General features: G+C 42.9%; 2 protein-coding genes across 2 annotated transcripts; both read left to right on the forward strand.

The window, feature by feature from the left end:
- Window positions 1-19,574: 19,574 nt before the first annotated feature.
- On the forward strand, window positions 19,575-24,334 carry LOC307034908 (extracellular calcium-sensing receptor-like; the record flags this gene model as incomplete). The annotated part of the gene is made up of 8 exons (XM_079673832.1): window positions 19,575-19,696; window positions 20,119-20,413; window positions 20,501-20,790; window positions 21,036-21,331; window positions 22,385-22,590; window positions 22,708-22,929; window positions 23,233-23,356; window positions 23,433-24,334. Exons 1-8 carry the CDS (start codon window positions 19,590-19,592, stop codon window positions 24,332-24,334), a joined length of 2,442 nt encoding a protein of 813 aa, XP_079529958.1. The 5' UTR covers window positions 19,575-19,589.
- A 3,077-nt stretch (window positions 24,335-27,411) lies between these two features.
- On the forward strand, window positions 27,412-51,118 carry LOC307037480 (extracellular calcium-sensing receptor-like). The gene is made up of 8 exons (XM_079678369.1): window positions 27,412-27,508; window positions 44,694-44,988; window positions 45,074-45,363; window positions 45,608-45,903; window positions 46,777-46,982; window positions 47,101-47,322; window positions 48,735-48,858; window positions 48,938-51,118. The coding sequence occupies exons 2-8, from the start codon at window positions 44,728-44,730 to the stop codon at window positions 49,837-49,839; spliced, it is 2,301 nt and encodes a 766-aa protein (XP_079534495.1). The 5' UTR covers window positions 27,412-27,508; window positions 44,694-44,727; the 3' UTR covers window positions 49,840-51,118.
- Window positions 51,119-72,089: the final 20,971 nt, after the last annotated feature.

The raw sequence follows: 72,089 nt of genomic DNA on the forward strand, positions 1-72,089 counted from the left end.
TAAAATAATCAATTTTTTCCGCCTGCTTTCCGTCAGCACCTGCAGCTGTCGGATTAAAACAGTTTAATGCACTTTTAACACTCACGTACCCAGGATTCCTGCTCCTGGACCTCTGCATGTGTGTGTGCCTGTGAGCCTGGGGCCCTGAGAGCAGCGACTCTGCCGTTTTTACCTGCTTGTCCATTTGGCTATTCAAATGTTAACGAAACGGACGGATTTCCGTCCTTTTGGCTATCAGAATGTTAAGGAAATGGACAGACTTCCGTGCACATCAGCGGCTGTCGGATTAAAACAGTTCAATGCGCTTTTAACACTCACACAGCCAGGATTCCTCCTCCTTTCCTGGGTTACAAAGTGAGGTGACGCAGCCTGTCCTCTGGGGCAGCGTCCTGCTCCTCTCTGGCTACTATCCACATGCAAGCATTCTTCCAGGTAATGTCTGAGAGTCATTACAAATGGTTTCAAACTGCTCTGGGTGTGCGCCATCCCTGGAGTCTCCCCGTCTTTCAGAGACCAATTGCTGGGTAAAAAAAGCCATGTTCTCCGCCCCCTGGATCTCTGCATGTGTGTGTGCCTGTGAGTCTCTGGCAACTGTCCACATGCCCGCATTATGAGGCACTATTTTTGGATACATTTTCTCATTTTCACCACTTTTCCCTGGGTAAAATTAGGTCTGTCACTTTGGGTAACCGCACCACTCTCGGGAGACTTCCGAGAGTGGACGTCCATTGCATATAAATAGGGTAAAATTAGGTCTGTCACTTTGGGTAACCGCACCACTCTCGGAAGTCTCCTGAGAGTGGACGTCCATTGGCTCTAAATAGGGACAGGGTTTGGTCCGAACATTTATTCTGCCACTGGCCATTTTAAGAATGATGCCTCTTTCCTCCAGGTTCCACACTGCATGTTTATGCTTAAGGTGCTTATTCAAAGCCAGATAGCAGAGTCTGCACACCGTGCATTCGGACAACATCCTTCCTAAAAAACACACAATGAATTGTATTTAAATGGTTTTCTGTTTCTCCGTTTATATGCGTTAGCTAACCGTTGATTCCAACCATGGGTCCGATGCTTCAATGCAGGGAACACGGACCAAGGGGGAGGACTTGGGTTACCACCTGGTTAAAATGGTCCCACCTCCGCACCAACGCGGGGCAGGTGATGGGTCCGATACATTGAATGTTTTTTGTTTCATGGTTCTGCCACGAGCTCACAAGACAGTTTTGGGTACGAAAACGTGGGGATAACAGTACCTCCGGGCGCTCCATCCCGCTCCGGCCTTCGCCGCAGCGGGGGGAGGAGGCATTGAACCCCTCGCATCTGCCCCCGGAGGAGGCAGGGGAGTCAGGTACCCAGAGGCGCACGGTGGACGGCCAGGGCGAGGCTGCCACACCGCACTGGAGTCAGGGTTCAGAGTTTTTTGAGCCAGGTCCTGGTGAAACGCAGTACGGAGCACCTGGCAGGAGCCTCCAGCAGACCCCCCCGCGCGGTTCCCTCGTCCCTCGGAAGAGGCGGAGAGGTGGGTGTTTTTCATCTGCTGGCGGACTGCCTGGAGAATGTGCTGCTCGGGAGCCAGGCTCAGAGTTAGTGGCAGTGAGAGCCCGTGCACCTGCCTTTTACAGCAGGCACGCGCTGGTATCGGGGTGGGGAGAGAAGGTAGAAGCAGAGGCTGCAGAAACAGCCAGAGCCTTCCCCTCTAACAAACCCCTCATTCGGTCCACAAGCACTGGGCAGAGTCCCCTGTCAACTCTCCTTATATTCCTCCGGAGACCAGTTGGGACATGGCAGCAACCCACTTCTCCTGGTACACCATATCGTTAAATGAGCTCAGTAATGTACTGCACAACATCACATGGGTAAATGAGCTACGTAATGCCCTGCAAAATCACATTTGGTTTATTTCCAAAAAGCCTGGAAAAAACACATATATCCGTCATGTCCTGTAAAATATCATTCTTTGTTTATTTCCATCCTTCTTGGAAATACACATATCTTTGTCCGCTCCAGGAGCAGAGTCGAACCCGTAGTTTGGAGGAACTGACCGCCAAGCACCGGAACCTGGACCCGGGGAGGAGGCCCTCCGATGGCGGGTCAAATTTGCTGATACCGCAGCTGGCTGGACACTAGCCGTAGAGGAACACCCGGGCGGGACCAGGCATGTCCCTCTTTGCAGACAAGAATATATGCGCTCCGGCATTCGCTGCACTTGAGTCATGGTGGACGGCCAGGGCGAGGCCGTCACACCGCACTTGAGTCATGGTGCTCAGAGTTAGTGAGCTACCCGGAGGCGCACGGTTGACATGCGCGGGGCTGGTGACCCTGGCGTAGAGCACCCGGTAGGAGCCTCCAGCAGGTCTAAGCTGCTGGCGGACTGTCGGGAGAACGTGAAGTGCACCCGGCAGGAGCCTCCAAGTCTGCTGGCGGACTGTCGGGGAGCACGGTACGGTACACCCGGCAGGAGACTCCAGCTTTGCTGGCGGACTGTCGGGGAGCACGGTACGGAGCACCCGGCAGGAGCCTCCAGGTCTGCTGGCGGACTGTCGGGGAGAACACTTGGTGCACCCGGCAGGAGCCTCCAGGTCTGCTGGCGGACTGTCGGAGAGAATGCGCTGCAATACATGGTACACGGACCAGGGGGAGGTATAGGGTTAACACTTGCTTGATGGCAACATTGGGTCCGATGCTTCAATACACTGTCACAAAAGAGGAACACCCGGGCGGCACCAGGCATTTCCCTCTTTGCAGACAAACATATATGGTTGTTAGGCAGGATCAAACAGGTAGCCTATGATGAAGTAGGGTCGACCCTATATCATGTGAAGCCACCGAGCCGTGGTCCCAGAGGGAACCGGTGCCCGGAGCAAGGCCAATTGCTGAATGCCGCAGCCGACTAAGGCCGCTATGCAACAGTGGAGGATAAGAGAAACAGGTGTTTGCCTGGCACTCCGCGGCGAAGTGGGGAGATGGAACTTCCACCCCGCTGCGGAACCCGTGGTGTGACCCCTGAGTCAGACGGTTCGTCTTGGAAACGCTTCATATCGGTCGGCCCGGGAGGTAAGAGACACGCAGGGTAATGGACATGCAGGGTTAGCCCCACGAAGCACACGCAGCACACGGAGGAGGCAGGGGAGTCAGGTAGCCGGAGGCACACAGCCAACACACCGCACTGGAGTCAGGGTTTCGAGTTTTTCGAGCCAGGTCCCGGTGAAAGGACTCCAGCAGGAGCCTCCAGCAGACCCCCCCGACGGTGCCCTCGTCCCTCCCGGCCATCAGAGTCGAACCCGCAGTTCAGAGGAACCGACCGCCAGAGCACCGGCACGAGGCCGTGCCGGCGGAGGCCCTCCGATGGCGGGTCACGTTTGCCATTCGATCAGTAGTGAGAAATCAGTTGGGACAAAAAACATTGGGTCCGATGCTTCAATGCATGGTACACGGACCACAAAAGTAAGAGTTTGCTTTTTGGAGAACCGTAAAAAAAAAAAGTGTTAAAATGTACCCGAAAATAGTGTCTCATAATGCGGGTAGAGTCCCCTGACAACCCCCCTTGCATTCCTCCACTGTCACAAAAGTAAGAGTTTACTTGCGGACTTAAATGATCCCACCCTGCCACTCCGCACTTGAGTCATGATGCTCAGAGTTAGTGGCAGTGTATCTCCTCCTAGTTCCGTGAAAACTCCCCCTTGCATCCGTAGAAAACGGGTAAAAGTGTTCAAATCTATCCAAAAATAGTGTCTCATAATGCGGGTGGAGTCTAGGCTTGGGCGGTATGACGGTATTACGGTATACCAGGGTATTTCGAAATACCGTCGGTATGATTTTCAATACCGTGACGTCACAGACTGTGCGCCAAATCACAGATGCGTTTCATTCTATTACACTGACACGGAGTTTTGATAGGGACGACATTGGTTGTAATGCACAGCACGCGCCAGCAGAGGGCAGGGGAGGGCATTCCGTCTTTCCCGCTCTCAGAGCTCAGCACAGAGCTGAGCTGAGCAAGATGGCGGCAGCATTTGCCGGCCCCGAACTCGGACAACTAGTAAAAAAGAAAAATGCCTATGCGCCTGTTTAGGACTATTTTGGGTTTACTCGTCGCCAGTGACTTCATCCAGCACAACGAGAGACAGAGGCACTTCTTTGGGAATGTTTAAGACGGGGTGAGTGAGTGTTGACATTTTTTAATCCTATGCAACTGGTTGATGGTTTTGTAGTGGAGGTCGGACGGTTTTAAAAACGAAAGCATTAACGTGCTAAACATTCACGCGAGTAATCCAATGAATCAAATGGAAATAAGGTTTTTAACACATGCACGGAATAATATTGCCAAACTAGTTAGTGAATATAGCAAACTTTATTCAATAAGTCAAGTATTTACTCCCGGAAAATGTTTATGTATGATGATATATTGTTAACTTAGCTCACAATGGAAACAACGTCGGACATCTACAAACGCGTCCTGTATCCGATCTCAAAATGTGTCATGTATGCAGCCCATGTTTTGCACTTGCGCGCATGTCGCGGCACTTTGCGAGCGTCTACCGGCTCGGGCTGCATCTTACACCGAACATATAATATACCGTTCGAAACATCTATTTGCCGCCGAACGCCACCTCGCTCAAGTCGACCCAAGTTACCGTCATATACCGTATACCACGGTATGATGTCAGCAAGGAATGACGGTATGAAAAAAATGATACCGCCCAAGCCTAGTAGAGTCCCCTGACAACCCCCCTTGCATTCCTCCACTGTCACAAATGTAAGAGCTTACTTGCGGAACTAAATGGTCCCACCCCGCCACACCGCACTTGAGTCATGGTGCTCAGAGTTAGTGGCACTGTATCTCCTCCTAGTTCCGTGAAAACTCCCCCTTACATCCGTAGAAAACGGGTACAAGTGTTAAAATGTATCCGAAAATAGTGTCTGGGTAGAGTCCCCTGACAACCCCCCTTGCATTCCTCCACTGTCACAAAAGTAAGAGTTTACTTTTTGGAGAACCGTATGAAACGGTTAAAAGTGTTAAAATTAGGGCTGTCAAGTTAACGCGTTAATAAAGCGTTGACGCAAAAAAAGATTAACGCCACTAATTATTTTAACGCGATTAACGAATGTGTATTTTTTGTCCTCGGCCGCCCCGTAGTTTCAGAGTGCATCGAGTTTAAAATACCATCTACAAGCTGATGCTTACTGCCCCGCTCCTGCCGTCTTCTTGCGGCAGACCACACTTCCACGCTCACCGGCAGGCACCGACTGGCCATCGGGAGGACCGGGAGGGTGTGTGTATGTGTGGCGCGAGAGAGAGACCTTACGTGTATTGTTGTTGTTGTTAGCATCTGGTGCTAGCTAGCTGCGTTAACGGATATAAGGAGCTGTTTAAATGAAAACAGAGGAGTGACATTTCGCCGACAACTGCGCCAAGCACTTCACTTTATGCAGGTAGCGAGACAATGGGACATTGTGGGAAAAGTCAGCACATTCAGCACGGATAGTGCGCGCAACATGATTGCAGCGTCCATTTTGGATTGGAGCTCCGCCTCCTGTCCTTACAACTCTTATTATTCCCGGGACCGGACAATTGTTATTTGTTCTTACTCAGAACCGAGTTTTGCTTCCCAACCCTGCCACTGTGGTACACGTCCCGCCCACCCCATCTAACAGTACAGAAAGCAGCGAGATGCATTTCCTTAGTGTGGCAGTTGCCGCAGAGGGGAGGATAGGTAAATGTCTTTTTTAAAGGTGGTTTGATTACACCATTCACAATTCCTTCAACGCCACCTAGGGAGTTTCACCCAAGGAAATATTAACACTTTTTTCAGTTATAGAGAGGACACATAGGTTTGAATACTAATGGAGCAGGAGACGTGGTTTCAATTTATCAAAAATATACAATTTTATTTAGCACAAGTCAATAGTTAAAATGCAGTTCAAAACAGTCGCACAGGGCTGTAGCACAAAGGGGAAAAATTAATTAGGGGCTGAGGCTTACCGGTGGGAGGATAGGGTCGACGAGTGAGTGGAAGGATCCCCAAACAAACATACGTGCAGGAAATAAAATCCCGGGGGAGCACATCACACACAAAAGAAGAGAGGAAAAGCTCCACCTTGGACACCAGCACCAACACCTTCAGCTCTCAGTAACTAAGTATGGAAACAAAGAGGGAAATAGTTAATGGGGGCTAAATACGTAAATCAAAGTAATAAACAAACACAATATCAAGTGTCAGCCCAAGCAAGGCAGCAGGAAGGCGTGCAGTTAAAGCAGCACTTTATGGTGAGCGAGCCTCCGCAGTAGGCGACGCAAAGCTGGCCAGAAGCAGCAATCAGAAGCAACAATGTGGTAGCGGTAGCCCAAACATTTAGGTAGGATCAACAGCAGTTGTGACGTTACCGCCAATAACACACTTTCTCCGGTGAAGAAAAACCGCAGATGTCCCTTAACCACTGGATTGGCCCTAGGTTTATGAATACATACAAATACAGCGTTAATATCAATAAAAGTAATGAGGTGGATTGACTAAATAGATCGCCATACAGCGCACATACCGATCTGGCTTTCCTATCGATGACGCAGAGAGGGGAAAGCTTCATGCTTTTTATGGCTGCGTTGACAGGCTGCACTCGGAGGATCCTCCACTAGGTGAGGCAAAGCAGGGCTAAGTATCAATACGCTGGCAAATTGCAGAACCTTTCCTGAAGCGAGCAATGCTACTTTAACATACCTGTACCGGTGGCGGAAGCAAACACGGCAAACACGCAAGTGGGGCGGGTCTGTGTATCAACAAACAAGAGACAGCCGGCTAGAAACCTCTGTCCTTTTATAGGGTGCCCCCTGGTGGTGATATGCTCACAAGAGCCAAACGAGGAGAATATGCTTTACAAGGGATTAGGACTCTCATCCTGCGACTATCTTCCCCCCCTATTTGTATCGTCGCCCCGACGATGAACGAATCCAAGCCAATGTTAGCCAACCTAATTCCAAGGTCTAAAGATAACCAACACAGAGTTAGACACGGGACCAGGACAATTTTCAGCCATAGGCGCCAATTCTCCCAACGCTCTCGGGAGATGATGGACATTAGGATGCTGCCCAGCGGTTGACCGTGCTTTCCGTCGCAATGTCGCTGCGCTAGAATCAGGGCAAGTGGCTGGAGGGATTCTGGCATGGCAATTCTGGCATGGAAGCAAGAGCTACCGAATGGCCAGCCTCAATGGAGGCTTCGTCAGATGGTGGAAACAGCAACCAAGGGATTTCTTGGGTCACCACAGCTGATCTGGTTGAAGGAGTATTCAGAAATTCATTTCTTGAAACCCATCAAGGTAACGCACCTCTCGCTGGAAGAAAGCATACTTTGAGAGCTTAGCCTTTAAGCCTTCATGCTTTAGGCTTCTCAGCACAACCTCCAACCTCTCAAGATGTTGATCCACGGTGGAACAGAATACCACAATGTCATCAAGGTATAAAAGCAAAGATTGGCATTGTTGGTCCACGAAGATCCGCTGCATCAATCTTTGGAAAGTGCCAAGAGCATTGCAGAGTCCAAAGGGCATCCGATTCCACTCAAAGAGGCCAAACGGGGTGCAAAACGCAGTTTTTGGCCGGTCTGCTTCTGCAAATGGTACCTGGTTATACCCACTGGCTAAATCCATGGTGGAAAACCAGCGGGCACCCGTCAGCGCATCAAGGGACTCTTCGATTTGAGGGAGAGGAAAAGCATCTTTCCTGGTTTTGCTGTTCAGCTGCCTGTAGTCTACGCACATGCGCAGGCTACCATCCTTCTTTTTCACTTGCACGATGGGGGATGCATAGGGGCTGCAACTTTCTCTTATGATCTGTGACTCAAGAAGTTGGTTGATGTGCTCCTTCACTACCTCGTACTCAGACAGGGGAATGCGCTTATAGCGTTGCTTCACGGGGACGTCATCAAGAAGAGGGATGTTATGAGAGATCAAGGTGGTGCAACCCAAGTCCCCCTCGTGAGCAGAAAAGACAGATGTGTGCTTCGTCAAAGAGACCGTACCTTAACCTGTTCTTCAGCAAGCAAGGAAGGCAGGTCTAGAGCAACCAGCTGGTCAGGCACAGAGGGAAAGGCAGCTGGAAAAAGCTCTCTGTGATTGTAGACACCATTGACCAAGCATCTACCAAACAAGGAACCTTAACTCCACCCATGCTTACATCTAAATGTGGACAAGAAGACATGAGCTTAGAAGCTTCTCCTGAGCCTGTGACTCCGCCCCCCAAACTGCGGCTCCGTAATTCGGCAGGCGCTAGTTTTCCGATGGCTGAGTGAAACGGCGCTGCCCGCTAGACTGTTGAGCAGGTGAGGACGGCCGAGCATGAGGAGCAGCACGTACCCCATCGCACTCTCTGGCCAAATGACCGGATAGTTGGCAACGTCTACAAATTATGGGGCCACTGTGCAGCTGAGAGCCCTGGAAACAAGAAATGCTTTGAGTAAGCGTGTTAAGCTGCTCTTGCTGGAGTTTTAGGATCTCTCTCATCTCACTCATTTCAGACACCTGTGAGCCAGTCACCACCTGAGGAACACCCTGAACTCCATACTGTAGACCAAGAACTGAAGGGACAGAGCAACTTCGGCCCCTATTGCAGACAAACCCTCACGTTCCCACCTGATTGCTTCCACCCCAGCATCAAGTAATGCCGCAGTAGGTTGCCGACGCACAAACTGTTTTAACTCTCATCGCAATGCACAATCAATGACATGCTCTACAAATTGGTCGCGTAGTAAAACCTCTGCATTTTGCATGACATCAGGTGCCCGCTGCTTTACAGATGACATAAGACTAAGCAACGAAAGGCAGAATTCCTGCAAAGTCTCCCCTTCTTGCTGCCGTCGGGAGAAGAAAGCCTCTTGTAAAGCTACGTAAGAATCGGAACAACCATACGGCTCTTTCAACACAGCAATTATTTTTGACAGGGTCTTCCCGCTCTGCACTTGCTCTGTATTTTATCTCATCACGGGCCTCTCCTTCAAGATGGTCAAACAAGAAAAATGCTTGATCGGATGCAGCCAAACGGCGCGCTCTCATACAAGCCTGTACTTCCTCGATCCACCCACTCAACCCTATTCCTGATCTCCCCCTAAACATAGGACATTTCCTATCTCGGGGCACGAAATCCAGTCTATCCACTGAAGGGGCACTAGCATTGGAAGGATTAGAAGGGGGAACAATAGCAGTTAAGGTGCAGCACTAGGACCAGGCACCTCCACAGCCCGTTCCTGCAACAGCCTCTCATTGTCTGCTTTTAACTGGGCAACTAAATCTCTCAACTCTTGTAACCAGTGGCGAGCCGTCAAGGCCCTCTAGGTCCTATGTGAGGGCCTAAGATATTCTAAAAAATAATATTTTTAAATATTTTTAAAAAAAACATTTTTTTTTTAAAAATCTTTTTTGTTACATTTTTTTTTGTTACATTTTTGATTAGTTTTACCAAAATAACTTGATTTAATTGCATTTAAAATAATATTTCCAAAGAAATAAATCCTTCGAATCTGCCTATTTCTGTTGGAATGTGAAGGGTTAAATGCCGTCTCTGCAAGTTACTGTGAAGACGGGAGAGCTTGTTGGTCCCTCTGTAGATTCACAGAGGGCCAGCTATAGTAACTCAATGAGAGAGTAATATCAAATGACAGTACAATTGACAAATCACATCTTCCCTCTAAATGGGTGGGCTTTATTTTCGTGGACTTTATGACAAGTTCCGCCAGCTGTGAAGTTTATGCAAGTGGTGCAGTGATGCGTCCTAAAACCCGGAATTAAGCTGCGCTCGGGTCCCTTCGACACAAAAGCAATGGGATTTCTCCATAGGATTTTGGAAAATAGCTGGAAATAAGGTCTGTGGAAAACGAACCTGTTAGATAAATGCACGTTTTGTTAAGCCAGAGTTATCCACATGTCTACCCTACTTTTATTATTTTCGAATCATAAATCTAATCGATAGATTTATGATCGATATATTTATGATTACATAGCCGTGGGAACATGTTTCAAATGGGGGGTGCTGTGGGGATGACACCAGGGCCGGTTTTCACCAATTTGCTGCCCTAGGCAAGATTTTAGCTGGCAATGAAAAACCTCAACAAAAGACCAATACACTACAAACAGAGAAACGTATTGACATGGTGGACAGCTTATATAAAAAGGCTTCAAATGTATTTAGTATTGCCTGAATATGTTTTAATTGGGGGGTGGACTTCACATCCTCTAAGGGGGTCTGGGGGTGCCCCCCCGGGAAGATTTTTTTTAACCTTTTAAAGTAAAATGCTTCAATCTGGTGCACTTTGAGCGCCCAATTACTAGAGACTGATCTAGGGAATACAACTCTAAAACACCCATATGAAAAAGATCGGTTTGCATTTTAATAATCAAATAAGTATGTGAACATATCCGATAACCCATAGCCAATAACAAATAAATGTAGGCTAACTTGTTTTATTTTTGTGGTTCATTTATATCTTATTTTATCAGTTAACATTAATTTATTTATGCATATTGTTAAATATCTCCAGTTTTAAACAGTATTTTTGGTTTACTGTCCTACAGTACATTGGAATGATTTCAAACCTGTTTTTATTTATCCTAATAATTATAAAGGAGTGCCTTGGAAATATTTGTTTACATAAATTGTGATCAAAACGTTTGAGACCCACTGAGATAACTTAGACTAAAGTGAACTATCTAAACCCTCAGAGTCCTTTACCTCACTGAGCCTCTCAGTCGGACAGGAGAGCTCTCCTCCACATTATTGTAGAAACAGCTTCTTATATCTGTTAGCGCAGAAGAACAACATTCCCCGCCGGTACCGGTGCACCCCCTCTCTCTATCTCTCTCTCTCACGCTGGCTGTGAGCTGCGGGCGCCTGATAAGCCAACATCCCCCACTTTCATCACTTACAGCGGCCATCGTACAGGGCAAATGGAAAATGTAACCGGGGTGAAAACGGTGTTATCTTTACTTAATTATGAATGTTGTTACATCAAGGCTGAACATTTTTCTTTTGTTGATTATATTTGTATTTAATCTTGTGGAAGTGCAGTTCCCCTGTCCTCCACCAGGGGGTGCTGCAGCACCCTCAGCACCCCTACTTCCCACGGCCCTGTATGATTAGCATAAGTTCGTTCATGATGGCTCACTTCAGTGATTGTGATGACATAGTTGCGAAATTATTTACCGAGTCGTTTTCAAGATTGAGTTAAAATGATAAACTGGAGTGGCAAAGGATCAGCTGAATGACCCGCCATCAAGTGCTTCATCCAAAACGACAGGAGGATGGACTGTGCTGCGCATTTAAGAGGGCCTGCAAAGGGTTTTGGGTTTTGCACTGTGGGTCCATAAATGCTTGCCGTAGTTTCCTGTTTCTGTCTGGCTATGGCAAGCCCCCAGGACCCTTTCTCATTTCTCTGACTCCCCTCCTCGACTCCTCTCCTTGACTCCTATCCTCGAGACTTAGTCCCGCCCACAGGAGATGGGAGCGGAGGAGCCGAGGAGGGGAGCCGAGGAGAGAGGAGGGGAAGCAGCAGGCGGTTAGAGAAATGAGAACTCCTCTCCTCTGAGCGGTCATTTTAAAGAGACGTCCATTAATGATGACAGGAGGCACAGCAGCCCTCTGTCTGATGGACAGATGTGTTCATGATGACTTATATATTTACTTTTAATTCATTCACAGTGCGGTATAATGCGACAATAGCAGGCTACAGATGCGGACACACACACACACACACATATGTATATATTTATATAAATATATAAAATGTCAGAATCAAACAGAGCACTCTCATAATAACGTAACACTATCAGAGACTGGATAAATCCCCCCCCCCCTCTCTCTTGTTTCTACAATGAGGAAAATAATTTACGCGCCAAAAGTTTTATTTACAAGTATTAAAAGTAAGCAGAGGACACCAAACCAACTGAGACCTGTATGTCCGCTGCATCTACGCACACACTGTACCACACACACCTACACACTGTACCACACGCACCTACAGCTCCTAAAAAGGCTACAGCCATTGTGTATTTTATTATGTGAAGCACTAAATGGTTTTAGAAAAAAATATCGACTCTTTTTTTGTAGATATCTACTAAACTAAAGCAAATAAAGAGAGTAGGCCTGTTATACTGAGTGATATATATTTTACACACTGCTCTGCTTTCTGCACGGATCTCACAGCTGTTCTCACTGGAAACATTGCGTCGCGATGAGAGCAGTTAATAAAATAATATCCAGGGGATGCATGCAGAGCTGTCATTGGCTGAGATAAGTCCGGCCGTGCTTCACGACTCTTTGAAACATCTCTGTTCCCGGAAATGCATCCGCGAAGGAGCCGTGGAGGACCCATCAGTGTATCCTCGGATATAGCTCCTCCAGAGAGCCTCCTCGACGCTCGATCATTCATTTCCGGGTCACTACCGGAGGACCGAGGAGTCGAGGAGTCGAGGAGGGGGATTTGATGAAATGAGAAAGGGCCAGGGTCTTTATTTCTGTAAGTACCAAATAGTGGTGCATTCACACCTGCCTTGTATAGTCCGGTTGAATCGAACTCTGGTGCGTTTAGCGTTCATTTGGGTCGGTGTGAACACAGTCCGAGACCTCTTAAGTTAGGGGTGCCCACACTTTTTTGGCTGGTGAGCTACTTTTGAAATGACCAGCTAACCGAGGTCTACCAACCAAAAATAAAATCCCAAATTGCAAGGGTTGCTGAATAACACGTTTTATTTTTACATGGGATAACTACAATAGGGCTGCAACAAACGACTAATTTGATTATCGATTAATCTATAGAATAATGAAACGATTAATCGAATATTCGGACTACCACTGTGTGCCTTGCACAATTTCTCAAACGCTCTTATTTAGCCGTCAACTTTTAGATTTAGTTTGAGGTTGTTTTAGGCATGTGGAAACTAACAATGAAGACAATAAAGATGAATACTTGATTCAAAAATACATATATTATTAAATTAACTTAACAAATTGTGAACAAAATTAACATTGCTTTTTATTTGAATTAAATAAATAATATTTCACATCAAAAGAAACAACAATGTTTTAACAAATCTTATTAAATAATCTGATGACAGAACTGGAAACAGAATAGCTGAAACTTTATCAAAATAAATAACTCAGTTACCTCTAATCATTAACCCATGTTTGTATAATGTAGTTAACCCCGTGTGTTGCTGCTAGCATACATAACACCTGACGTGGAAACGTTACTCGTGGATGGGGCTACAGAGCTACTAGAAAGACAGTCGAACCCGGTGCATTCCTCCGTCTGAATGTGGTGCACTTTTGCTAAATGTTTAGACAAATTGCTCGTGTTACCGCCCTTACATGCTAAACACTTTTGGTGACGAGCATTGTCCACCTCAAGACGGGTAACATGTAACCACACCTTGGAGCGCTTCTCTCCACCATCTCCTCCGTGTGTTGCTGCATGTAGCAGATGCGTGTGTGTAAACTGCCCCGCCCCCTCGCAAACAGACGGGGGAGAGAGAGAGATCTCTTCTGGATTGGAAAGATAGAAAATACACCGACCATAGACGCATTTGTTTGTCTTTTTGCATGTTAGAAACGAGTTGGCGACACTAAGACTAAGAGATAATGTTTGTGTAGCAATAATACATGACCTTTCTCAACTCGCTACTCGGAGGGAAGTCGCTGTCATATGCCTTGTACACTCCGATAATGCCTCTCCACGTTACCTTTCTTTGGCAGAGCGACGCTTGCTTTACAAATAAGGCAAATAACGTTTGAATGTGACATCACAAAAAAAGATTCTCCCTCCCATTCTGTGTGGAAGTGGTATGTCTTTAGCTTTTTGCTCGTTCCCGCACTCATTTTGTTGTTTGTCTCTCCCGGCACTTGACTGATTTTGTATCGCTTTGCATTCTGGGTTAACAGACTGGAAAGCAATAGGTCGCTTTTTCTGTCAATCAAGTCAACTCCTGAATTAAGTGGCAGGGAGGCCAAGGGAGGAGGGATCAAAACCTGTTTTGTCTATTTTAACGGAGCTGGATTTTTTTAAATGTATGAATGACTCGCGATCTACCAGCATTGCCCCCGCGGTCGACCGGTCGACCGCGGTCGACGTACTGGGCACCTCTGATAAACATTTACGTGTCACAAGAACGCGGATATCTTCAACGAAGCGGAGGGATCTAGATCGGCATGAAGGTATTCTTTTCCCCATAATGACCGAGTCGCGGCACATTATCCCGCTTATTACATGGCCACATTCTCAACAAAGTAACGACATGACTCCCAATAATAATTGAAATGCTTTTGTGGATTTAGAAAATGATTTTATTGATTTAAAAAATAGTTGTATGTATTCATTTAAATTGACATGCATCCGCTAAGAAAAATAGTCCGTTGTTAGTGTTTGAACTAACGTAGCAACGGCAGGAACTGCTTCGATAGCATTTTTGAGGAGCTTTTTGATTACAGATTTGAAAACATTGTTGCTTGCAAACTGCATGCAGTTTGCTTTTCAGCCAAACTGTATACAGTTAAATCGAACTGACTTCTTTGTGAAGATGTGAGCGTCCTTAACAACGGTCAATAAACCCTTGACGGCGGTCTGTCTGTTCTGGATTAACAACGTGTCACGTGTTCTGAATTGACCAATCAGAATCGAGTATTCAACAAAGCCATGTAATAATGTTTTTTAACGGACGTTGTCTGATTATATAATCATATGCCAGGCCGCTAGTGTCTGTTGATCTCCAGATTAACAGCAGCATGAGAATAACCTGCCGAAAGTGCCGATGCTCCATGGCGGAGGCTCCGCTAGAAATTGCTGGGATTTGCGTTTTCACCCCCTTAAGGTCTGACCGCAAACCGAACCTTCTGAAAAATGAAACAATGTAACAAACTGTGGTCAGAGAGCGGACTATTAGGTGTGAATGCACCCGTTGCACATTAAAACTGAGCATATTCAAAAAAACATGTAGAACAATGACTGATGCTAAACTTGTTAGCCTGTGAACAGCAGTTGAAATGTTTTTAGCATTTATGCTAACAAGTACTCTGCTGTTTGGAATGTTTGTTTAGTCTTGTTTATTTGTATTTAGTGCTTAAAGCGACAATAGAGGTTTCTCAATACTCAAATTTCCCCTCCTCGACTCCTCGGTCCTCCGGTAGTGACCCGGAAATGAATTTCAGCGCGCTATTTTGAAGGACATCTAATTTCTCTAAATGCACTTCGAGGACCAAGCATCGAGCATCAGCATATATATCACTCAGTATAACAGGCCTACATTACTCTCTGTATTTGCTGTAGTTTGGTAGATATCTACAAACAAAGATTCAATATTTTTTCTAAGACCACTTAGGGCTTCACATAATAAAATACACAACGGCTGTAGCGTGATTATGCTTTAGCAGCTGTAGGTGTGTACAGTGTGTAGGTGTGTGTGTGGTACAGTGTGTAGGTGTGTGTGGTACAGTGCGTAGGTGTGTGTTTGGTACAGTGCGTAGATGCGGCGGACAGACAGGTCTCAGTTGGTTTGGTGTCCTATGCTTACTTTTAATACTTGGAAATACAACTTTTGGCCCGTAATTTTAATTCCCCATTTCAGCGACAAGAGAGAGGGGGGGGGGATATATCCAGTCTCTGATTGTGTTACGTTATTATGAGAGTGCTCTCATACTTGTTTGATTCTGAAATTGTATATATTTATATAAATATATGTGCGTGTGTCCGTATCTGTAGACTGTTATTGTCTCATTATACCGCACTGTGAATTAATTAAAAGTTAATATATAAGTCATCATGAACACATCTGTCCATCAGACAGCTGAGTGCTGCTGTGCCTCCTGTCATCATTAATGGACGTCTCTTTAAAATGACTGCTCAGAGGAGAGGAGTTCTCATTTCTCTAACCGCCTGCTGCTTCCCCTCCTCTCTCCTCGGTTCCCCTCCTCAGTCCTTCGCTCTCATCTCCTGTGGGCGCGACTAAGTCTCGAGGATAGGAGTCGAGGATAGGAGTCGAGGAGGGGAAATTTGAGTATTGTATCCATGTATTTTTTCTTTTAATGTTTATTTTATTATCTTTTCTTTTTAATGACTGATTTTAAATGCCATTTTCTTAATGTCTTTCATTTTTTGTAAAGCACTTTGAATTGCCTTGTGTTGAAAGGTGCTATATAAATAAACTTGCCTTGCCTTGCCTTGCCTTGCCTTGCCTTGCCTTGCCTTGCCTTGCCTTGCCTTGCCTTGCCTTGCCTTGCCTTGCCTTGCCTTGCCTTGCCTTGCCTTGCCTTGCCTTGCCTTGCCTTGCCTTGCCTTGCCTTGCCTATTAAGAAACCTCTTATGTCTCCTGACTGTGTATTTTGTTTTGGTTTCAGTTTTACAAAATGGAACTTATTAAGTAAACATCCAAAACTGAGCTGCTGTCTCCTGGGTGTTTATTTCCGTGTTAAGCTATCTGCCAAGCCTGCAATCCAAAAAGCATTCTTGCAAGGGCAGGATATGGACTTTGTGTTTAAGTGATTTGATCATCAAAAGTAGGCCTAAGTAATTTTCAATGTGGGCCGCCGTGCCGACTTAATTCATTTGTAATTGTTACTTGGCTGCGGGTGCCCTGTCATGATAGGTGTTTATATATATGGTGTTGTTCTGTGTGGTAGAGGGTCACTGTCATTGATGCATTTTGCACCCCGGGCCGTTGTTTTGATATTCCGCTGAAGTATACGCTGTGACGTAATAACTCTTCTTTTTTTTCGAGGGAAGGGGTGGGTCAGAGGGCCTAGGTATAAAAGTCACGGCTCGCCACTGCTTGTAACTCTCCCTCCATAGCTACACCGTTGCTAATTCAGCAACACACTCTCCATAAACGTCCAGGAGCGAACCCCAGGGTCCCCGAGGCGTGCAGTTGGGACGCTCCTAGACTCCTTCAGCTTCATAAGCTAAGTTTTTAAGTAAATAGTTAAAATGCAGTTCAAAACAGTCGCACAGGGCTGTAGCACAAAGGGAAACATTTATTAGGGGCTGAGGCTAACCGGTGGGGGGATAGGGTCAACGAGTGAGTGGAAGGATCCCCAAACAAACCAAACTTAAATCACCCCAGTCATACGTGCAGGAAATCAAATCCCGGGGGAGAATATCACACACAAAAGAAGAGAGGAAAACCACCACCTTGGACACCAGCACCACCAACTTCAGCTCTCAGTAACTAAGTAGGGAAACAAAAAGGGAAATGCAGTTAGGGCTAAATACGTAAATCAGTTGCAGTTGCAGTTAAAGCAGCACTTTAACTGGTGAGCGAGCCTCTGCAGTAGGCGACGCAAAGCTGACCAGAAGCAGCAATCAGAAGCAACAATGTGGTAGAGGTAGCCCAAACATTTCGGCAGGATCAACAGCAGTTGTGACGTAACTACAGATAAACACACTTTCTCCGGTGAAGCAAAACCGCAGATGTCCCTTAACCATTGGATTGGCCCTAGGTTTATGAATAAATACAAATACAGCATTAATATCAATAAAAGTAATGAGGTGGATTGACTAAATAGATCGCCGTACAGCGCACATACCGATCTGGCTTTCCTATCGATGACGCAGAGAGGGGAGAGCTTCATGGTTTTTATGGCTGCGTTGACAGGCTGCACCCAGAGGATCCTCCACTAGGTGAGGCAAAGCAGGGCTAAGGCCCCGTCTCAGGTCGGTTAAATGAAATCTTTGCTTCCCTCACTTGCGTGAGGGAACGATCGGACGATCGGACGATCGGACGTGTGCTTTTTCTCACACTGCATGATGCCACTCGCATAAAGTTAGCTGAAATTAACCAGCAAGATTTCACTGTTTCTAGTTTTTTTTTTGGCCCCCATCACTCCTCCACCCGCACTCTCAGCACCGGCTCTCCTCAGGGCTGTGTGCTGAGCCCTCTCCTGTACTCGCTCTACACCCACGACTGCAGTCCAGCCCATCCAGAGATAATCCTCGTCAAGTTTGCTGATAACACCACTGTGGTGGGGCATATCTCCGGAGGAGACGAGTCGGCCTATAGGAGTGAGGTACTGAAGCTCTCAGCGTGGTGTTCACTGAACAACCTGGCACTGAAGCCCACAAAAACCAAAGAGATCATCGTAGACTTCAGGAGGAATACTACCGACCTCGCTCCCCTCTACATTAACGGTGAGTGTGTGGAGAGGGTCCACACCTTCAAGTTCCTCTGCGGCCTCATCACCAACAACCTTTCCTGGAAGGACAACACCACAGCTGTCATCAAGAAGGCCCTGCAGCATCTGCACTTCCTGAGGGTGCTCAGGAAGAACAACTTGGCCACTAAGCTGCTGGTGACCTTCTACTGTTCTACCAATGAGAGCCTATTAATATAATTCATCACAGTGTGGTACGCCAGCTGCACTGAGGCCGACAGGATGAGGCTCCAGAGAGTTGTAAAAGCAGAACAGAGGATCATCAGCTGCCCTCTCCCCTCCCTGATGGACATTTACACCTCCCGCTGCCTCAGTAGAGCCAAAACACATTGTTAAGGGTAGTTCATATAGTATATATACCTACTATTATTATTTATTACATTATAGATTTTATTTTTATACCCCTGGAAATAATTACTGTACTTTATTCCTTATTCCTAAGTATGTATGCTGCATGTATTTGTTTTCTTATGTTGCGATGTTTTTTGTTTTGATGGCACCTTTTGAAAGGGAGAAGCATTTATTTATCTCATTGTACATGTATAATGACATTAAACGATTCTATTCTATTCTATGTTGATGCTTTTGGTTACAAATCAGACTCTAAAAACAATTATTTGTCCTTGTTCAGGCCTGTTTTAGGTAAAACAACCTCTGTTAAAGGGGCAATTTATGAAAACTATAAAGGTGCTGCTGAAAAGCCTTCACTGGTTCAGAGGATCTGCACAGCACAACAAACAGTGTTGTTCTGAAACCACTGAGCAATAGTCACAAGAATCTCAGCCAAGATTTTTGCTTAAAAAAAAAAAAGAACATAAAGCTTAAAAAGATAGGGAACAATGAGCAAATAACCCCCAAAACAAGATTATTTCTAATCATCCACAATTTTTTTATAAAAATATACTGATCCTAGAAAAACATAAAACATGGACAGTATATTGGCCATTTAAGGACATGTCTGGGCAAGTTCTGCTGTGATGGCTTTGTATTTGGGCATCCATCCAAACAGCATGACTTTCTCAATGATGATTATTTGAAGAAAAGTTACATATAAAATATAAAATAAAATAAATACATCTTGTCAGTGCTGGGCATGGACATGCTCTCTCTCTAATAGCAAAGTGACGTATGGTAGAAGGAGGGAAGCATCTGAAAAACATTATAAACCAGTGAGAACACACAGTACAGTTTGCCCACTTGGCGACAGTTGATGATGGAGATGTCTCTTATTGGTCTGGTACTGTCTATAGCTTTGTGTGAGCTGAACTCAGTTCTTGTTTTGAATAGTTTTGGGGATGGTGTGAAACAAGCGGCTGTGCTTACAGGGGATAGGACTGCTGCTGTGCTTAGCACTAATGCTTCATCTGTGACATGTAAGCTACAAGGTACCACTCGTCAACATGCATTCTCTATGGACGGTGACTATGTCATTGGGGGTGTTTTCGCCATTCACAATTACATGCACACAGTGAAGCATAACTACACCACCATGCCTGAGCCACTAAGCTGCACAGGGAGGTTAGTACAGGGAGATTTTGGCTAGACTGTGGAGATATATAGTATATTGATGTTTATATTGTGAATTTGTGTTTCCATGTAGTTGTATGTAACAAAATGTGGATTTGTTTTCTCTTTCATAAAAATATATAGTTTAACTGATTTGTAAACATTTCACCATTTTTAAATTGAGATATGTGTAATTTAGGATTAAATTGACCATTTAAACAATTCAGCAAAGTTATTGTGAATTTTGGATATCAAGTGTTTGGGATTTTGACACGTGTTTTTTTTATGTGCATTTAATTGGTTCACATAAAGTCTAAAGAGAAGCTGTTCCTTATTATCCAGACCATATATTTGAATTGTAGTCATCTTGTAGTCTATCACGTATTATTTTTAAATCTTAAAGTTTTAACATTAACACCGATGTCTGTGTGCAGCATCGACTCCCGTGAACTGCGCTTATCACGTGCAATGGTCTTCGCCATCGAGCAGATTAACAACAGCACAGAGCTGCTTCCGGGGATCAAGCTTGGCTATGAGATCTACGACTCATGTGCCTCGGTGTCAGTGGCGATGCATGTTGCATTTCAGCTTTCAGGGGGACTAGACCCGGTGTTTAACACCGGCGACAAATGCTCAAAGTCTGGTATGGTGATGGCCGTCGTTGGTGAGTCTGGGTCCACGCCTTCCATCAGTATGTCGCGCGTCATCGGGCCCTTCAACATACCTCAAGTAAATATTAAGAATTTATTGCAAACTGTGTTTGAGTCCATTACTTGTTTTGCCTCTGTCCCGTTAAATAACTGTTTTTTTCTTTAGGTGAGCCACTTTGCCACGTGTGCATGCCTGTCTGATAAACAGCAGTACCCGAGTTTCTTCAGAACAATCCCGAGTGATCAATTCCAGGCTGACGCGCTGGCCAAGCTGGTAAAACACTTTGGCTGGACTTGGATAGGGGCTGTCCGGGCGGATTCGGACTATGGCAACAACGGCATGGCATCTTTCCTGCATGCAGCACGTAAAGAGGGGATCTGTGTGGAATACTCCGAGTCTTTCTATCGGACCCATCCACGTAGCCGGATCCAGAGAGTAGCTGATGTTATCCGCAGGTTTCTATATCACTGATTCTCCTTTAGTTCCCTGTGCTGACACTGACCTTCGGCAGAGAAAAACCAAAACAAGTTCTAAAAGTGATGGAACATGTTTTGACTACAACAGGAAATGTGCCAATATATCTGTTGCTCATCTCTTATGTTTTGTTTTTCTTCATACTTATGACTTACATTGTTATAAAGGACAATATTAGTCTAATATTATAACTATTGTTTTTTTATGTAATTGAACATCCCTCCAGGTCAACGGCTAAGGTTGTTGTGGCATTTATTTCCCCTGGAGATATGAAGATTTTGCTGGAGGAGCTGTCACGCAAGCCTTCTCCACCTCGCCAGTGGATAGGTAGCGAGGCCTGGGTAACCGACCGAGACATGCTGAGGTTCAGCTTCCTTGCTGGAGCCATCGGATTTGGCATTGAAAAATCTGTCATCCCAGGTCTGAGGGACTTCTTGCTGGATCTCTCTCCCTCTAAAGTGGCTGACTCCCCGTTGCTTACCATGTTCTGGGAGGAAGCATTCAACTGCAGGCTGGTAAAAAGTGAGAAAGTTGTGCCAATATTAAACATACATGATACTCACGGTAGTGTCTTGATTGTGTTAGTTTTTTTATTTTCTGTTTAAGTGTAGCTCCCTGAATTTATCAGCCTGTTAAAGGCTAAACCCCAGATCTTGACTGAAAGGGAAATCTAATATTTGTAATGAAATACATGAGGCGGACATAAGGTGCATCTCAGTGATTGATCTCACAATGTGATGTTCAGGTCATGTTTATTAACAATGCTGTCTAATATATTGTAAATAACATACATGTAAATTATTCTAATTAAGCTATTATACAGTGATTCTAGAATGTTTATTTTTCTTAGATGAAAGCTATTTATTCCTCAATGCACAACAATGTAGGGAAAGTCTACCTTCAAAAATGGTGTGTAATGGTATATAGTGCAGAGTCAAAATGTATGTAAAAAAAGAATATATATATCAATTGTGGAATATATTTGTTGACAGGTCATTTTAAAATAAAGAAGATGAACTGTAAACAGGAATGTAGTAAATGTATGCTTTATGAGAAGTAATATATGGATGGTATATGTACATACATAATGTAGGTGCGTTAAAGAGTAAGTACAACTATTTAAATGTAGCGGGACAGTATCAAAATCATGACTTCAAGAGTTCAGCAGTCTTATTGCGTGTTGAATCAAGCTGTGTAGGCCTGTTAGTGTGTTACCGTCTACCAGACATCAAAGGGCAGAATATTTATTTCTAGTGTGATAAGGGTCTCTGATGATCCTTTACTGCTGGTTCTAGTGTCCATCATGCATCATTATAACAGGGCAAGTCAGTATTAAATGAAAAGAGGAAATGTTTTGCCTTATATAATTATAAGTATTTGTCTGATGACTGATTTGTGTGAGTGTGAGCTGCTAAAATAAACTAATAACGTAAAAAACTGATAGACATGTCCGCAAAACGTGATGTAAATCCTGCAATGCTTGTTTGGCAGGTTAAATAACACAATACAAACATAAGAATGAATGAATGTAATCATCATGGCTAAAAACACCTCCCTCTGTTTCTGTGTTTTTAGGTGAAGCCACTGACAGGAGTGTGTGTGATGGAACTGAAGATATAAAGACGCTCCAGAGCTCATACACTGACACATCTCAACTTCGAATCACTAACATGGCGTACAAGGCTGTCTATGCAATAGCGCATGCCATTCATAATGCAGTGTGTCAGAAAACTGATTCTACTAGACAGTGTGATAAATTCACTAAGCTAGAGTCCAAAGAGGTCAGTACAAATAATCATGTTATGTTAAGCTGCACGTCTATGCTATCAAATGAATGCTCATTTTATTGTAAATGATCTCTTTATCCCCTTCACTGTCTTCCTTTACTTCATCCCTAGGTTCTTAATCAGCTGAAAAAAGTAAATTTTTCCCAAAATGGTTATGATGTTTCATTTGATGCCAACGGGGATCCTGTGGCCACATATGAGCTGGTAAACTGGCAAAGAAATGAGAGTGGCAGCATTGAGTTGGTGACTGTGGGGCGATACGATTCATCACTGCCGGTGGGCCGGGAGTTCCTTATCAACAGGAACCTCACCTGGGTGGAGGGTGGCACACAGGTGAGGAGCCCCAAAGCAATAGTTTAACATTTAACATTTTCATATAATCTCAAAGGGTATGATGTCTCATACCTCGGTACCTCTTTAGATTTCCAATGTTACGAATAATGAGAGAGTATTTTTAACATGAAATGTTACCTTTTATTTTTTTAAATACAAGTTTACTTTACTTTAAAAATTACAAAACAGAAATGTAAAAGACACAAAGAAAAACATTGTGAAGAAAAAAACATGACTCTATCCTTTTATCATTTTAGCTTCAGAGCACACCTGTCTACATGTGAGTTAATTTGTATGTGACAGGTGCCTGTGTCAGTGTGCACTGACAGCTGTCCTTCAGGAACTCGTAAAGTGCTTCAGAAAGGAAAACCCATCTGCTGTTATGACTGTACACCGTGTCCCGAGGGAGAGATTAGCAATGCTACAGGTATTTGTTTTTCTAATGTATGTTTAGAACATAAAATATAAATTCTAACTGCTTAAAGCTCTTTTCTTTTTTTCAGATTCCTTTGATTGTTTCCCTTGCCCCAAGGAATTATGGCCCAATGCAGAGAGAGATACGTGTCTTCCGAAACCTGTTGAGTTTCTTTCCTTCAACGAGCCCCTTGGAATCATCTTGGCTGCTTTTTCAATCGGTGGTGCCTGTCTCACCATTATAACAGCGGCTGTGTTCTATCGTCACAGGAACTCACCAATTGTCAGGGCCAACAACTCTGAGCTGAGCTTCTTGCTGCTCTTCTCCCTGACTCTATGTTTCTTATGTTCATTAACGTTCATTGGAGCACCCTCGGAGTGGTCCTGCATGCTGCGCCACACAGCGTTTGGGATCACATTCGTCCTCTGCATGTCTTGTGTTCTTGGAAAAACTATAGTAGTTCTGACGGCCTTCAGAGCTACACTACCAGGTAGTAATTTGATGAAATGGTTTGGGCCTTCACAGCAAAGATTGACTGTAGTGTCTTTCACGTTTATTCAAGTTTTGATATGTACTATTTGGTTAGTTCTTAGTCCCCCCTTTCCGATGAAAAACCTCACGACATACAACGAGAGAATCATCCTGGAGTGCGCATTAGGATCAGCTTTGGGGTTCTGGGCTGTACTTGGGTATATAGGCTTACTGGCTGTCTTTTGCTTTGTGTTAGCTGTCCTAGCTCGGAAACTACCTAATAATTTTAATGAAGCCAAGCTTATCACATTCAGCATGTTGATATTCTGTGCAGTCTGGATCACATTTATCCCAGCATATGTCAGCTCTCCTGGGAAATATACTGTGGCTGTGGAGATATTTGCCATTCTGGCCTCCAGTTTTGGACTAATTACGTGTATATTCGCTCCAAAATGTTTTATTATTTTGTTTAAGCCAGAGAAAAACACCAAGAAACATTTAATGAGCAGGGGTTTGTAAAAAATTGAGATGGCTTTATAAAGCTTATACTGTGCACATTCAAATATGCTTTCCTTGTTGATTTAAATATTCATATTGGAGTTTCTTTTATCCTCAATATTTTACTAATTGTAATGTCATTTTGTGAATTTACTAATAATACCCTATTTTACAATACATTTGGATCAGTTACTTAAAATATAAAATAAAGTGTATAAATAAAGTCAACATTCAGACCATGTGTGGTACTTGATAAACATTTACAAATATTAAATACTGCATAATCGTAAGAAAAGCTGGCTGAATTGCTAAAACATTATTGCCAAAGAGGAAAATACAACATCCCATAGTCCACAAATCCTTCAACAAGTTCTTAAAATGTGTTTTGAATATTATTATTATTATATTTAAAATATGAGAATTTTCATAGAATGCATCTTTTGGGACACGTAAGCATACGCACCATTATAAAATGCACATTAGCGTTACAATAAGATGTAGCCACCCGTAGGTGGTAGGTCTGGGTTTGTTTGGTCTAAAATACATTTGATATTTCTGAATCATCTGAGTCGAGGGTGCATTCACACCTAATAGTCCGCTCTCTGGTGCGCACCAGACCACAGTTTGTTACATTATTTCATTTTTCAGAAGGTTCGGTTTGCGTTCACACGGGCAAAACTCAAACGGAATATAAACTTTAAACACAAGTCATGTGCTCGGAAATGTTGTTCAACCATTGGTCAGACATTAAGTGGGTGAAAACGAAAATCCCGGCAATTTCTAGCGGAGCCTCCGCCATGGAGCATCGGCACTTCGGCAGGTTATTCTCATGCTGCTGTTAATCTGGAGATCAACAGACACTAGCGGCCCGCCATATGATTATATAATCAGACAACGTCCGTTAAAAAACATTATTACATGGCTTTGTTGAATACTCGATTCTGATTGGTCAATTCAGAACACGTGACACGTTGTTAATCCAGAACAGAGAGACCGCTGACAAGGATTTATTGACCGTTGTTAAGGACGCTCACATCTGCACAAAGAAGTCCGTTCGATGTAAATATATACAGTTTGGCTGAAAGCAAACTGCATGCAGTTTGCAAGCTACGATGTTTTCAAATCTGTAATCAAAAAGCTCCTCAAAAACGCTATCGAAACAGTTCCTGCCGTTGCTACGTTAGTTCAAACAGTAACAACGGACTATTTTTCTTAGCGGATGCATGTCAATTTAAATTAATACAACTATTTTTTAAATCAATAAAATCATTTTCTAAATCCACAAAAGCATTTCAATTAATATTGGGAGTCATGTCGTTACTTTGTTGAGAATGTGGCCATGTAATAAGCGGGATAATGTGCCGCGACTCGGTCATTATGGGGAAAAGAACACCTTCATGCCGATCTAGATCCCTCCGCTTCGTTGAAGATATCCGTGTTCTTGTGACACGTAAATACTGCGCTTCCTATGTTTTGGTGCGGACTGCGTTCACACCAGCAATGAACCGCTCCAGAGTTCGCAAGCAAGCGCTCCGAGACCACCTATTTTAGCAACACACTCTCACTCCATAATCGTCCAGGAGCGACGTTTGGTCAGGGTCCCGTGGCGTGCAATTGTGACGCTCCTAGGCTCCTTCAGCTTCATAAAGGGATGCAAATAGCTTTCAACTGATTGCAATGTATTCCCATCTGCGGCGGGATTTTACGCTCATGGAAGCACGGCATTCGTTTGTGTCGGCTGCCCTTAAAGGCAATGTGAGCGTCCATTCCCATTGGATAACGGATAATTGTACACTTGGAAGTAAGTTTTCCCCTTACTGTCGATTCATTTTACAGTGATATCTGCGCTACTCATCGACTAAAAAACACCAGATTATCCTTGTTAATTACACAACATTGATTGATTTAAATTGTGCGCAATGCTTTTGTATTTTTCCCCTTCGATTCGGAGAAACAAATATTTTTTCGGAGTAAAGGATGGCAGAAGACACTACAGTACCCAGAATCCCCAGCTATCGTTTAGGACTACACCTTGTGCTCTGTTTGACAAACCCCGTTTTTTTACACCATTCATTCCAATGGCTGGCGTCTATGTCACGTGATCTTCAAATTTCTCCCTGCTGAAAAAAAAAACATGGCTGAACTTCGTTTTATTCTCGGTGGAAAATGCCTATTTTAAAGTTAGTTTGGCCATTAAAATGCATTTTGATGTCATTTGATGCGAGAAATAGTATTTCAGATTATGTGTGCAGTGGATGTACATGATCTTTAGTTTGCTAGTTATTACGAAGATTACTTCAGGAAATTGCTTCCATAGAACGTTTTCATTGTTACCAAGGTGATTGCTAGGGACGCTGCTATAGATATTATTTCTGTTATGTTGTGTAACTGTTTAATGGTGTTATCTTTATTGCTACCCCCTAATACGTTATTTTCCCCTGTGCAATTCCAGTCTCACATCTCAAATCACATCGTCATTAACAAATAGACTGAAAACATTTAAAAAAAATAAAATAAAACTTTATTCCGAGTGTGCTTGCTTTTCTCTTTGAAAGTCATCACATAACGGCATTGTAATACACGGTTCGGCTGCATTAAATATTACATATCTGCCGTAGTTCTCTATTTATAGAGCTCTGATGAGAAGACTTCTAGACAAACATGAGGAACTGCCGCCAACACTGAAAACGTGACGTGGATCACAGTGGCGAAGCCAGGCTTCTCCTGTTTTTTCGGATTGTAGTTATAATTTTAGTAAATAAATAAAAACACTTCGTTTAGTTTCGGAAGTTCTTTGTTGTGTGTTGCTGCCGGCCCGTCTCTCCCCCATTCTCATTGAATATTTTACAAAGAGTGAAACAGCGCCCCTCTAGATTTTATGGTGAAATAGTAGATTGCACTCTCTGTTGCGAGAGAAGGCCAGCCGAAATGTGCTTCCCTTGGTGAAAAAAAATGGAGGGATTGACCAATCAGATGAGGCTCACGTCATGCCCCTGCCAACCTGTGATTTGTCAGGGCCATGCCAAGGGAAGCCAGAGGCGGCTGGCTTCCCTTGCCTCACAATCCAATCAAATCGCATACATTTAGTGGTGCAGTGACGCGTCCCAAAAAGCGGAAGTAAGCTGCGCTCGATTTCCCTCGACAAGATAGCAATGGGATTTCTCCACAGGGTTTTGGAACATAGCTCGAAAAAAGGTCAGTGGAATACAAACCTCTTAGGTAAATGCACGTTTTGTTCAGTCGGATAATACCCACATGTCTACCCTACTTTTATAATTTTCTAATGATAAATCTAATCGATAGAAGATAGATAGCGTCACTGCACCACTCTCACCGCCGTTAGAAAGTAGCAAGCAACTGAAGCAAGTGCAATTATGGAGGGCGGAGATTTGGAGTATTTAATCAAAAATAATTGTACTAAACTTCCGCTGCAGCAGCAACAACAAATACAATCTGATGACAGGCCAATGCCCAAACTGGAGCTGCGTACAGCGAGGAGCAAAGGAGCGAACCGGACGTAAAACGTTAAAGGTCTCCTGATTTAGTTTGTGAATGAATGCTTATTAGAGTTTCGGCTGGAGAGTGCGTGCGGACCTGTCGGTCAGATAACAGGCGTGTGTAAGTCCTGCATCTGTATGATACAAATGTGTGTAAAATGATACTGGGCGCTGTAATCACTCATCTGGTTACGTTATTACATTGACCGCCACACCCCCCCCCCCCCCACCCACCCCAAAAGAAAGGACGTATTATTGGCTTCCCCTAATTTTTTCCCCACGCCACGCTACTGGTGGATCATAAATATATCAGCAATTAAACAACATCTTACATTTCTTTTCACACAATACGTCTCCTTGCAAGATCAACACTAATTCGACTGACTTTTATATTTGATCCAATTGGTAGATAGGCTGTATTTATACCATAAAGGTGCACAGCTGATAGAAAGGGACACCTGGTGGTTAAAGCATGTTATTGAATTTCATTATTTTTATTATTAGATATTAATAGGATCCCTATAAAGTATATTCATTACTCGTTATTCTCTACTAATAGTTAATTAACACTAGAACCGCCAGAGGTCGCTGTATACCTAAAACCACCAACGGGTAACATTTACCCGCTATTGATTTGCGAGGTACAATGTTCATACAGAACAGTGAATTTTCATCGCACAGGGATGCCAATAGATTCTGTGGACTCTCAGCTTTTCATATGACATAGTTTGTGCAGATAGCATGAAGTATAAAATATCGCTACCAGTGCTGATTTAAACGCTTGTTGTTAGACTTGTGTTTTGTTTAGGTACAAATCTCTCTATCTCTCTCTCTATCTATAACTATCTATCGATCCATCTGTAATGTTCTGTTCTATGGATATATAATTGTCTACATAAACAGACGACGCGGACTACTTCTCTCATTCCGAGTGTCCATCTTTATTCAACTGGCACGTAACCTGCACACATGCATTACGTCCTCAACTTGAGCTCAGTCATCCAAGATCTTGTATTCTCCAAGATGTTACACTATCTATAACTATCTATCTATCTCTCTATCTATCTATCAATATATATATCTACAGTATCTATCTCTCTCTATCTATCTCTCTATCTATAAGGAAACGCAGTAGACAAAAGGCGTTGCTATAGCGACACGTCGTGTTTACGCTGCATTTTCTATGAGGTAAATATTACCCGCTGGCGGATATGGGTACAAACGGCAGTTCTTTGGGCGATTTTTTCAATCTGACTTTCTATTGACAATTTTTAACAACAGAGTGTGCTATATAACACACTTTCAGGAAAAGTCACGCACTGGGAGACTTCAATATGTTATGGAAAAAAAGTTACATACAATCAAAAAACAGCTGCGGGTAAAATGTACCCGTTGGTGGTTCTAGTGTTAAAGACTGTATATAATGACTATTTTGCACATCCCTTTCAAGATTTCAAGATTTTCTAAGGTTTATTGACATATCATATTCACAAACGGTGTAGTTATGCAATGAATGAAAAACTTGGGTCGCAGGTTCCTCAATAGTGCATTACAAGACATCTATCAATATTTGTGCATACCTCCAGCAATGTTAACTATGTTGAAGCGCTTATTTTAACTGATATTATGCATATGTATTATACTCTTATAGGATGTATATAGATATTTCATCTCCGGCTTTGTCAGGTATTGAACAATCAATAAATAAAGAACACAGAATTATTAAGTATAAAACACAGAATTTGTGTGATTATACTAAATGATTTACAAATAAACACCACTGCATATTTACAACTGTTACACATGCTGATGTAACGCAAATGTTTCCAACTTGGGATCAATAAAGTATATCTTATCTTAAGATGATCGATGGCTACTGCCATATTTGCAAAATGTACCTCTGAAACTTGACAAGTGCATGTTTTAGGCTTATCAATTAATGTAATGTAATGTAATGTTATCAATTAACAACAGGAGGGGTCACAAACATAAGACCAGCTGTTAAATAAAGCTCTTCTGACCTTAGCTGGCATGTGGGTATATATATTAATGCTGCCCATTATGGGCACAAGCAATTTTCACCCATTTATTAATTATATGTTTTAAATTTGAGTGTTTCCTATCCCCTAAACCTCCAGGGATGTACACAGTATACAGATGGAGCACTGAATTTCGGACTCCAGCTTACAGCTTCCTGCCTACCACCAGCCAAAGACCATTATAGAAGAATGTTAAGCCCTCCCACTATTTTCCAAGAGGGCGTTGCCAGATTTTCAATTTCAGGTTTTAACCAGGAGATGGCGCTTCATTCACAAATACAGAAAGACAAGTTTCATGGACTTTCAGTTGTGTTTTGAAGAGCATTTTAACACATCAATATTTTAGATCAACTAAAGTATATCTAATCTTGTAATTCAATAATATATAGTCTTTATATATTAAATAATCATAATTATAATGTAAATGTTTACATTACACTTATTTATTTGTTATGCTCATACTTTAACCTTTACAATCGTTTGCTTTAATATGCAGTATATTTTAGTGTTTGCTTCCTCCTGCTCCCTTTCGGACACATACTGTATGATTTATTATTATTATTAATATGAAGATATTATTAAGATAAGATAAGATGTTACTTTATTGATTGAACATTTTAGTTTAGAATGTGCTGTCCCACGGTAATTCAGAAGGCTCACAGGTCACATTCCGACCATTATTTAAAACAATAGGTGCTTTCACACCTTCTACAGTTTGATTTGTATAGAGCGAGCTCTGTCAGTTTTCGAATTACCCATTTGCTTTCGGGGAGCCCTATTTTTCAGAGCACATCCTGCTACTAAATATGTCACACGCACGCTCTGTTGACTGGCGCAGCAGCGCGGATGCGATCAATTGCTATAAAAACACTCTTCTACTAATACAGACGGTGTCACTATGCCGGCGGATGTGGCCGTTGTTGAAGCCTCTTCAGGCTCCGCATCGGCAGGCCTCTCCCTCGGTGTGGAGCTGTCAAACTCGACCCTAACGCCGCTTACAGCCGGCCAACTAAAAGTTGTTTTCCGTTCACGTTGTCATTTTTAGACTCCTTCGCTTCTTTGCTTGTGAATCCAAAAGCTGTGACGCTTGGCTGTTTTCGTTTTGCCATATTTTTTTATTACACAGCCAGAGTTAAAAAAATATCAATATGAACATTTCAAATACCGCGCCGGCATAACCGCCATAATCATAGCAACGTAAGTAAGAATGCAGCGCCGCCACATACAGATGGCAACACCCAGACTTATTCACAAATATAAAACAAATATTCAGAAACTGTAATGAACAATAACTATTATTTATTTCAAGAACTGTTATTTACAGAAACTCAACATTTCTAATCTGTGTGACACAAATATCCACGACTGTTTTGGGCTCCCCCTATTTATCTCAAAGTCAGCCTTCAGGGGAGCTCCCTCCCTCTTCGGGGGAGCCAAGCTTCCCCTAGCTCCCCCCCATTTCGAACAGTGTCTGTGGCTGAATGGCCAGCGATTAGGTGCGGCGCATTTGTCATAGGTGATCAGAGCTAACTGCCTGCCGTCAGATTTCAAAAAACAGATCTGATTTTAAGACTATTTCTGCGCTCATAAAGAATGATAAGAATAAGAATAATGCGTATTGAACTGGTTTCATTAATTAGTGAGTTTATTTAATACTAGAACCGCCAATTGGGTCAATTTGTGTGATGTGTGTTGTGTGTGTGCAATGTAACTTTTTTTCAATAAAATATTAAAGTCTCTTTTCCTGAAAGTGTGTTATGTAGCACCCTATGTTGTTAAAAATTGCATTCTAATAGCGGGATTTGACAGGTTTAGGTAGGCCTATACAAAAACCTCTGGCGGTTCTAGTGTTAAGGTAATTAGGTACAGTAGAAGCCCTTTTTTATCAGTAACGAATTTAGCAGTTGAACATAAAAGTCAACTAACTGAGGGTCACTTGCAATGACAGTGTTGTGTCTAACTGTAAGCTTGTCACTCAGAGTAACCTACCGTTCATTTAGCTGCTGGAGAAGAAAGATCAAGGGGGGAGGGGGGGAGAGAGCTGTGGTTGATGGGCCATTAGTTGTGTAAATACACAGCTGAGAGCTGCCGTTTCATTCAGACTGTTTAAAAAAATGTAACAACGGACTATTTTTCTTAGCGGATGCATGTCAATTTAAATCAATACATACAACTATTTTTTAAATCAATACATACAACTATTTTTTAAATCAATAAAAACATTTTCTAAATCCATAAAAGCATTTCAATTCATATTGGGAGTCATGTCGTTACTTTGTTGAGAATTTGGCCGTGTAATAAGCGGGATAATTTGCAGCGACTTGTTCCTTATGGGGAAAATAACACCCGTCATGTGTGTGTAGTAGAGGTGTGTGTGGTTAAAACACTTTCTTGAAGTGAAGGAATTTCCTTCTATAAAACAGCTGTGGGCAGCAGTGAGTGTCACGGACATGAATTCATAGATCAAGGCAGACTGGTGCACACACTCTCCTGTCCTGCCAGGCGACACGCCCGTTCTAAGCCGTGTCCCTCACTCCTCACATCCCAAGCATCCCCACAAGTGTATTATGTTGTTACATCGTTTCAGATGTTATGTTTCAGTTGTGCTCTGTCTATGTTCAGTGATGCAAACTTGTCACCTTTCGGCGAAATTCGCTGTTTTGAATCCAAAATAAGTCGTTTGTGTGATTCATGTAGATCTGCAATAAAAATATTTTTGGGGTATGGGGGGGGGCTGGGACCCGGAGTAATCTGCGGCCGTGAGCTGTTATGTGCCATCATGACACGCATGGTGTTCTTTTTTTATATATTATAATGAAGTACGAGCTGTGTGCTCGAGTCTTCCTGCCTGTCGGCTCTGCTCATGGATGTATAATAAGGCTCTGCTGCTCCGAGATGATGGTCTAGCTTCAGCAGCTACATTACCTACGGGTGCGTTCGTTAATATTAACTGTGCGTCCGGAGTCACTGTGGCACAGACTGGACCGCTGGTGAACAGCTGTTAGAACGGGCCGTTCAGGTGTTCAGAGCAGAGCTCCCTGTCGGAGCGGCAGAGCGTGATGTGAACTGAAAAGTTTTTCTGTGGCAATATTATTTAAGGAATCGTTGAGCTAGCTAGCTAGCATACATTGTCACTATCTGCTAACGTTAGCTTTAGCCTTCTATTTCTAATAGTTTTTTTCATAGGCTATAAACAGAGGTGGTATAAGTATATATATTGTACTTGAGTCAAAGTAGAAGTACTCAGATCTTGTACTTGAGTAAAAGTAATAGTCCCAGAGTGTAGGAATACTCTGTTACAGTAAAAGTCCTGCATTCAAAATGTTCCTCAAGTAAAAGTAGAAAAGTATTATCATCAAAATATAGCAAAAGTAGCGACAGTAAAAGTAGTCATTGTGCAGATTGGTCCATTTCAGAATAATAGATATGATGTGTTTTATAATGATTGATCATGAAAGTGTTCTCAAAGCTGCTAAAGGTGCAGCTAGTTTGAATGACTTTGTATACTGCAGGGTAGCTTGTGGATTTACTCCAGGTGGAACTAAAGTCTGATAACACTTGATTATATTTCACTTAATTAATCCAGATCTGTGAAGTAACTAAAGGTATTAAATACATGTAGTGGAGTCAAAGTACACCATGAACCTCTGAACTGTAGTGGAGTAGAAGAACAAAGTAGCAAAACATTGAAATACTTAAATAAAGTACAAGTATCTCAAAATTGTGCCCAAGTATAGTACTTGTTGAGTTTATGAACTTAGTTATTTTACACCATGTGGCTATAAAGATAAAAAGACTTAAGCCTTGCAGAGAGGCCTGAAAATACATTTTCAAAATGCTCCACAGTGCTGCCAAAATTATAAACTGACTGCTCCACAATTTGAAATAAATGCTTTTATATATTTATATTATGTGACTCTTTGGCGTTTCTGTTATTATTAACACTGCTGCTTTAGTTGTTCTGACTGCTAAAATCCTCTGTCATTCCGTGGGGTGGGGGAGCCGGAGGCTCGGATCCTTGTCACCTTTTTCATACCTGATGAGTTTGCATCCCTGTATGTTAAAAAGCCTCAGTCACCTTAATTCATGTAATAAAAACATCTCAGGTCAGTAACACTCAAAGCTAAATGTGCAATACCATGTTCAGCTATGTTACTATTTATAATGTTATTGTTGTTACATCAGAAGATGTACATATTGAAAGGATTTCTTAACTTACAGTAGGCTATTTTTTACAATGTGTGTTGGAAAGATTTATTAAATTACAATGAATATTGTCATTGTTGAAGGCTTTTAGAGAAGGGTGAACTATAAGCCTGAATTACATAAAATGTTATACCTAAAAACATAAAAGCCACAATAAATAAGTCACAATTATTGTAGTTATTTTTACCTCCCGTATTGCTTTCAACCCACCAGCTTTTATGGTGTTGTTACGTCACTAACTGTAAGCTTGTCACATACAGTCTATGGTCACTCAGAGTAACCTACTGTTAATTTAGCTGCTGGATAAGAAAGATCAGGGGGGGGGAGGGGGGGGGGAGAGCTGTGGTTGATGGGCCATTAGTTGTGTAAATACACAGCTGAGAGCTGCCGTTTCATTCAGACTGTTTAAAAAACTGTAACAACGGACTATTTTTCTTAGCGGATGCATGTTAATTTAAATCAATACATTGTGGTGATTGACATTATTCACCCACGGAACTATGGGTTGGGGTATTGTTCCGCACGGACATTAGTGAGTTGACCGGACTTCCTGTTTCCCCCGGTCTTACCTTCCCAGGCTGAAAGCTGTTAACATGTTGTTCTGATGTTAAATAAAAGTCTAGCTTGTACCTTCGATACCCCGCCTCCGACTCCCGTCTCTCGGCACTACATCGGTGACCCCGACATAAGTCTCGTAGAAGGATCCGAGACTGAACCGAGCATGGCAAATAACGCCGTTTTTTTCAAACTGCCGGAGTTTTGGGATACATCTGCGGCTGCATGGTTCGCACAGGCGGAGGCTCAGTTCGCCCTCCGCGGAGTAACTGATGACGCATCACGCTATTTCCACGTCGTTTCGGCACTGGGAAGCTCCACTGCGACCCGGACGGTGGGCTTTATTACATCTCCCCCTGCCCAGGATAAATATGCAGCGTTCAAGGCTTTCCTGCTAAAGACTTTCGAGCTGTCTCGGTCGGAACGGGCCCGACGCCTGCTCGCTATTCATAGCCTGGGAGACAGCAAGCCTTCTGACCACATGGAAATGATGCTCAACCTGCTAGGTACGGAAGAACCCCATTTTTTGTTCATAGAACTGTTTCTTCGGCACATGCCGCCGCATGTTCAGACAGCGCTCGCTAACATGGCTATTACTGAGCCACGCGCTTTAGCCGAAGAAGCTGACCGGTTCTTCCTGGCCACCCAGCGTTTTACCCCTGAGGTGCTGGCCCCGACACGCAGCAGCTCCTTCCCTGGTAGAGGCATGCCACCTAGCAGAAGCTCCAGGGCCGACGTCAGCGACTCCAGCCCTGGCCTGTGTCAGTACCATGCACGCTATGGGGCGAAAGCGAGGATGTGCCGTCCCCCCTGCACCTACAAGGAAACGGGAAACGCCAAGGCCTGCGCTCGGTAGTGGCCGCGAGCGTGGGCACATCCAACCGGCTCCTGTTCATCAGGGACACCCTCTCTGGTCGCAGACTCCTTTGTGACACAGGAGCCCAGCGGAGCGTCCTGCCGGCTACGGTGGAGGACGCCGCCGGTGGGGGCCACGGCCCACCTTTGACGTCCGCTAACGACACCCCTATCCGCACCTATGGCACAAAGACAGTGGACCTGTGTTTCGAGGGTCAGCGGTTTAAGTGGGATTTCATCACGGCTGACATCTCCTTCGCCCTCCTTGGCGCAGACTTCCTGTGCGCTCACGGACTGCTGGTGGACGTCAAGAACAGCCGCCTGGTGGACGCACTGACGTTTGCCTCGTTCGCATGTACCCGCGGCGAGGCGTCATTCAGCGGGCTCTCCAGCTCACTCTCACAGGGTGACAAGTTCCAGCACCTCCTCAGTGAGTTTCCCGACTTGACGCAGCCCACCTTTTCCGCTGCCACTACCAAACACAGGGTAGAGCACCACATTGACACTGAAGGCCCCCCAGTCTATGCTAGGGCCCGGCGGCTCAACCCTGACATGCTGTCGGTCGCCAAGTCGGAGTTCGACAGCATGGAGCGTCTGGGCATCATCCGCCGCTCGGACAGCCCTTGGGCTTCGCCGCTCCACATGGTCCCTAAATCAGCCGGTGGCTGGCGACCGTGTGGTGACTACCGCCGCCTTAACGACGCCACTACGCCAGACCGCTACCCGGTCCCTCACATCCAGGACTTCTCTTCACACCTGGCGGGCAAGCTGGTTTTCTCCAAGGTGGATCTGGTGCGGGGCTACCATCAGGTTCCGGTGCACCCCTAAGACGTCCCCAAAACGGCGGTGATTACGCCGTTCGGGCTTTTCGAGTTCCTGCGTATGCCGTTTGGACTTAAGAACGCAGCTCAGTCCTTTCAGCGGCTGATGGATTCGGCGCTCAGAGACATGCCATTCATTTTCGTCTATTTAGACGACATCCTTGTCGCCAGCTCCTCCTCTGAAGAGCACCAGGCACATCTCCGTGTCCTTTTTGCGAGGCTCAGCCAACACGGCCTGATTATCAACCCGGCAAAGTGTCAGTTCGGGTTGTCCTCCATCCACTTCCTCGGGCATCTCATCAGCAAAGATGGAGCCGCCCCCCTCCCATCGAAAGTGGAGGCCGTGTCCGCCTTTCCACGACCGTCTACAGCTCGGGCGCTCCGAGAGTTCCTCGGGATGGTGACGTTTTATCACCGGTTCATCCGCCGGGCGGCCCACACCATGCGCCCGCTGTACGAGGCCCTCAAGGACAAGTCCCCCGGCCAGGCCATAGACTGGACGGCTGAAAGGGAAGCCGCTTTCGATGCCACCAAAGCCGCCCTGAGCGAAGCCGCCATGTTGGCTCACCCGTCACACAGGGCCCCCATCGCTATCACCACCGACGCGTCTGACTACGCTGTGGGCGCGGTGCATGAACAATGGGTCGACGGCGCCTGGCAACCGCTTGCCTTTTTCAGCCGCCAGTTGACTCCCAGGGAGCGCAAGTACAGCGCTTTCGACAGGGAACTCCTTGGTCTCTATTTGGCTGTTCGCCACTTCCGTTTCCTGCTGGAAGGCCGGGAGTTTGCGGCGTTCGTGGATCACAAGCCACTTACTTTCAGCATGTCCAAGGTGGCCGAGCCGTGGTCCGCCCGACAGCAACGCCAGCTTTCGTACATCTCCGAGTACACCACGGACATACGACACATCGCTGGCAAGGCTAACGTGGTCGCGGACTGCCTCTCCAGAGCGGTCATCGGAGCTGTGCAGCTGGGCCTCGATTACCTCCGCATGGGCGCTGACCAGGCCTCTGACCACGGGGTCCAGACCCTCAAGGCCTCGGTCACGGGATTGCGACTGGAGGAGGTCACGGTCGGTGACTCGGGCGCGAAGCTGTGGTGTGACATCTCCACGGGCCAGCCTCGACCGCTAGTCCCTACGGACTGGCGCCGACCCGTTTTTGAGGCGGTTCACAATCTTTCCCACCCCGGTAGGAAACCGTCCGTGAAGTTGGTGTCGCAGAAGTTCGTGTGGCAGGGGCTTAAGAAGGACGTGAAGTCCTGGGTCGACGCATGCGTGGCTTGTCAACGGGCTAAAGTCCACCGCCATACTAGGGCCCCTTTTGAACTGTTTGCGGTTCCTGAGAGGAGGTTTGACCATGTCAATGTCGACCTCGTAGGTCCGCTTCCCCCCTCTCACGGTTTCACCTACCTGTTTACGATGGTGGACAGGACGACCCGCTGGCCCGAGGCCGTTCCCCTCACCTCGACGTCAGCTTCCGACGTCGCCCGCGCTTTCATCGGCACGTGGGTGGCGCGCTTCGGGACCCCGTCTGACCTCTCCTCTGACCGCGGTTCTCAGTTCACCTCGGAGCTGTGGAACGCTGTTGCTGTGGGTTTGGGGGTCAAGCTGCACCGCACCACCGCATATCACCCCCAGGCTAACGGATTGTGTGAGCGGTTTCACCGATCCATGAAGGCGTCACTGCGTGCCGGATTGACAGACGGCAACTGGGTGGATAAGCTCCCGTGGGTTATGCTCGGCCTCAGGTGTGCCCCCAAGGAAGACCTGCAGTCCTCGTCGGCGGAGCTCGTCTATGGCCAGACGCTACGGGTCCCCGGGGAATTCATTCCCACCGCCACTGTGCCCTGGTCTGCAGCCGGGCAGCGCTCCTCCCTGCTGGAGACCGCCGGGACATTCACGCCCGTCCCCACGTCGCAGCACAGCAACCCAGCTTTCCGGGTGTCCCCCGGATTACGGTCGGCGGATTTCGTTTTTATTCGCCACGACGCTCACCGCGGTCCCCTGCGCCCCCCTTACGACGGTCCGTTCAGGGTCATACGTCACGGGGACAAGAGCCTGGTGGTGGACGTTGGTGACAGGCCTGAGACTGTGTCCGTTGATCGGATTAAGCCTGCTCACGTGGACGTTTCCAGGCCGTTGGAGTTGGCTCTGCCCCCACGTCGGGGCCGCCCTCCCATGTCCCGCCCCCCACCCCCTGTGGGGATGCCCTCGCCCTCGTTGGCGCCCCTGCCCCTGCCCTCGCCTGCGGCCCCGCCCTCCTCAGCCCCTGTGGTCCGTACGCGCCGGGGTCGGGCGGTACTTCCTCCCAGGCGCGAGGGTTTTGACTATGGGTGAATTCTGGGGGGGCTTGTGTGGTGATTGACATTATTCACCCACGGAACTATGGGTTGGGGTATTGTTCCGCACGGACATTAGTGAGTTGACCGGACTTCCTGTTTCCCCCGGTCTTACCTTCCCGGGCTGAAAGCTGTTTACATGTTGTTCTGATGTTAAATAAAAGTCTAGCTTGTACCTTCGATACCCCGCCTCCGACTCCCGTCTCTCGGCACTACAACATACAACTATTTTTTAAATCAATAAAAACATTTTCTAAATCCATAAAAGCATTTCAATTCATATTGGGAGTCATGTCGTTACTTTGTTGAGAATGTGGCCATGTAATAAGCGGGATAATTTGAAGCGACTTGTTCTTTATGGGGAAAATAACACTCTTCATCCAGATGAGGATCCCTCCGCTACACTTTGGGATCCTGATCGACCGACGAAACTCCATTAAAATATAAATATTTTTGGTGAATTACTGAGTTTAGGCACGTTAATAACGTTTTAATGAAGTTGAATACAGTATATTCATATGTGTCAGTGATTTCATGTCAATTCGGTGAACATAAACATAAATGATCGTGGTGAAGATGATGATTAAATTAGGATTAAAAATCGAGAGCCGGGCTGCATTTCCTCCTGTTCGTTTTTTTCGAATAACAAAATTATTTTGTTAAATAACAACATGTTGATGTTTTGTAAATGATTACATGTCTCTTATTTAGCACAGAGTATGATATCCGTGACATATGGATCTTAACAAAGTTCCGCTGTACATCCAGCGTACTGTATCTGACTTTATTTCACATGAGCTCCAGTGTGGAACCCCACTGCACCTCCTGGTGGATCAATGATCCATTGCAGCTGGCTTCATTATAAATACATTTATCTATCACGGGGGAGGTCTCAAGTCAAGCTGGAGGTTTTCCCTTGAGCGAGGGCAGATCACGTACCAATCACGGCCCTCGCGTTTCAAACTGTCCGAAATGAATCGCTCCATCTGTACTGGCAACTTCTTATTGTGGGAAATACGAAAACGTCTTTTAAAACTACAACTCCCAGTAGAGATGTGCCATAGATAGAGAACATGTTGCGAAACACAATATCGATAGCAGCGTCCCTAGCAACAAGTAACAAGTAGTTAATAATAATAAAAGACATTAAGAAAAAGGCATTTTAAACAGTCATTAAAAAGCAACACAATCTACCTCCATTGCATTACTCTAAACATGTAATAACGTGCTTTAACCAGTAGGTGGTTTGGGTTAAAAAGCTGTCAAGTTTACAGTGTTAACAAAATAAAATATACTGCTGTTTCTGGTTTAGTTTACGATGGATATATTTAGTTATTGTTTTGATATTTGTAACACAAAAGCGATGGAAAAAACCCACAGCAACACAGAAAATATGCTCTTAACATGACCCAGCGGTCTAGTAGTTAATAAAAACCAATAATATCAAAACAAACTATTTCTACTAACTTTATTGTGAAATTCAAACTGAACGGTCAAAGAGTAGTTTCCGGTCTATTCTGAGCCCGATCTCTGTGTAGATAAATAAAAATAAAAAACTACGACAGATGTGTAATATATTTAATGCAGCCGAACAATTTATTACAATGCATTCATGTGATGACTTTCAAAGAGTAAAGCAAGCACTGCTGAATAAAGTATGATTTTATCTTTTACGAAACGTTTTTTTTCATATGGAATGCAGTTGGAGGTCAACCAATCACAGAGCTTGAGAACTAATCACGGGGTTTGTCAAACAGAGCACATGGTGTAGTCCTAAACGATAGCTGGGGATTCTGGGTAGTGTAGTATCTTCTGCCATCCTTTACTCCCCAAAAATATTTGTTTCTCCGAATCGAAGGGGAAAAATACAAAAGCATTGCACACAATTTAAACCAATCAAGGTTGTGTAATTAACAAGGATAATCTGGTGTTTTTTAGTTTATGAGTAGTGCAGATATCACTATAAAATCAATCGACAGTAAGGGGAATACTTACTTCCGGGTGTACAATTCTCCGTTATCCAATGGGAATGGACGCTCACATTGCCTTTAAGGGCAGCCGACACAAACAAATTCCGTGCTTCCATGAGCGTCAAATCCCGCCGCAGATGGGAATACATTGCAATCAGTTGAAAGCTATTTGCGTCCCTTTATGAAGCTGAAGGAGCCTAGGAGCGTCACAACTGCACGCCACGGGACCCTGACCAAACGTCGCTCCTGGACGATTATGGAGTGCAGTGTTTCCCCTAGGATGGAGTCATAGCAGCGGTGCTAAGGCATGTGGGCCCAGCATAATGTGAGCGCGGAGTGCGTGGAATTTTTTTGCGCGTGCGAAGTGCGCCCCGCCAATTTCTTTCTATGTGTCAGCACAAGAAAGGCTCTTGAGGCCTAGTACCAGGGCCGGTTCTAGACAATTTGCTGCCCTAGGTGAGATTTTAGCCGACATTTTATATGTAAAGAATAAATGAAAATCTCTACAAAAGACAAATACACTGCAAAAACAGAAACTTATTGACATAGGTAATAGACGTCAAAATGGCTTCAAATGTATTCAGTATTGTATAAACATTTTTGAATTGGGGGGTGGACGTCACATCCTCTAGGGGGGTCCGGGGGTATGCTCCCCCGGGAAGATTTTATTTTTAACATTTTACAGTAAAATGCTTCAATCTGGTGCACTTTGAGCACACAATTACTAGAGACCTGATCTAGGGGGTACAACTCTAAAACGCCCATATGAAAAAGATCGGTTTACATTTTAATAATCAAATAAGTATGTGAACATAACCAATAACCTACCATAGCCAATAACAACTAAATGTAGCTTATTTTATTTTTGTTGTTCATTCATATCTTATTTTACCTAGTTAACATTTATTTATTGATGCATATTTTTGTATCTCTCCAACTTTGAACGATATTTTTGGTTTACTGTCCTATAGTATACATTGGAATGATTTCAAACCCGTTTTTATTTATCCTAATAATTATAAAGGAGTGCCTTGGAAATATGTGTTTACATAATTTGTGGTCAAAAACGTTTGAGACCCACTGAGATAACTTAGACTAAAAATCTAAATACTCAGAGAGTCCTTTACCTCACTGAGCCTCTCAGTCTGACAGGAGAGCTCTCCTCCACCCTGGTTGTAGAAACATCTACTTCTTATATCCGTTAGCGCAGCTAGCACCAGATTCTAATAACAACAGCGCCGGTACTGGTGCGCCCTCTCCCTTGCTCGCTCTCTCGCTACCACGCTCGCACTTTGGCTGTGAGCTGCGGGCGCCTGATAAGCCAACATCCCCCACTTTCATCACTTACAGGTCCCACCGTACAGGGCAAATTAAATGTGTAACCGGAGTGAAAAGGATGTTACATTTACTTAATTATGAATGTTGTTACATCTCGGCCGAACATTTGGATGAGCGCCAACGGTCAAAAATGTTTTTTCCCTCCCAGAGCAGCGCCCCCCAGATCTGGCGCCCTGGGCGACTGCCTGTGTATTATGCCAGAAATTGGCCCTGCCTAGTACATACAGTGGCAATGTCTCAAGATTTAGCAAAAATACACCTTACACCATACAGTAACACAAATACTACAAATCCACATTACAAACAATCAAAAATGAAAAAGGGTCGCAACTTATTATTATTTTAAGAAAAAAAAAAAAAGTAAATTTTTTTTTTATTATTATTGTTTTCATTTTTTTTGGTACCTTGCTGGCGCCCCCTAGCAGCGGCGCTCATATTTCAGCAGCGGCGCTGCGCCGCCACTATTTGTATATAGGGGAAACACTGGAGTGAGAGTGTGTTGATTTTAGCGGACCAGAGTCCGGTTGTTTAGTTCACTTAAGAGGTCTCGGACTGTGTTTACACCGACCCAAATGAACCGCACCAAGTGGCTAAACGCACCAGGGTTCGATTCAACCTGACAAGGCAGGTGTGAACGCACCATTAAAAGGCAACAATTAAAATAAAATGCAATTGTTCAAATGGAATTTCATTAAGTACATTTTGTATCATCCTTTGATGTATATTCTCAAAAGTAACCAGGAATTGTTCCAGTCTTGGTAATAGACACTTAACAACCTTTTAATACTATTGTTTGAAATGAATTCAATAATTAATCACATTATTTGTCAATCTCCAAACACATTTCACACGAGCCGTCCGTAGTCTTCACCTATGCAATTGTTTTTCGTTGTGATTGGTTAAACCAAATACATATTGGCCTTGGGGTCAGTATGTACACTACAATTTGTCCTTGCCGGAGGTCCAGCCTGGCTGCTTATTTGTTCCTTATTTAGCCTGGATTTTCCAGTTGTTTTTAATGTTCCCAAAAGTGTGATAGGAAGTAAAGAACTATATTAAGAGAGAGGTGTGTCGAATTAAGGAGAGACTGTAGCGGAGAAACAAAGGAGTTTGGGAATACTGTAGATCAAGTGAGAGGTGTTGCATCTATCTTACCTCAGTGTGTGAAACTGGCGGACAGTGAGACTTTGGCCCTGCAGTCGGGAGGGGATGTTGTGATTGGAGGGCTGTTCCCTCTGCATTTGGTGGTTTCTAAGCCGCAGAACAGCTACCACAGCAAACCCCAGCTCACACCTTGTGGGTAAGTGTGAGGATACTGATGATATCTTATACAGGCCCCTGTTGATGCTTTTGGTTACAAATCAGACTCTAAAAACATAGATTTGTCCTTGGTCAGGCCTGTTTTATGTAAGACAACCTCTGTTAAAGGGGCAACTTATGAAAACTATAAATATGCTGTTGAAAAGCCTTCACTGGTTCAGAGGATCTGCACAGCACAACAAACAGCATTGTCCTGAAACCACTAAGCAATAGTCACAAGAATTTCAGCCAAGATGTTTGCTTTTAAAAAAAAACAAAACATAAAGCTTAAAAAGATGGGGAACAATGAGCAAATAACCCCCAAAACAAAATTATTTCTAATCATCCATCCACCTCCTTTTCTGAAAATCTGATCCTAGAAAAACATAAAACATGTACAGTATATTGGCCATTTAAGGACATGTCTGGCTTGTCAGGGCAAGTTCTGCTGTGATGGCTTTAAATTAGGATATTCGGGCATTCATCCAAACAGCATGACTTTGTCAATGATGATTATTTGAAGGAAAGTTACATAAAATATGAAATAAAAGAAATACATCTTGTCAGCGCTGGGCATGGGCATGCTCTCTCTCTAATAGCAAAGTGACGTATGGTAGAAGGAGGGAAGCGTCTGAAAAACGTTATAAACCAGTGAGAACACACAGTACAGTTTGCCCACTTGGCAACAGTTGATGATGGAGATGTCTCTTATTGGTCTGATACTGTCTATAGCTTTGTGTGAGCTGAAGTCAGTTCTTGTTCTGAATAATTTTGGGGATGGTGTGAAACAAGCGACTGGGCTTACAGGGGATAGGACTGCTGCTGTGCTTAGCACTAATGCTTCATCTGTGACATGTAAGCTACAAGGTACCACTCATCAACCTGCATTCTCTATGGACGGTGACTATGTCATTGGGGGTGTTTTCTCCATACACTATTACATGCACACTGTGAAGCATAACTACACCACCATCCCCGAGCCAATAAGCTGCGCAGGGAGGTTAGTAAAAGGAGATTTTGGCTAGAATGTGGGCATTTACAGTATATTGATGTGTATATTGTGAATTTGTGTTGCAATGTACTGTGTTGTATGTAAAAACTCTAAAAATAATAATTATTTATAAATATTTTTGTTTTTTACATAATGTGGATTTATTTTTTCTATTTCATAAAAGGCAATAGTGTAACTGATGCATCCATACTTAACCATTTGCTGAATGAAGAAATGTGAAACTTATGATTTATTGGACCATTGCATCAATTCATCAAAGTGATGTGAATATTGGATATATATCTAATCATGTGTTTGGGTTTTTGAAAGATGAAATTCCCATAAAGCCTACAGAGATGCAATTAGTTGTTATCCAGACCATATCTTTGAATTTCAGTCATCTTGTAGTCTATCATGTATTATTTTAAACTCTTAAAGTTTTAACATTAATACCGATGTCTGTGTGCAGCATCGACTCCCGTGGACTGCGCTTCTCACGTGCAATGGTCTTCGCCATCGAGCAGATTAACAACAGCACGGATCTGCTTCCGGGGATCAAGCTTGGTTATGAGATCTATGACTCATGTTCCTCGGTGTCCGTGGCGGTGCATGTTGCATTTCAGCTTTCAGGGGGACTGGACCCGGTGTTTAACACCGGCGACAAATGCTCAAAGTCTGGTATGGTGATGGGCGTCGTTGGTACGTCTGGGTCCACATCTTCCATCAGTATGTCGCGCATCATCGGGCCCTTCAACATACCTCAAGTAAATATTAAGAATGAATTGCAAACTGTGTTTGAGTCCATTACTTGTTTTTCCTCTGTCCCGTTAAATAACTTGTTTTCTTCAGGTGAGCCACTTTGCCACGTGTGCATGCCTGTCTGATAAGCAGCAGTACCCAAGTTTCTTCAGAACAATCCCGAGTGATCAATTCCAGGCTGACGCACTGGCCAAGCTGGTAAAACACTTTGGCTGGACTTGGATAGGCGCTGTCCGGTCGGATTCGGACTATGGCAACAATGGCATGGCGTCTTTCCTGCATGCAGCACGTAAAGAGGGGATCTGTGTGGAATACTCAGAGTCTTTCTCTCGGACCCACCCACGTAGCCGGATCCAGAGAGTAGCTGATGTTATCCGCAGGTTTCTATATTACTGATTCTCCTTTAGTTCCCTGTGCTGACACTGACCTTCTGCACAGAAAAACCAAAACAAGTTCTAAAAGTGATGGAACACGTTTTTATTACAACAGGAAATGTGCCAATATATCTGTTTATCATCTCTCGTGTTTTGTTTTTCTTCATACTTATGATAATATTGTTATAAAAGACAATATTTGTCTTTTATTATAACTATTGTTTTTATATGTAATTGAACGTCCCTCCAGGTCAACGGCTAAGGTCGTTGTGGCATTTATTCCCACTGGAGATATGAGGATTCTGCTGGAGGAGCTGTCACGCAAGCCTTCTCTACCTCGCCAGTGGATAGGTAGCGAGGCCTGGGTAACCGACCCAGACATGCTGAGGTTCAGCTTCCTTGCTGGAGCCATCGGATTTGGCATTGAAAAATCTGTCATCCCAGGTCTGAGAGACTTCTTGCTGGATCTCTCTCCCTCTAAAGTGGCTGACTCCCCATTGCTTACCATGTTCTGGGAGGAAGCATTCAACTGCAGGCTGGTAAAAAGTGAGAAAGTTTTGCCAATTCTAAACATATGTGATACTCAGGGTAGTGTCTTGATTGTGTTCGTTTTTTTTATTTTCTGTCAAAGTGAAGCTCCCTGAATTGATCAGCCTGTTAAAACCCCCAGATTTTTGACTGAAAGGAAAATCTAATATTTGTAATGTGTTTATCCAAAACATATAGTGCAGAGTTAAAATATATGTAAAAAAATATATATATATAAATTGTGGAATATATTTTTACAGTCATTGTAAAATAAAAAAGATGAACTTTAAAAAGGAATGTAGTAAATGTATACTTTATGAGAAGTAATATATTACATTACATGTTAGTTGTTGGACGCTTTTATCCAAAGCGACTTACATACGGTATGTGTACATACATAATGTTGGTGAGTTAAAGTACAAGTATTTAAATGTAGAGGGACAGTGTCAAAGTCCTGACTTCAAGAGTTCAGCAGTCTTATTGCGTGTTGAATCAAGCTGTGTAGGCCTGTTAATGTGTTACCGTCTACCAGACAGCAGAGGACAGAACGTTTATTTCTAGTGTGATAAGGGTCTCTGATGATCCTGTACTAATGGTTCTAGTGTCCATCATGCATCATTATAAAAGGCAAGTCAGTATTAAATAAAAGGAATTCATATTTTGCCTTTTACAATAAGTATTTGTCTGATGACTGATTTGTGTAAATATGAGCTGCTAAAATAAACTAATAACATGAAAAACAGATAGACATGTCCACAAAACAGTGATTTGAAATGTGATGTAAATCCTGCAATGCTTGTTTGGCCGGTTAAATAACACAATGCAAACATAAGAATGAATGAATGTAATCATCATGGCTAAAAACACCTCCCTCTGTCTCTGTGTTTTTAGGTGAAGCCACAGACAGGAGTGTGTGTGATGGAACTGAAGATATAAAGATGCTCCAGAGCTCATACACTGACACATCTCAACTTCGAGTCACTAACATGGTGTACAAGGCTGTCTATGCAATAGCGCATGCCATTCATAACGCAGTGTGTCAGAAAACTGATTCTACTACACAGTGTGACATGTTCACTAAACTAGAGGCCAAAGAGGTCAGTAAAAATAATGATGTTCTTTTAAGCTGCACGTCTATGTTATCAAATGAATGCTCTTTTAACTTTTAAATGATTTATTTTTTCCCTTCACTGTCTTCCTTTACTTCATCCCTAGGTTCTTAATCAGCTGAAAAAAGTAAATTTTTCCCAAAATGGTTATGATGTGTCATTTGATGCCAACGGGGATCCTGTGGCCACATATGAGCTGGTAAACTGGCAAAGAAATGAGAGTGGCAGCATTGAGTTGGTGACTGTGGGGCAATACGATTCATCACTGCTGGTGGGCCAGGAGTTCCTTATCAACAGGAACCTCACCTGGGTGGAGGGTGGCACACAGGTGAGGGGCCCCAAAGCAATAGTTTAACAAGCTACATTTTCATATCATCTCAAAGGGTATGATGTCTCATACCTCGGTACCTCATTAGCCTCATAAGCCCCCCGGACTCGCCGAAGGGGCCGAAATCACAACATCTGCAAGCAAAAGTGTCTTAGGGCTTCTTAAGATTGAATAAACTATGAATGTTTCATATCTATGTAAGGGGAGAAACTCAGCTAACTGATTTTTATTTTTTTCAAAAAAACCCTCAAAGCTAACGCTGAGCCTCTGAATTAGCCACGAGCAAACAAATATTAAGGCCGTTAGCACAAAACTCTAGCTATACTGATCTATATACTTATTGGATCTGCACAAACAAGCCTAGACAACATCCTGAGATTCCACAGATTATGGAAGTATAAGGATCATCACTGAACGATCAGAACTTGTGTCAGGGGAAGCAAATACAGACAACACACGAGTAGCTTTAGGTAGCAAAACACAGAGATATGCTCACTTTAGCTGTTATTCTGATCAAAAGTCGTGTTCAATGACATTACAACGAGAAAAAACGCGGCTGAAGGTTAATCCATAGGTTATAGCAATGTGTCTGTCACTTTGAAAAAATTATTGATAATCCATAATTCCATTTTTATGCAAAAATCGGAGAAGAAAGATTAGCTGCCAATGGTAGCCACCAGAGGCTAGCGCAGCTTCCGTTTTTTCTACGCGTCACTATCACTCCTTATTTGGTAACCTGTGTGTGTATGTGGAACTTTCCCTCTAATCCATTGGCTCTGACGGTTAGAGAGATGTCAATCATCAAAATCGACCAAGGGGGGCCAGAGATATGGAAAATCCACCCAAATGACCCAGAAGTGTTTTTTTTTTGCTAAATCTTTCTACAAAGGTCAAATGTCACTTGTTTTGCATCAATCTTGATACAGGGAACTTATTATGTTTTACTTTGGATTCCAAAAGCTTTTAGTCTACTAACACTATAATTTACAGTTTTTTACTATGTTCAATCTGAATTTTCTTTAAAACCAAAAATATCTATATTGATTCTGACTTTTCTACATCCAACTCAGGTTTATCATTACTTTGAGAAAAAAATATCATTAATTTTACCCTTTTAGAAGTGTAGTCATGGTCATTTGTTCTGGAAATGTCACTTTCAAGCCTGAAAAACAGGCTTGGGGCCTAACAGGTTAGGATTTCAATGTTACGAATAATGAGAGAGTATTTTTAACATGACATTTAAGTTTTATTGTTTAAAATATATGTTTACTTACTTACTTTTTTTTTTAACTAAACATAAATGTAAAGGACACAAAGAAAAACATTGTGAAGAAAAAAACATGAACCTATCCTTTTACAATTTTAGCTTCAGAGCACACCTGTCTACATGTGAGTTTGTTTGTATGTGACAGGTGCCTGTGTCAGTGTGCACTGACAGCTGTCCTTCAGGAACTCGTAAAGTGCTTCAGAAAGGAAAACCCATCTGCTGTTATGACTGTACACTGTGTCCCGAGGGAGAGATTAGCAATGCTACAGGTATTTGTTTTTCTAATGTATGTTTACAACATAAAATATAAATTCCAACTGCTTAAAGTTCTTTTCCTTTTTTTTTCAGATTCCTTTGATTGTTTCCCTTGCCCCAAGGAATTCTGGCCCAATGCAGAGAGAGATACGTGTCTTCCCAAACCTGTAGAGTTTCTTTCCTTCAACGAGCCCCTTGGAATCATCTTGGCTGCTTTTTCAATCGGTGGTGCCTGTCTCACCATTATAACAGCGGCTGTGTTTTATCGTCACAGGAGCTCACCAATTGTCAGGGCCAACAACTCTGAGCTGAGCTTCTTGCTGCTCTTCTCCCTGACTCTATGTTTCTTATGTTCATTAACGTTCATTGGAGCACCCTCAGAGTGGTCCTGCATGCTGCGCCACACAGCATTTGGGATCACATTCGTCCTCTGCATGTCTTGTGTTCTTGGAAAAACTATAGTAGTTCTGACGGCCTTCAGAGCTACACTACCAGGTAGTAATTTGATGAAATGGTTTGGGCCTTCACAGCAAAGATTAACTGTAGTGTCTTTCACGTTTATTCAAGTTTTGATATGTACTATTTGGTTAGTTCTTAGTCCCCCCTTTCCGATGAAAAACCTCACGACATACAAGGAGAGAATCATCCTGGAGTGTGCATTAGGATCAGCTTTGGGGTTCTGGGCTGTACTTGGGTATATAGGCTTACTGGCTGTCTTTTGCTTTGTGTTAGCTGTCCTAGCTCGGAAACTACCTAATAACTTTAATGAAGCCAAGCTTATCACATTCAGCATGTTGATATTCTTTGCAGTCTGGATCACATTTATCCCAGCATATGTAAGCTCTCCTGGGAAATATACTGTGGCTGTGGAGATATTTGCCATTCTGGCCTCCAGTTTTGGACTAATTACGTGTATATTCGCTCCAAAATGTTTTATTATTTTGTTTAAGCCAGAGAAAAACACCAAGAAACATTTAATGAGCAGGGGTTTGTAAAACACTGTAGATGGCTTTATAAAGTGTATACTGTGCACATTCAAATATGCTTTCCTTGTTGATTTAAATATTCATATTGGAGTTTCTTTTATGCTCAATATTTTACTAATTGTAATGTCATTTTGTGAATTTACTAATAATACCCTATTTTACAAAACATTTTGATCAGTTACTGAAAATATCAAATAAAGTGAATAAATAAAGTCAACATTCAGACCGTGTGTGGTACTTGATAAACATTTCCAAAGAAATATTAAATACTGCATAATCATAAGAAAAGCTGGCTGAATTGCTATAACATTATTGCCAAAGAGGAAAATACAACATCCCATAGTCCACAAATCCTTCAACAAGTTCTTAAAACGAGTTTTGTATATTTTTATTTTTATATTTAAAATATAACAATTTTCATAGATTGCATCTTTTGGGACACATAAGCATACGCACCATTAAAAATGCACATTAGCTTTACAATATGATATAGCACCTGTAGTTGGTAGGTCTGGATTTGTTTGGTCTAAACTAAATCTGATGTTTCTGAATCAGCTGAGTCTTAAAAGGCAACAATTAAAATAAAATGCAATTGTTCAAATGGATCGTTTAATGTATATTCCCAAAAGTACCTTGGAATTGTTCCAGTCTTAGTAATAGACACTTAAAAACCTTTTAACACTATTGCTTGAAATTAATTTAATAATTAATCCCATTATTAATAGTCAATCTCCAAACAAATTTCACACGAGCCATCCGTAGTCTTCACCTATGCAATTGTTTTTCGTTGTGATTGGTTAAACCAAATATTTATGGGGTCAGTATACACAAAAATGTGTCCTTGCCGGAGGTCCTGCCTGGCTTCTTATTGGTTTCCTTACTTAGCCTGGTTTCTCCAGTTGTTTTTAATGGTCCCAAAAGTGTGATAGGAAGTAGGCTAAAGAACTATATTAAGAGAGAGGTGTGTTGAATTAAGAAGAGACTGTAGCGGAGAAACAAAGGATTTTGGGAATAATGTAGATCAGGGGTTTTTCCCAAGTGTGGGAAGGTGAGCCTCCCCTCAGAGAACATAAGAACAGCCGCGCCCCCCCTCCAAATTATTATTGCTATTATTATTATTATTGTTGTTGTTGTTGTTGTTGTTGTTGTTGTTATAATGCAGTGGCATTCAATTGCATTTTAAAAGTTCCAGTAAGAGAACATTTAATTAAATGTTCTGTTGTCGCCGTCTACCTTTCTCTTTTTTGAGCACGCCATTTGAAATTCCTCCGACTGTTTCTCCCTTATTAGGCGCTTTCACACCGCAGTACTTTTTCCACAAAGGGTCATGAGAATTTAGTTCAGATGAACTAAGTACAGATCGCGTTCACACCGGAATAAATCCCTGAGGGTGGATTAGGCAAAAGAAACCGCTGACGTCACTTCTTCTTCTTCTTCTGCTTTGGGTTTACTGGCAGGCCGCAAACAACTTCACGGCGTATACTGCCGCCCAAGATCCCCGGCCGGAAGTCCCCAGTGTTGTGGACTGGCTTCAGTAGAAGCTGCTGGGACTCCCAGCCTTCCGAGTAAATCGCCAGAACGCCGACACCTCCTCATCTCCACCGCTCCCATGTTTTATTTTGTGTTGCCATAAGTTAGTCTCTCTGCGTTTCTGCGCTGGGCTAATGCTAATGCTAATAATGCTAATGCGAGGATAATAAAATGGTGGCTTCACAACACTTTTTTTTTGTTTTACGGGGCGTGGTTTGCAATCCGCCCAGCCAATCAGAAATATAGCTAGTGGACACTATAGAGTAGTGATGGGATTTATGGCTCTTTAAAGGGAGCCGGATCTTCTGGCTCCGTTCCTTTCAAAGAGCCGTTCAAAAGAGTTGTTCAAAAGAGCCGTTTTTTTAAAGGGGGCGGGGTTCCTAGGTTTATCTGCAAAATAATCACCAGGATAATGATTGACTGTATAGAGAGCCGCAGTGACGCGTCCTTAAACCCGGAAGTAAACTTCTTCCGGTTCCTTCGTCTAAAACGCAATGCAATTTCTCCATAGGATTTTGGAAAATAGCTCGAAATAAGGTCTGTGGTTGACACATATTTAAGAGATGGATCACGTTTTGTTCAGCCGGATAATATCCACATGTCAACCCTACTTTTATAATTTTTGAATAATAAATCTAGTCGGCAGAAGCAAAATGCTAACGTTATGCCATAAACGAACTACAAGCCAGTACAGCAGCAGGGTCGCACGACTTCAACGTCACGCCAACTTAAGATCGTTTCAACTGACTTGCACTGAAACAGCACTTTGAAAACTTTAAATATATTAACATTTTAAACTGTATACCCCGGTTATCTAGGCCCGTTTTGTTTAATGTATACCACGTTTATCTAGGCCCTTTTTGTTTTATGTATACATGTCACACTGGGAAACGATATTTCGATATTTCTGGATGTATAACACATGTAGAATTTTTGATAATAAAGCTGAATTTGACTTTCGCGTGCTTGCATATTTTAACAAAGCTTTTCATTTTAGCCACACTGAATTTAACTAGAAGTCATGGCTGTGTCAATTACCAGTCTGATATCGTTTTACAAAGATGACAAGAAGAGTGTAGACAGAGGAGAGAACCACTACAAGTCAGGACACGTAACAGTGCAGCCTAGATGAAGGTATGCTTACCGGTGTTGTCAGGGCTAGCATGAGGGACAAGGTTTATAGTGTCGGTGAGTCGTGATAGCAAGAGTACCGTTAACCTTTTAAGACCGAGTTAATTTATTCACATTAATTCCCATCAACAAATCAATTTTATGTGTCACATGAAATCTTTATTAGGCAAGGCAAGTTTATTTATATAGCACTTTTCAACACAAGGCAATTCAAAGTGCTTTACAAAAAATGAAAGACATTAAGAAAATGGCATTTAAAATCAGTCATTAAAAAGAAAAGCTAATAAAATAAACATTAAAAGAAAAAATAAATGGATAAAAGTTACAGTGCAGTCTAAGATATTAATAGTTCAATTAAGAGCAGCGACAAAAAGAAAAGTCTTCAGCCTGGATTTAAAAGTAGTAAGTTGCAGCGGACCTGCAGGTTTCTGGGAGTTTGTTCCAGATATTTGGAGCATAATAACTGAACGCTGCTTTACCATGTTTAGTTCTGACTCTGGGGACAGAAAGCTGACCAGTCCCTGAAGACCTGAGAGATCTGGATGGTTCATCATTTCGCAGGAGGTCAGAAATGCATTTTGGTCCTAAACCATTCAGTGCTTTATAAACAGCAGCAGTATTTTGAAATCTATTCTTTGACACACAGGAAGCCAGTGTAAAGACTTCAGAACAGGAGTGATGTGATCCACTTTCTTAGTGTTAGTGAGGACTCGAGCAGCAGTGTTCTGAATCAGCTGCAGCTTTCTAATAGATTTTTTAGTGAGACCTGTGAAGACACCATTGCAGTAGTCCAGTCTACTGAAGATAAAAGCATGGACACGTATTTCCAAATCCTGCTGTGACTTTAGTCTTTTAATCCTAGATATGTTCTTTCGGTGATAGTAAGCTGATTTAGTAACTGTTTTAATGTGACTGTTGAAACCAATAACTAATTTAACCCGCTGACAAGAGAGCCCACCTCCGAAGATCGTGACTGGCTGAGGGACAGACTCGGGGGCAGGTTCTCAGGAATTTCTTGGCTTCTCTCCCCCGAGCCAGAAGAGGAACACTACAGCTTGGAAACACTTACTGTTCCTGAAATTATCAAATCTGTTGGGCATCAGGGACATGGGCGCGGGAAGGGGGGTGCTGAGGGCGCTGCAGCACCCCCTAGCGGCAGGCAGGGGGTGCGTAGCTCCCCTGTCTGAATTATTATTTAACGGTTATTGCTGCTCCCGCTGTGCATAATCTGATTCCACATTGTTGGTAAAATAATATTTTGGCCTGCCCCGAATGTTTTTTCTGTAGCCCCGGACAATTCTACCTCAATAATATAATACATTAACCGTGCTTTACGTGAACCTCATCAAGACACTAGAAAGGACGGCAGGACTGTCATTTCCCGTGTTCAGTGAATGCAACAGAGGCAAGACACCAGACCAATCAGAGAGTTGCATGGAAATAAAAGTGTGCTTGTGTCATTCAAGCTCGCGGCTCTTTGTGTGTGCGGAAATAGCGCATTTAGTGTGTGTGTGAGAGAGGGGGAGAGAGAGAGGGACCGGTGCCAGCAGCAGGGACCGTGTTGTTAGCATCTGGTTAGCTAGCTGCACTAACGGACATACGGAGCTGTTTGTTCCACAACAAGCTGGAGGAGAGCTCTCCTCTCAGACTGAGAGGCTCAGGTGAGCTAAAGGACTCTCTGAGTGTTTAGATAGTTAACTTTAGTCTAAGTTATCTCAGTGGGTCTCAAACGGTTTGGTCAAAAATTATTCAAAAGATTATTTCCGCGGCACACCTTCATATGATCATTATAGTTATAAAAAAAATAAGAGAATAAAGGAAAAACAGTTATGAAATACTATATGGCAGTAAAACAAGAATTCAGTTTGAAAGGGGAGTGATTTGTAAAATATCCATAAAGAAAAAGAACATCTGCTTACAGTTGTGTTTCATCTTGTTGTTGAGAGATGTATCCATAGATCTCTTAATGTTGCTCTCAAAGTGCACCAGATTGATGCTTTTAACTTCAATATTTAAAAAAAATCTTCCCGGGGGAGCATCCCCCCGGACCCCCCTAGAGGAGGTGAGGTCCGCTCCCCACTCGTAAAAAGTAGCACTTTACCCCTGCCTATATGCCGTGAGCTGATTATCGAGCCTTCATTGTAACAGTCGCGGGTTTACTGTGTGTTTGCTTGTGGGGAGTTTTTTGGTGCGTGCTCCGTGCCCGTAATAGTGTTCACTGGAGTCCAGCACCTCAGCACCCCCACTCAAAATACCTTCCCGCGCCTCTGATCAGGGACCTGAGGCAATTGTGGCAAGCATGGCATTGTCTGAAGAGCAACAGAGGGCAATTCAGGTGGCTACCACTGGTCAGCGAACCAGCCCAAACTGGCATTTGTTCAGGAAAGGAAGGTTGACTGCCAGCAACTTTGGAGCTGTCCTGAGGTCAAAGCGTGTGACTGCTTCCTTTATTGCCAGGGTGCTAGGGCAACAACAGGCCCTTGATGGTGTTTTGTCTGTACAGTGGGGGACTATGAATGAATGTGAGGGCGTCAGGGCATTCACCACTGCAACTCAGATGCAGGTCCATGAGTCAGATTTGTGGCTCTCCCAATCAGGAATGTTGGGGGCATCTCCAGATGGTCTGGTAGGGTCTTCCGCTGTGCTTGAGGTAAAGTGTCCCTACGGAGCAAGGGAAATGACAATTAGTGAAGCATTGCAAATCAAGGGCTTCTTTGTCAGTAAGGAAGGAGAAACATTCAGCCTGCGTGAGGAACATCCTTACTGGCACCAAGTGCAAGGTCAGCTTCACCTCACTGCAAGGAAGAAGAAATAAAAAAATTGTGAATTGTTTTTAATTTACATTTAATCGCCTTTGCAATGTTGTGGTTGTTAGAGTGTTAGGTTTTCTGTCAGCTCGTCTGTTGGGAAGATATAAAATATAGTTTCATGGAAGTCACACCGTCACATATACTGTAAGAGCATTAAGACATACAGTACATAGGCTAAAACAAAACATCTAAAGATATAACCTTGCACTTTGATAAGTCTCGTGAACATTTTCACTATTTTGACATTTTTATAGATGAAAATTGAATTAAAGAAATAAATGGTAGATTAATCCATATTGAAAATAGGTGTCAGCTGCTACACTAATTATAATAGTTATATTTCTTAATTAATTAAGATAAGATATTACTGTATTGATCCCAATTTGGGAAATGTTTGTGTTGCAGCAGCATAACAAGAAAAACAAAATATAAGTTATTATATATACAAAAGTATGTGAGGGATGGGATATTAAATTGAATATAAATGTAAAATGCACATGTGATTTTACGTCCAAGAGAAGCTATGGAGCAGAGAGTTCTCTGCCAGCCAGAGGTGATTTGTTATTAGTTCAATATGTCAAACTGATTTCCCTGACTACAATCTTTAGTTACATGGTGAAACGTTATGCTGCTTGTACTAATAAGACTTATCATATAAGCCACACAAGTTTTAATAGGATGTATTCATTATCTTTACTTGTGTTGCGGTCTTTTCAGCAGCGCCATCATTGGCCGGGAAACGATAGAATAAGCACGTTTCATGCGAAGACCTGTGGCTGCAACCCGGAGCAAAGCAACAAACCATTGCGTAGCTAACTAGTAGCGCTAGCTTTAGCTAACGTTAGCCAACGAAACGAACTGCCGAGTAAAATTGGAAAACACTGGTAATTAATTATTCTATAATTTGTAAAACTACGGTGTTAAAAACGACAATTTCAAAAATACAGATTATAATGGTCAGATATAGATATACAGATACTAAAGATAGGCAGGTACTTGCTTTTAAGCAGAACACAGGGGAAAACAAACTTAGCGGGAGTGTTTACGTGTTCGGCGTAATGACGTACAACTGCCTCGACAATTTCTGTAGTCCTATTCAGCCATTCGGTAACAACCATCGTTTTTCAGACACGTAAACTCTTCAAAAATCCCCAGTGGGGTCACTGCTGATGTATTTAATGTCGTAGAACAAAACGTCAATTACCTCTTAAATTTGTGTCAACCACAGACCTTATTTCGAGCTATTTTCCAAAACCCTATGGAAAAAATGCATTGCTTTTTGAGGAAGGAACCGGAAGTGCTAAAAATGCTAACTTACTTCCGGGTTTTACGACGTGTCACTGCGGCTCTCTATTGCCAGCCTTAATGTCAATAATCTGCATTGTAAACATGACACAAGGTGGCGCCATATTAATGTCAGTGAATGTACTTTTAATTTACCCTCTGTATGTGTTAAGTAAATAAAGTTGCCTTGCCTTGAAGGAAATTCATGCAACTCTTAATATTAGATACTATGTTTTAAGTGGGGATGGAGATTATTTGTTGACCCTGCTTTAAAGGATATTTTGCCTTTACAAATGGTGCGCTTTATCACTGCCTGGATTTTGATTGAAGTGCATCCAACTGCGTTTTCTCGTTTGGCTCATTTTCCATCCGAAAAACACGTTGTCTACCTGTCCTGTACCACTTGTTATGACTTCTCTCTCTCGCGTATTCCGTTAAGACCCACCCCATATCACTCCTCGTGCTAAAACCTGGTATTCACCCCCCCCTGTGAGCCCAGTGTGCTCTGGTCAAGCGACGTGCAACTGCTCGTGAGGAGCTGCTGTGAGGAGCAGACAGGGCTTCCGTGTCGGAGATAGATACAGTCAGAGTAGGAGCGGGTCTTCACAGAATATGTTTTGGGGAACAAAATCAAGCTTTTTAAAAGGCGAGTGGATTTTGGCAGGCAGTGAGTGCGGACAAACGATTGAACGATAACAAGAACGGCTCTCACCAAGTACGACTCGGTTCCCCTCGTTCATACCAAAAGCCGCGTTCACACCGGAGTACTTTTCCCACTTTAGTTCCGATATAGTTCCGAAATGTCGCGTTCACACCAAAAAGAGCCGGAACTAAAATTAGTTCATGAGAACCTTTTTACCCCCTTTTCCGTCCCTGCTAGAGAGCAGGGACTCTCATGCGGCTCTCTTTTGAGAAAAGAGCTATATTTCTGATTGGCTGGGCGGATTGCAAACCACGCCCCGTAAAACAAAAAAAAAGTGTTGTGAAGCCACCATTTTATTATCCTCGCATTAGCATTATTAGCATTAGCATTAGCCCAGCGCAGAAACGCAGAGAGACTAACTTATGGCAACACAAAATAAAACATGGGAGCGGTGGAGATGAGGAGGTGTCGGCGTTCTGGCGATTTATTCGGAAGGCTTCAGTAGAAGCTGCTGGAAGTCCCAGCAGCTTATACTGAAGCCAGTCCCCAACAACCGGGGACTTCCGGCCGGGGATTTTGGGCGGCAGTATACGCCGTGAAGTTGTTTGCGGCCTGCCAGTAAACCCAAAGCAGAAGAAGAAGAAGTGACGTCAGCGGCTTCATTTGCCTAATCCACCCCCAGGAACTTATTCCGGTGTGAACGCGATCTGTACTTAGTTCATCAGAACTAAAGAGGTCAAAAGAATCGTCTCGTTCGCAACCGACACATCACGACAAGAGCCGCATGAGAGAGCAGGGACGGAAAAGGGGGTAAAAAGGTTCTCATGAACAAATTTTAGTTCCGGCTCTTTTTGGTGTGAACACGACATTTCGGAACTATATCGGAACTAAAGTGGGAAAAGTACTGCGGTGTGAACGCGGCTATTGTCTCGTCTCTGTGTGTGTGTTTGAATCTATCATGCTGAGTCCCAGTCTCTGATGTTACACTGCAACCTGCCTGTGAGACAGATTCCATCAACACATGTCCTCCAATACAAATGATGCAGCTGCCCAGCTACTCACTGTTTGGAAAAGTAAATAAATAGTATTTTCAATTAAATAATTTACTTTCTTTACCCTGCTTCATAAACAATACTGGCATCCCTGTGCTCCTCCGAGTCTGGGGGTCCGGGGATGGACAGCTTGAGGACAGGGAGGCTGCTTTACTTTACTTCATAAAGGAAATGGCAGTCAATATTAACAACACAGGAACTAAAACGCTTCATAACCTTCATTGCGTGTTAAAGAAAGAACATAAGAAAGGTTGACAAAGATGAGGCTGTGAAACGGGCAGCGGAGCTGCTGTGCAACCCTGTCTCCTAAAAATTACGTTCCCACAGAACTAAATTGCATTCTCAATTACGTTTAGCTAAAAACGTATTTTCTCCCACGTTACGTTCATTATGAACGTATCTCAAATACGTTTATTTTCTTCATATCTTCTAGAAACATATTTTCTCCCACGTTATGTTTCTTATGAACGTATCTTAAATACGTTTATTTTCTACATATCTTTGCCATTTATTGTCTTGCTTATAATAATGATAATACTCATTTATAAATATCATTTTAGAGCATACATTTGAAATCAGTAGGCGAGGCTGTAATTTCGCCAGCTGTTACTCTCATGAGCGAAGCAGAAAATAATAGTTTTAACATGCCAAAAAGCTGCTGTGTCGTTTATTGCATCTCAAACATTAAAACAAATCCAGAGTTACGTGTTTCTGTACTTCCTCTAAGACAGGGGTCGGCAACCCCTGGCACGCGTGCCATCATTGGCACGCGACACCGTAACCAGTGGCACACTAGGAATAAGTTGAATAAGTGTGCACAAATATTTAAATTGTATTTTCGGATCCTGAACGAAACCGCCGCCAGAACGCGTCTCCCCGTTACCTGCAGAAGGAAGGCATGCACGCAACGCAGCCCCGCTCTCTTTATCTCCAGGTGACATTCTGCCGCTTTCCTCCGTGGTGCAGTGCTGATCGTTTCACCACGGAGGAAAGCACTTCACTAATTGCAGTACTCATAAGTAGCTATACAAATGCCGCAGTTCTTGCGTGGCTGTGTATTTAGTTGAAAGCCCAGTGGCGATCTGCTCATCTCTCATCAACATAATATGCTACAAAGGGGCGGACTGTGTGTTGAACTTTCCTGTCGGCTCCCAGACCGTAGTCGAGGAGGGCAGAAGCAACAAGCTTCAGGTTCAATAACCCACCCATACAGCCATATGCCATACATTTTTGCATACATTCACAGTGCATATTTATTCAGTATGATAGCTGTCTAACAGAAGTTAAATTAATTTCTCACTTATTCTGACAATGTATTTAACCCCAAATAAAAGAACCCAATAAAAAGAGTTGTTAAATAATAGTGAAGTCACGTTGTAATAACAATAACTTATCTCTCTCTCGTTTTATTTTTGAACTTTGCTAAAAGCCACTGTGTCAAGTATCCATCTTGGGTTGCCGTCCGGAGTTGTCCAATATGGCGGACCATCTCGCACATGCGCAGTACCGATTTCTTTTCACAAAATACGTCTCCTTGCAGTATCAATAGTAATTCGGCTGACTTTTATATTTGATCCAATTGGTAGATAGGTTATATTTAAACTAGGGCCGGGACTTTAACGCGTTAATTAAGATTAATTAATTACACAAATATTAACGCGTTAAAAAAATTAACGCATTTTAATCGCACTTATTTTTGCACCGCGGAACGTTTCTCACTGGATGAGTTTCAGGGGTACCGATTATACTGGAGCACCAACTAACGTTCATGACTTCAGACAACAACAAACCACAGTGAACAATAGTCAAACATGAACGAAGAAGCTGATGAGACCGCTTTGGTTGGCCCCGTGGATGGGACATTTTGTTTTAAAAAACGGACGGATGGAAGCGACGATAAGAGCACGGTTGTTTGCAAATTATGCAAAAAGGAATTTGCATATCACCGCAGTACATCAAGCCTCAAGTATCACCTCAATGCAAAACATATAGCAGCTAGCGTGGAAGCTAGCGTGGACGTTAGCCCGACTCGGAGTACAAGGACCCACACCCAATTTGCGTTGATCAAACAGTGGCCTATGCAACAGAGAGATTTTATTTTTCATCAGGATATTGGAAGAATAGGAGAGATTGAGGTCAATCACTGGCACTTTTTTATTTTATTTTAAATGGTACACTTTATGTTGAACTATTTATTACGTTGTTGGTGCAACTGGCACTTCATGTTGAACTGTTTACTTTTTTGGCCAAGGTTATTGAGAGAGTTGGACTGAAATTGATTAGATTTTTTAAATCAACTGTTGGTAAATCAACAAAGTCTGTTATGGCCTCTGAAGCAACAGAGAGATGTTTTCTAATAGTCAGGGTTTCCAATGTTCTGAATGTACTTGAAAGTATTGTGTTTTACTTAAAAAAAAAGTGTTATAGTTTACAGAAGGTCTACCTACCTATAGGCTACCTGAATCTCTGATATGTACTATATTCCTAAATATGCTATTGCTACACTTTATGGCAAAAATTGCACTTTTCTGTTGGTATTGGTTAAGTACCACCTTGAAAAAAATAAACAATGTTTTGTTGCTTAAGCTTATGTATTCAGTCATTATTCAATGGTATACTAAAATCCATGTGAAAAAAATTGCTTCTCACTGTTCTCAGGTCAAATATTTATATGTGATTAAAAATGCGATTAATTTTGATTAATTAATTACAAAGCCTCTAATTAATTAGATTATTTTTTTTAATCGAGTCCCGGCCCTAATTTAAACCATAACGGTGCACAGCTGATAGAAAAGGACTTATAGTTTTTAAAGATATAACTGATTTTCTTTGAATCTAAGAATGTAAATACTGAGTTGAGAGAATAGTCTGGGGATTTGGGTGATGGGAGACACATCTATGGAATCACAATTTCAATAGCTTACCATTAAATGACGGACATGCCTGTCTGTCTGTGATGTTTTACAAATCAGATATTAATGTGTAGAAGTAAAAAATGAGAAGTAGTATAGCAACATCCTGTAAAATTATGTAAAAACATGAATAAAACAACACATCTTCAGATGTTACAAGTACATAGTATCCTACAGTAATAATACAAAGTTATTATTAGGCACTTGACAATCACCTTTCCCTGAACTTTACTCAGGTGTAACTAAAGTCTGCTTGAAGGGTTGTTTATATTTCACATCATTAATCAGAATCTGCAAAGTAACTAAAATAAATGTAGCGGAGTAAAAATACCAGGTTAACCCCTGAATTGTAGTGGAGTAGAATTACAAAGTAACAATGAGCTGTGGGTATATGTTAATGCTGCCCATTATGGACACAAGCGATTTTCACCCATTTAGTAATTACATGTTTTTTTTCGGATATCATATCGCATTAACAACACCACATCTGGCGTCACAGAGATCTTCTGTTACTGTCCTTTCTTCTTAGAGGAAGTACAGAAACACGTAACTCTGGATTTGTTTTAATGTTTGAGGTGCAATAAACGGCACAGCAGCTTGTTGGCATATTAAACCTATTAGTTTCTGCCTCACTCATGAGAGTAACAGCTGGCGAAATTACAGCCTCGCCTAATGATTTCAAATGTGTGCTCTAAAATAATATTTATAAAAATGACTATTATCATTATTATAAGCAAGACAATAAATGGCAAAGATATGTAGAAAATAAACGTATTTAAGATACGTTCATAAGAAACGTAACGTGGGAGAAAATATGTTTCTAGAAGATATGTAGAAAATAAACGTATTTGAGATACGTTCATAACGAACGTAACGTGGGAGAAAATACGTTTTTTAAGCTAAACGTAATTGAGAATGCAGTTGCGCTGTGTGTAGAGAGAGAGAGAGAGAGAGAGAGAGAGAGAGAGAGAGAGAGAGAGAGAGAGAGAGAGAGAGAGAGAGAGAGAGAGAGAGAGAGACGCTGAGCTGCACCACGCAGTGATCAGCTGATACGGAGCATAGAGAGAGAGCGCTGCGGCCTCCGCCTCCTGTCCTCACACAACTCTTATTATTCCCGGGACCGGACAATTGTTATTTGTTCTTACTCGGAACCGAGTTTTGCTTCCCAACCCTGCCACTGTGGTACACGTCCCGCCCGCCCCGTCTAACAGTATAGAAAGCAGCGAGATGCATTTCCTTAGTGTGAGGGGAGGATAGGTGAATGTATTTGTTAAAGTTGGTTTGATTACACCATTCACAATTCCGACAACGCCACCTTGGGAGTTTCACCCAAGGAAATATTAACACTTTTTTCAGTTCTAGAGAGGACACATATGTTCGAATACTAATGGAGCAGGAGACGTGGTTTCAATTTATCAAAAAAATATACAATTTTATTTAGCACAAGTCAATAGTTAAAATGCAGTTCAAAACAGTCACACAGGGCTGTAGCACAAAGGGGAAAAAATAATTAGGGGCTGAGGCTTACCGGTGGGGGGATAGGGTCGACGAGTGAGTGGAAGGATCCCCAAACAAACCAAACTTAAATCACCCCAGTCATACGTGCAGGAAATAAAATCCCGGGGGATCACATCAAACAAGAAGAAAGGAAAACCACCACCTTGGACACCAGCACCACCACCTTCAGCTCTCAGTAATTAAGTAGGGAAACAAAGAGGGAAACGCAGCTAATGGGGGCTAAATACGTGAATCAAAGTAATAAACAAACACAATATCAAATATGTTCTCATAAGCAGATGATAACAACTTGTGTAAACATTTAAGAATAAAACAAATCACAAGAGAAAAGGTTCAGTTAAACAAAATAAACAATTAACTTGAATAAAATAAACAAACTAATTTAAATCAATTTGGCCAAAGTAAGGACAAGTTATAGGGGGAGTTAGCCCCAGAGTTCAGTGACTTCCGCACTTCGAGTGTCAGCCCAAGCAAGACATAAGGAAGGCGTGCAGTTAAAGCAACACTTTAACTGGTGAGCGAGCCTCCACAGTAGGCGACGCAAAGCTGGCCAGAAGCAGCAAACAGAAGCAACAATGTGGTAACGGTAGCCCAAACATTTAGGCAGGATCAACAGCAGTTGTGACGCTACCGCCGATAAACACACTTTCTCCGGTGAAGCAAAACTGCAGATGTCCCTTAACCACTGGATTGGCCCTAGGTTTATGAATAAATACAAATACAGCATTAATATCAATAAAAAGTAATGAGATGGATTGACTAAAAATCACCGTACAGCACACATACCGATCTGGCTTTCCTATAGATGACGCAGAGAGGGGAGAGCTTCATGCTTTTTATGGCTGCGTTGACAGGCTGCACTCGGAGGATCCTCCACTAGGTGAGTCAAAGCAGGGCTAACTATCAATGAGCTGGCAAATTGCAGAACCTTTCCTGAAGCGAGCAATGCTACTGCAACATACCTGCACCGGTGGCGGAAGCAAACACGGCAAACACGCAAGTGGGGCGGGTCTGTGTACCAACAAACAAGAGAAAGCCAGCTAGAAACCTCTGCCCTTTTATAGGGTGCCCCTGGTGGTGATATGCTCCCAAGCGCCAAACGAGGAGAATTGATTACAAGGGATTAGGACTCTCATCCTGCTACAATCAACCCCCCGTATTTGTATCGTCGCCCCGACGATGAACGAATTCAAGCCAATGTTAGCCAACCTAATTCCAAGGTCTAAAGATAGCCGACACAGAGTTAAACACAGGACCAGGAGAGTTTTCGACCACAGGCGCCAATTCTCCCAACGCTCTCGGGAGATGATGGACATTAGGATGCTGCCCAGCGGTTGACCGTGCTGTCCGTCGCAATGTTGCTGCACTAGAATCAGGGCAAGTGGCTGGAGGGATAGCCAAGCGGGAGGAAGGCAATTCTGGCATGGCAGCGAGAGCTACCGAAGGGCCGGCCTCAATGGAGGCTTCGTCAGATGGTGGAAACAGCAACCGAGGGGTTTCTTGGGTCACCACAGCTGATCTGGTTGAAGGAGGATTCAGAGCTTCATTTCTTGAAACCCATAGCTCACCATCAGAGGAAAGCTCACCATCTGACTGTGGTGAGCCAGGAGGAATTGAGAGAGGGACAGGGACATCATCTGCAGAGTGTGTTCCAACCACAGCTTTCAACAGACTGCGGTGGACCCGTTTGGTTTTGGTCAGGTCGTTTGCAGGTGCAATCGTGTACACCGAACCGCCTTTTGGTGCTTTCACCACTATATACCTGACAGAACTCCAAATATCCCTGATCTTATGGCGCCCTCTTGCACCACAATCTCGCAACCAAACTAACTGGCCCTCGTTAAATGGGACATATTTGACATACTGGTCATGGCACCTCTTTCTGCGCTCTGCGGCAGTTTTTAACCTCTTGAGCTCCTTCAAAGGCAATTTGCAATTTTGCATGATGCTCCTGAATCCATTCATGGACAGGACCACCGACTGGATCAGGGACTTTATCCAACAGAAAATCAATTGGGAGCCTTGGCTCTTGTCCAAACATCAACAAGAATGGAGATTCAACAGTTGACTGATGAGGAGTAGTGTTGTAAGAATACAGTAGTTGTGGCAAGCAGGAGTTCAAATCCCGTTTCCGAGACACAGGCATAGTACGCAGCAAGTTGTGAAGGGTTCGGTTGAACCGTTCACATTGACCATTGCCCGCCGGATGGTAGGGAGTAGTGTGAGATTTTTCGATGTTATAGAGGCTGCAAAGTTGTTGGATAAGAATGCTCTCAAAGTTTCGGCCCTGGTCCGAATGTATACGGGCTGGGACACCAAACTTTGAAAACCATTCTGTGACCAGAACTTGAGCCACAGTGGAGGCAAAGGCCAAAGTGTACTTGCTAAAAATGTCTGTAATTGCAAGGACATTTTCCAACCTACTATAGGTGGGTTCAAAGACAGTGAAGTAAATCGCTAAAATTTCATTGGGTCTAGAAGCCAGCAAGTGTCCAATGGGAGCACGAGCCGCTGGTCGAGTGTCCTTGGCAATTTGACACCTCTCACAACTGCTGCACCTCAGAGGACATACCTGGCCAGTAACACCGCTGCCTGAGTAGCTCCAAGGTTCTTTCAATACCTTGGTGGCCATGCCTCTGGTGGACTTCGGTGAGCACCTGCTCTCTCAAAGCAGCTGGCAAAAGCAGCTGCAGAACTGCTTCAGCCCCATCAGAGTGAAAGATCTGGCGATACAGGACCCAACTCCTCTCGTCAACTAACCGGTCCCATTGGCGGAGCAGTGCCAATGCTTGCCCGGACAACAGCTTCCTCTCATCATTGTTAGGACGCTGCCTCCTTCTCCGCTTGCTGAAGTGCCTCCATGTCAGACTGTCTATGATGAGGCAGGGCTATGACAGCCGTTTGTGTTGCCTTTGCTACTGGCAAGGCTTGCCGTAAAGGACTCCTGGTGGGTGCTGACGGGACAGGGCATCAACATTTCCATTACTTCTACCAGAGCGGTACTTAATCTCAAAGTCGAAAGACGCAAGTTGGGCTGCCCAACGTTGTTCAGTGGCTCCAAGCTTTGCCGTGGACAGGTGGCTAAGTGGATTGTTGTCAGTGAAAACAACACATTTATGACCAAGCAGATATACCCTGAATTTCTCGGTCATGGCCCACTTGAGCCCCAATAACTCCAGCCTCATGGAGCTGTAGTTGGCAGATTGGCGTTCAGTGGGCCTCAGACCTCTGTTGGCATAAGCTATGGGCCTGACCTTACCAACTTGCTCCTGTGATAACACAGCTCCGAGGCCACCAAAGCTTACATCGACCTCTAGAATGAATGGGAGGGAGAAGTCGGCATAGGCAAGCAAAGGTGCCGTGGTGAGTTTTGTCTTGAGAGCCTCAAAGCTCCTATGACACTCCTCAGTCCAGTTCCCAGCGATTTCACGCTCTGATCTCCTTTTGGACTTGGTGCCTCCAAACTCAGCCACCAACGTATTTAGAGGGGCCGCCAATTTGGCAAAGCCCTCCACAAACCTACGGTTGTAACTGGCAAAACAAAGGGACGACCACAGTCCAGAGATGGTAGTGGGGGGCTGCCAACTGGCTACCACCTCCTGTTTGCTGGGATCAGTAGAGACACCCTGGTCAGAAATCACATGGCCCAGGTAACGCACCTCTCGCTGGAAGAAAGCACACTTTGAGAGCTTAGCCTTTAGGCCTTCATGCTGTAGGCTTCTGAGCACAACCTCCAACCTCTCAAGATGTTGATCCATTGTGGAAGAGAATACCACAATTTCATCAAGGTATAAAAGCAAAGGTTGGCATTGTTGGTCCCCGAAGATCCGCTGCATCAACCTTTGAAAAGTGCCAGGAGCATTGCAGAGTCCAAAGGGCATCTGATTCCACTCAAAGAGGCCAAACGGGGTGACAAACGCCGTTTTTGCCCGGTCTGCTTCTGCAACTGGTACCTGGTTATACCCACTGGCTAAATCCATGATGGAAAACCAGCGGGCACCCGTCAGCGCATCAAGGGATTCTTCGATTTGAGGGAGAGGAAAAGCATCTATCCTGGTTTTGCTGTTCAGCTGCCTGTAGTCTACGCACATGCGCAAGCTACCATCCTTCTTTTTCACTAGCACGATGGGGGATGCATAGGGGCTGCAACTCTCTCTTATGATCTGTGACTCAAGAAGTTGGTTGATGTGCTCCTTCACTACCTCGTACTCAGACGGGAGAATGCGCCTATAGCGTTGCTTCACGGGGACGTCATCAAGAAGAGGGATGTCATGAGAGATCAAGGTGGGGCGCTTTTCACCACATGTTACTGAACAACTTAACATACATGTAAAACTAACATATGCAGATCACATGCAGGCAGTGCAAGTACGAGTTAAAGATGAATGCCACTATCAACACCACCTGACGACAGTTTAAAACCTTACTGGATCATTTTGTAAGCCACAAAACATCAATTTGAGATATTAAATCTATGTTAAATGTAAAAATACCTCTCCAATGTTCTCATTTGGAGATGTGGCCTGTGTGGCCCCACATGTTTCCAGAGGCATCACTTCATCAAGACCCTGCAAGATGCAAATAAAAACAACATTATTATTATTATTGGATGGTGCTTTCCCATGTACCTAAAGATTCTAAACCATTCATAGCTTGTAGTAACATGAAATTAAAGTTATTCAGATATACATTTCAATAACCACCCTGAAGTTATGTTTCACTATATCAGAAGTAAAACAAATTATTATATTTATAATATTTATACTGAAATAATCATGACTCGGAATAATCATAATCAAAACTAATGCATTGGACAATATGTAGCATTTACGTATGTGGTGTGATGGTTAGAGCATTTCCTTAAGAAAAGATATTGAGTTCACAAAATAAAATGTTGACCACCTTGCATCTCCTCATTTGAAATGGTATAGGGGTGAAGATGCCGCGACCTACAAGGAACACAAATAACAAATAAGTGAGCAAAATAGCCCACTAAAGTCACATATTTTATGTTTATACTTTAAGTTAAATCATGGTTAAACAGTCAGAAGCAGGGATGCAAACTCATCAGTCCCCCGAACTCACGGAATGTCTGCTTCAAAATTAGGAATAACAGATGATTTTAGCAGTCAGAACAACTAAAGCAGCAGTGATAATAACAGAAACGCCAAGGAGTCACATCTAATAGAAATATATAAAAGCATTAATTTAATTGTGTAATTGTGTAAGTGTGTCTAACAGCAGTTCACCAGGGGTCCAGTCTGTGCCACAGTGACTCCGCACAGTTACTGTTAACAAACGCTTTACTCCGGATCAACTCACCTTTGATGGCATTGATGTATTGGACGTCAAGCCCTGCTTTGTCCCCTCCAGTGTCAATATAAAATGTGGCATCATCGTTTAGATTGATGCGTCTCCGCCTTTGCATCTTGACTTTGATGGTTTATTATAGCTGTGAAAAAGAGTAAGGGTTCATACGTCCTGCCCTCAGCTCCAGTTAAATACAATGTTTACATCACTTAAGATTACCGGGAGGCTCCGGTTAAATAAACCGGAGGCTCCTTATAAACTACCGGGACTACAGTTCATACCTTCCGTCCTCAGCTCTGGTGATTGAAATGCATACATTACTAAAAAAAAGACAGGAGTCTAATCTTGACTTGTTTTTTCCCAAACCAGGCTGCTTTCTACATTAATTAATCTTCAATCAAAAAACAAAACAGCTGCCGACATTATTTCTTTCGCATTACTCTTAGCTAGCATGTACACATGCGGCGCGATTACATCAGCTGTTAGCAGTTAACACACAGAGCTCACAGCTCCTCATATCTGTTCAGAAACTAGACAAAAGTTAAACAAGTACAAACCACAGACTGTCTGTGTCATGGCGAATACAGTCGCTGGTTTATTTATGTCTGTAGGCCGTTGTTGTGAGTGTGGACGGTCGGAGCATATACAACGTTAGCTTAGCCAATCTCCATTTAGACAACACGCATTTTAAAAGGTTTTTCGCCTGCCGTCTTGTCTGCAGACTTGTCAAGCATTAATTCATGGTTTTTACTAACCGGTATCAGTATGTCGTTACTTCGGCATCATTTAGAAACGTGTATTACAATTTAATCAGGGTAAAATATGTTAATTTTGTTGTAGTTGTAGTAGCTCCCGACACAGCTGACAGCCGCGGTGAAACTCGAGGGATTAGAACGAAGCGAATATTTGCATCGTGTCCGGTGTGAACGCAGCATTAATCATGTAAAATAAGCAATATCTACAAGTATGCAAGCTTACCTGTTTGTGTTTAATTGAGTAGGCTATTGTAGCTAGCTCCGTAGTCTTCTGTCTTTCCATGAGCTGAGTGAACGCAGCTGCAAGTATGCACGTGACGTGACCACGTTTTTTAAGGACCGCCCACACAGGAAATTACACACAGTGTATGGAACTGAAAGAATGTGTATGGACCTGCATTCGAAAAACCACCTGAGCGGCGCTGTTCTATACACTGAGATACACTCAATAAACATGTTTTGTGGTATAAACTGACTTTTCAGAAAATGAGGATTTAAGTTAGTTAGACAGTGACAAACATTGATACACTCTTAAGTTTTAAGCGGATATCAGCATAGGGTACAAAAGGACTTTGTCAGAAATGAGGATTTATGTTAGTTAGACACTAAAAAACATGGATACACTCTAAGTTTTAAGCGGACTTCGGCATAGTCCATGTTTACCACCAAGGTTCGCGTAACGCTGGTGGGTAGTCAGGTAAAATGGTAGGGTATACCACATTGATCAACACACACACACACACACACACACACACACACACACACACACACACACACACACACACACACACACACACACACACACACACACACACACACACACACACACACACACTATTTACATAAAAAAGAAATGTAATTAAAAAAAATATTTAAATAGTTTTTTTTTTATAAAAACACTTGTATTTGGATGGAATGATTACCTATAGTGATAATAACATTATTTTTACAGTATGGTACCTGAAAAAGGTCAAATGGCACTGATGGTATCCAAATGTGCCAAAATGTGCCCAAAGGTCTGCTAAACCTCTCTAAAAATGTAAAATGTAACTTGTTTTGCCTCAATCTTGATACAGGGTACTTATTATATGTTATACTTTGGATTCCTCAAGCTTTTAGTCTACCATACCATCATTCAAGGGTGGTTTCCACGATAAGTAATGTTTTTTTTTTAGGCGGAGGTAAGAATTTACCTTTTTTTACTATGTTCCATCTGAATTTACATTGACACAGAAATATCTATATTGATTTTGACACTTCTACATCCAACTCACAGATGTAACCTTGCTTTGATAAAATAAATTATTCATATAACCCTTTTAGAAGTTAAGTTATAGTAATTTGTTTTGGGCATAGCATTTTCGAGCCTGAAACCTGAAAAACAGGCTCAGGGCTTAAGAGGTTAAACATTAAAGAATACTTTAGGTTAAGGTCTTCTTTTAAATAAGAAAAAAGCTTTGCGGCTATCTATACAGATACATATTAAGCCTGACAAAGTACTTAACGTCTAATATAATGCATGGTTTGTTTTGGAACTTGACAATCAACTTTCCTGCAATGTTAACTATGTTGAAGCACTTATTTTAACCGATATTATACATATTTATTATACTCTTATAAGATGTAAATAGAATAATACATGTGCAGAATATGACAGTTTAATGGTGGAGGTATACACATATTGATAGATGTCTTGTAATGCACTGTTGAGGAACCTGTGACCCAAGTTTTTCATTCATTGCATAACTACACCGTAGTTGTGTATATGATATTTCAATAAACCTTAGAAAATCTTAAAATCTTGAAAGGGTTGTGCAAAATAGCAGTTATATACAGTCTTTAATGAACAATTACAGAATAACGATAATGAATGTGCCTTATACAGATCTGCAGATAAATATTTAGTCTTCTCAAGCACCAACTATCAAATATCTCTCCTGATTGTTGGCACTTGACAATCACCTTCACTGAATTCTACTCAGGTGTAACTAAAGTCTGATTTAAGGGTTGTTTATATTTCACATCATTAATCCATATCTGTAAAGTAACTTAAATAAATGTAGTGGAGTAAAAATACCACGTTAATCTTAAAGAAAGCCCTCAGGATTATAAAAGACCCCCATCGCCCCAGCCACAAACTGTTTTGTCTGCTGCCGTCTGGCAGGCGGTACCGCAGCATCCGGACTAAAACCACCAGACTCAGGGACAGCTTCATCCCACAGGCCATAAGACTATTAAACACCTGAACGTAGAAACAACATCCATAACATTCATCTGGCTGCTACTTAGAAATTATTTATCTAATATATCATATTCACAATGTAGTGACTGCTTTTTTGTCTTTTGTTTTCTTAGTTACAGTATGTTCTCTGTATTGTATATTATGTTTGTGTTATGGGTTATGTGTAACGTTGCTGCCTTCTTGGCCAGGTCAGCATTGCAAATGAGATTGTATCTCAATGCTTTTATCTGGTTAAATAAAGGTTAAATACACAAAAAAAAAAATCCAATCACTTGTATATAGACTCTTATTGCACTATTCCACTATGTTTTCTGTGTATCTGTTTTATTGTGTTGCACTGTTGGAGGAGCCTTTGACCTAAGGGGGGGGGACCAGCCCAGTTTCATAAAAAAACGTGTAATAACTACGTTGGTCAACAACTTGGAATGTAGTATTTATACAAAAACGCCTCTGAAATGGTAAGATCCCTACGTTTTTTTTCACCATTCATTCCAATGGCTGGCGTCACGTGAAAAAAAATTGCCGAACTTTGTTTTATTCTCGGTGGAAAATGCCTATTTTAAGGTTAGTTTGGCCATTCAAATGCGTTTTGATGTCATTTGATGCGAGAAATATGAGTTGTTATTTCAGATTATGTGTGCAGTGGATGTACATGATCTTTAGTTTGCTATTTATTACGAAGATTACTTCAGTAAATTGTGTCTATACAAAGTTTTCATTGTTACCAAGGTGATTGCTAGGGACGCTGCTATCGATATTATTTCTGTTATGTTGTGTAACTGTTTAATGGTGTTATCTGTATTGCTACCCCCTTCCCCGTCAACGTATAGTGTTGGTCCACAGCGCAAACGTATTAGTTTAACAAAATCCGCATCTAAAATTGTGGCATAGATACGTTATTTTCCCCTTTGCAATTCTCCATTTACTCAACAATAACACATAATTATCCTTGTCTTTATTTATTTGTTTGATTAATAAACACAAGTTGGAGTCCGTCAGGACCGAGGGTCGAAGCAGCTAATTTGCTTTAGAGAATATTACACCCGGAAGTAAGTATTCTCTCCGCTTCGCT

This window comes from Notothenia rossii (genome assembly GCF_949606895.1).
Source record: "Notothenia rossii genome assembly, chromosome: 4".
In the NCBI taxonomy this organism is placed as follows: Eukaryota; Metazoa; Chordata; class Actinopteri; order Perciformes; family Nototheniidae; genus Notothenia; species Notothenia rossii.

Excerpts from the sequence above, each read along its gene's own strand:
- LOC307037480 (XM_079678369.1), top strand. The coding sequence starts at position 44,728 with ATGGTCTTCGCCATCGAGCAGATTAACAACAGCACGGATCTGCTTCCG. Across the intron at positions 44,989-45,073 it reads GGCCCTTCAACATACCTCAA|GTGAGCCACTTTGCCACGTG; the intron begins GTAAATATTAAG and ends TGTTTTCTTCAG. Across the intron at positions 45,364-45,607 it reads GTAGCTGATGTTATCCGCAG|GTCAACGGCTAAGGTCGTTG; the intron begins GTTTCTATATTA and ends ACGTCCCTCCAG.